This window comes from Cetorhinus maximus, chromosome 23 (genome assembly GCF_964194155.1).
Source record: "Cetorhinus maximus chromosome 23, sCetMax3.hap1.1, whole genome shotgun sequence".
Taxonomy (NCBI): domain Eukaryota; kingdom Metazoa; phylum Chordata; class Chondrichthyes; order Lamniformes; family Cetorhinidae; genus Cetorhinus; species Cetorhinus maximus.
In genome coordinates, this window is record NC_135901.1 from 61,706,436 (window position 1) to 61,778,524 (window position 72,089).

Genomic DNA, 72,089 nt, shown 5'->3' on the forward strand with positions numbered 1-72,089 from the left:
ACGATGCTTTTAAAATCCACTGGGGTTTCCAAAGTCTTATCGATTGTGCTTCTCATTATTGCTGATTTGAACCAGGTGTCCACAGAGCTCTCCGATCAATGGAAGAAAAAACATCCTAAAATTCTCTTGATTTTTGGAAGGGAATGAAGGGCTCTCGGGATCGGGTCTTGGGACTGGGGATCCGCCATGATCTTCTGGAGAGACGGAGGAGTCTTGTGGGGCCTTGTGACATGTCGCTGCTGCTTTGATTCTGTTCTATTTGAGTAGAAATACCAAACAAAGAAATGGGCAGTAGCATCCTGAGCTCGGTATCGCAGCTGAGCGGTCGTAGGTGCTGATTTAAGGTCTCACTCTTTGTTCAGGCGTGTTTTCTAACCCCAATTCTGCTGAAATTGCCCTATTGGTCGAAAAAGTGCCAGCTCACAGTTAAAGCAGGTGTATGCGGTGTTTCACTTTAACAGGAAGAACGAGGAAAGACAATAAAAATATAAATGGCTGTGGAGAAAAGGTGGGGTTTTTGAATCAGCTAAATTACTCTTCCATGAGCCAGAATTTACACAATGGGCCGAATGTCCTCCTCCTCTGCTGTAGCTGCCTTTGATTTTATACCAACGACACTAACCTGTGCATAGAGCCAGTCGTCGTGGCCGAATGGTTAAGGCAATGGAGTCAATATCCATTGGGGTTTCCCTCTTCGCATTATTCCCGGTTTTAACTTTGTGTCTAACTCAGTCGGTAGAGCGAAGGCGCGTAATGCCAGGGCCTTGGGTTCGCCCCACGGCGGGCACAGCTTCTTTCAAACAAATAATTCACTAAGCTCATCACTGCGGTTCCTGTGAAGTTTACACATGTCGGATATTCACCACTGAAAGTACTTGATGCACAAAAGTTTCTAAGCACTTTCACGTCACATCTCTTTCTGCCTCATCTCCAGCTCTCTCTGCTCTTCCAGGAGCTACTTAACCAATCTCAGTCAGTTCGTGTGAACATAAAACACAACGTGATCAGTTTACAGATAACAGGGCAAAGAGACACCAGGATTCCCCTGATTCTCCCAGGTACTGATTACAGGAATGTGCACAGTGCTAATTATCCACCGCTACACTCTCCTTCCAGTCTTGTCTGAGTTGTTAAGCTTTGAAATTGTTCATATTTTCACACTGGATTTCAATGTGAAGAAAGCAGAGCTGTGATAAGCTTATATTGTTCAGCAGATGTACTGCACGAAGGTACATAACAGGCTGATGATAAAAGTGCTCTTTGGACGCGGTGAGCTCCAGTGAAAGATTGGCACCATTAATGTGTTGTTCAATAAGTCTCGTGACAAATCTCGTGCTAGAACTGAGAAGAAAACTCGCTGAATTTGCTCCATATTTTGGTTTCAAAAGAGCCGAATGGAAGGTTAGAAAGTACATCTCGCTACAGCGGGTTATAAAATGGCAGAATGACTGTGAAAGAACCTCCCGTGCTGTTGGGAAACATAAAATTACAGAAAGTTACAGCATAGAAAGAGGCCATTCGGCCTCGATGAGCTGATGTGCTGCGTTTAACGGCCAGTTGTGATTGACCCATCAGGAGTGATATCTTTGTCAGTGCAACCAGTAGGGACCAAAATTCGTCCTTCCCCCATCCATATTTTGCCTCGCGCCACCATCTCTGTGGTCAGTGCTTTGCACCCAGCCCTTCTCTTGTCCTCCTTTCATTCATTCATTCACTCCGCCTTTATCTTTTTTCCCGACCTGTTCCAAGTGTGATATTTCCACCTCGGAGGCAAAACTTCAACTGTCACCCCAAAGATTCTGGTGGAGCTGCGAAATATTTTCAGTCAAAAAGTACTTAATACCCATTTTAACAAGATCAATAATCTGAATTCCCTGACCGGGAATCGAACCCAGGCAGTGGCGATAAGAGCGCTGAATTCTGACTGCTAGACCACCAGGGAACCGGTGAAGCTTTTATCAGTTTGGTTTATCGATGCTGCTTTTAACAATGTTTCCATTTTAAATGGACTGAATTCTTCAGTCAATGACAACAACAGTTGCTGTGAGCTGGGACATGGAATTGACAGTGAGGTGAAATAGCCCCACAAGCTGCTCATGTGTAACTGTCAATTTCCAAAACCCACCAACATCATTACTGCGGCTCCTGTGAAACTGACAAGAGAACACACGGCAGACATTCATCACTGAAAGCAACTGACACACATCAAATTCTAAACACTTTCATGTCGCATCTGTTTCTGCTTCTGTCCCTGCCTCGCCTCCAGCTCCCTCTGTCCGTCCAGCTCCCAGGTCAATTAGCTGCTTGATGCAGACACAGTCAGTTCATGAACCCAAGCTTCCCTTCGAAAGCAGGGTTAGGGAATGTGGGACGCAAGGATTTTAGAAAGAATGAGTTTGCAGATGACATAGTAAAGATAATCTGGGATCTCATCTTCCTGATTCTTCCAAATACTGAGTACAGGAATGTGCACAGTGCCGATTATCCACAGTCGCAGGCTCCTTCCATTCTTGTGCACATTGTTAACCTTTGAACCCACTCGCAAGAGGGATTATAAAATGGCAGAATGACTGTGCAAGAAGTAGCCGTGGTGTTGGGAAACATAAGATTATAGAAAGTTATAGCAAAGAAAGAGGCCATTCGGTCCTGTGTGCTGCCCAAAGAACTCTGAAGAAGAGTCAGACGCAATAGAAACCTTAATTCTGTTTCTTTCTCCAGAGATGCTGCCAGACATACTGAATTTTTCCAGCATTTTCTGCTTTTATTTCAGATTTCCTGCATCCACAGTATTTTGCTTTTATCTCTGGATTTTTAGCCCAGTGACAATGCCAATACGCCATCTCCTGAATGCTGACAAATGAACAAGAAAATACGGGTGTGTTTGGGTGGGTTTTCTCCTATTTAAATGATAAATCCTCAGGCGGCAGGATTCGAACCCATGTGTTCATCTTAAGCAACAAATGTAAATTATTGAACATTCACTCACACTTAAATGAGCAAGCTTGGATAATGCTCTTACCAGGTTTCAAACTGCAACTCCATCAGCTGTGAAGCGAATATGACCCCACTCATCACTATAATCCCTGCGCTGTAAAGATCCCAATGGAGCTGTCTGGAATGTTAAACGGTGACGTCATGCAGCAGCACTTTGGGTCTTTGTTTTGAAGAAATGGAATTCGGCTGTTCTCATTAGGAATGCTGGAGACAGACTGATCAACAATGTCATCATCAAATGTCACAGCGCAGTAAGAGGCCCGAAGATGGAAGCAAAATATTGTAGACGCTGGAAATCTGAAATAAAAACAGAAAGTGCTGGCAAAAACTCAGCAGGCCTGGCAACATCTGTGGGGAGAGAAGCTGAGTTAATGTTTCGAGTCCGTATGTCTCTTCTTCAGAGTCAAGCCGACTCGAAGCATTAACTCTGCTTCTCTCTCCACAGGTGTTGTCAAACCTGTTGAGTTTTTCCAGCATTTCCTGTTTTTACTACAACGTGAAGCCATTCACCCCATCGTATCTGTGCCAGCTATTTTTAAAGAGCTAACCAATTCGTCTCAAATTACTTCTCTCTTTCCTTAAACCTGAGTTTTCCCCCTTTCAATCATTGTCCATTTCTCGCTTGAAGAAGGAATTTCTGCAGAATCCATGCACATTTTGCCTTAGTTAACAAAGTTTCCCTGACCCAATGACATGAAGAGTTGGACTGGGATTTCTTATACAGTTTTTGATACAAACATTATTTATTTATGCAATTGATTTCATATCGAATTACAAAAGAACTTTACCCTGATCAAGCAGGTCATTATTATTTCTGAGCTGATATCTACAATCTAATTCCATTTGCTCTACAAACGGGAGAGCTGGATTCAGGTTCCAGTCTCTGGAGGAGTGGTTCCGTATCCCACCGCTCCCAAATTTTCAGTTGCTTCCCACTTTTGGGCACGTTAGGAATTCCATTTGGGTGAGCAAGAGACAAGTCCAGTTTAATACGGGGGGTGGGGGTTGGGGCGGGTTGTGGTCCTTTATTTTGACAGGGTGAACGAGGAGAGACAATGTAAATAGAAATTGGTGTGGAGGAAAGGCGTGTGAGTGGAATTGGTTTAGTTGCTCTTCCTGAGAGCCAGCACAGACACGACGGGCCGTACGACTTACTTCATAGTCATCTCTGATTTGATATGAACATGTTCTCCCTCAGGAAGTGCTGTTAGTCGCGGACGAATGTTGAGGGCGATGGTACTGACATCCATCGGGGTTTCCCCAATGTTGGTTTGCTGACTGCGGTTCTCGTTATTCCCGATTTTAACCAGGTGCCAGCAGGATTAGTTATCGGATAAATGGAATCAAACAAAAACTCCCGCGCTTTCATCTGCAAGGATTTGCAAAATCTGCATTTGGAAATGGAACAAAACTGAGCCGGTTTGGTGACATTCTTTCTTTCTGAGTGTTTGTCTCTCCTTAGCCCTCTGTCACTCTCGGTTTATATGTGTGTGTGTGTGTTCCTGTGTGTGTCAATGTGCTTCAGTTCCTCATTTTTACCGATCCACACTTTATTGACCTTAGTTTTGTGGCTTCATATTAAATTCGTAGAGAGAAAAGAAAAACAGGTTTAAAAGGTTCAGGAGGAATTTTCTTTCTGTATTTCTGAGTGGAGACTGTTCAGTTATTAAGTGTCCGTATGTTACAAAGCGGAGGGCGATTGAAATTTTCACTGAGCAACATTTAAACAGACAGACACCGAGCCCATATGGTCGAGTGGTTAAGGCAATTAACACATTGAGAGTATGATTTGTAAATACAAATACTCCAAACTGATACCCCGCGGACATTAGGAACTGTATTTCTTCTCGAAGCTGTTCCACGTGTGATATTTGCAGCTCTGATGTGAAACTTCAACTCTCGCTCCACTGATTCGGGCGGAACTATTGCGTTTTTCGGATATCAATCAATAAGTAAATCAGGCCTGTTTTAACAGTTTGTGCCAGATCAATAAACTTTCATTGCCTGTCCGAGAATCGAGTCCGGGCCATGGCGGTGAAAGGGCCGAATCCTCACCTGGACACCACGAGGAAAGCTGTCTATAACTCTTGCAACGTGCTTTATCTCCGCCCCATTTGCCCTTTTTCGGATACTTTCACCAGAGATAAGTTTCTCCGACAGAATTATATCATAAATGACATCTTCGGGCAATGACAGGCACTGTTTTTAATGGGTGAGCTGCAGTGAAGGATTCGCACCAATAAAGTGTCGTTCAACTGGTCTGGTTCCAAATCCTGTGCTGAAATTAATGAAAAATTTTGAAATTGCTCAGTGTCTTGACTTCAAAAGCGAGAATGTAAGAAAGTACATTCCCCCAAGCGTGCAATAAAATGTCGGAATGACTGGGAAATGATGCTTGGAAAAAATAACATTATAGGCAGCTCCAGCAAAGAAAGAGGCCATTCGGCCTGGCGCGCTGCTTTCAAGGAGATTGATTGGTCAGGAGTGATATTTGTGTCAGTGTAAACAGGCAGCAGTAAAATCTCTCACATAACCACGGCAGACATTCATCACTGAAAGCACATCAAATTTTGCCGTTTTCATGTCGCATCTTTTAATTATCTGTTCTCCATCTCAGACATTTCCAGGTCTATCATCTCTCATCGATGGGGAACGTTGTCCTGTTCCTCGTTCCACTAGGAGACTTACTGTGAATAAGATATGGCAAGTGGCTCCATAGCTCAGTGGTTAGAGCACTGGTCTAGTAAACCAGGGGTTGTGAGTTCAATTCTCACTGGGGCCTGCATGCGCAGTATGAAATTTGGTGGCAAGGTCACTTTTGAGGCGAGCACTGTAAAAGGATATCAGAAGGTTATGTGAGTGGCCAACAAGATGGCAGATGGAATATAATGTGGGCAGGTGTGTGAATAAGTTCCCTTGTTACTAAAAATTAGAACAGCAGAATGCTTTTGAAATTTGTAAGTGCTGATGTTCAGAGAGACTTGTGCAAGCAACGGAGAAAGTGAGCATGCAGGTACAGCAAGCAATAAGGAAGGTCGATGGCAAGGGGATTGTAATAAAGCAAGAATAAAGAAGTCTGTTTTGGTGAGACGGCATCTAGAATCCCGTGTGCTGTTTTCATCTCCACATTTATAAAAGGATATACTGGCAGTGGAGATGGTACAGAGAAGGTTCACTAAATTGGTCTCTGGGATGAAGTGGTTGTCCTATGATGAGAGGCTGAATAAATTGGGCTTCTATTCTCTGGAGTTTAGAAGAATGAAAGGCAATCTCATTGAAACCTACAAAATTCTGAGCGGGCTTGATAGGGTGAACACAGAGATTGTATCCACTGTTCAGGGAGTCTAAAACACTGGGGCACTGTCTCAGGATAAAGGGCCGATAATTTAGGGCTGAGATGAGGAGAAATTACTTCACCCCAAGGGTTGTGAATCTTTGAAGTCTCTACCCAAAGGGTTGTGGATGCTCCATCATTGAACACATTTAAGGCTGGGATGGACAGAGGTTTGCTCTCTCAGGGAATTAAGGGATATGGGGAACGGGCAGGATAATGGAGTTGAAGCCCAAGATCAGCCATGATTGAATTGAATGATGGAGTAGGTTCGATGAGCCGTGTGGTCTACTCCTGCTCCTATTTCTTGTGATCATGTGTATGATAAAGTCAGTAATTCATGTTATATTAAAAACAGAAAGTGCTGGAAGTTCTCAGGAGGTCTGACAGCAAATGTGAAGGGAGAAACAGAGTGAAGGTTTCAAGTTTAATTCGACTCTTTTCCAAACCATAAATTGGGTCCTAGTTACGACATTTTGCACAACATCGAGACAGGGAATGGAACCCAGGCGGTGAAAGCACCGAATCTGAACCACTAGGGTGTTTCTATAGCATATTCTTTGAACGAAATTAGCTTCCAACTGAAGGTTTAATGATTTAAGACAATTTAGAATCCATCTCTTCCTGCGTCTACTTATATCACTGACATAGTTCTGCTTTGTGCCCTTTGGCTACAAGGAAATCCTGCCCAAACTTTGCCACTTCTGCTGTTATTCAGTAAGTTCCCACACAAATAGATTTATGAATATTCAGTTCAAATAAAGCGAGAGAATGGAGGAAACATGTGCATAACATCCAACCTATTAGAAAGATTGGGTTCAAAGCAACGAATAGAAATTGATTCTCTGATTGCATATACTGAACTGGAACACACTATTACACCGATGGAATCCACTGTCTGTTCAAATGTTGCTCAGTGAAAATTTCAATCTTCCTCCGCTGTGTCACATATGGACTGAATCAATAAGCAGTCTCCACTTAAATAAATACAGAAAGCGTCAATCTCCTCTTGCAATTTTTAAACCTGTTGTTATTCTTTGTACCATTTACCATGATGATATATGATGCAAGTGAATAAAATTTGCAATGGTAAAAATGAGTTCACCCCCTCAGTAAACTGAACCACATTGACACACACATATGAACACACACAGACATATACACCGAGAGTGACAGCAGGCTCGGGTTTGTCCCTGAGGACTGGCAAACTCTCAGAAAGCAAGGATGCCACTAAATAGCTCAGCTTTGTTCCAATTCTGACTGCAAATTCTGTGAATGCTTATGGATGCACAGAAAAGAAGGATCACAGAAGTGAAACAGGAAAAACAGACGGGAGTGTTTGGAAGGTTCTGACTCCATTTAGCCAATAATTAATTCTGGAGGCACCAAAAGGAAGGAACACTGAGCAGTGCAATCGGCAGGATGCGAATCAGTGTGGGCAGATCCCAGTGGAGTTAGAATCCATCGGCTTAATCGCTCAGCCATGACTGGAGACCTTACACTGGTGTAAATGTTGTTCATGTAAAATCATGGAATGGTTACAGTAGAGAATGAGAGCATTCAGTCCCGCCTATTCGCAGTCACCCTGAAATTCCTACAGCCTCCCTTGTTCTTCCTACCAAGACGAACCAAGTCATATATCAAATTACCCGAGCCTATGCTAAGGAATTTGATGAAACGTCTGAAAGGACGAACCAACTGAAACTTTGGCAGTGATGAGATTCAAACACACAACTCAATTTATATTTCTCCCTTGTTGAAACTATGCTTCAGTTCTGCTGAAGGGCCATGAGGGCTCGAAACGTTGACTGATTTCTTCTCCGCCGATGCTGCCAGACTTGCTGAGTTTTTCCAGGTAATTCTGTTTTTATTTTGTTTTGGATTTCCAGCATCCGCAGTAGCTTTTAGCTTTTTGTTTTTATCAACTCAATAGAAGCTGCAGCCTAAATTGGCCACTCATACACTCTACTGCTGGCAATATGTTAGTAACCATTGCCTTGAGTGGTATTGGTGCTGAATAAGAACATAACAAGTAGCATCAGGAATAGCCCATTTTGTCGCTCGAGCCCCTCACTGTTCCAAAAACTCAGAGCCAAGGCAACACCACATCTTGAGGCCATTCAGCCCGAGTCAGAGGAACATCGGCCTTTCAGCTCTTTGATCCTGCTCCGCCATTCAATAAGATCATGGCTGATCTTGTGGTCTCAACTCCACTTCCCTGTCTGTCCGTTCCGTCCCGCGCCCCCCGCCCCCCCCATAGTCCTAGACTCGCTTGTCTATCAAAAATCTGTTTAATTCTGCCTTGAATAAATTCAATGACCCAGCCTCCAATGTTTCCTGGGTAACATTCCTCACACTAACGACCCCCTAAGAAAAGAAAAAAAACCTCTTCATCATCGTCTGAAATGGGAGACCTGTTACTCTTCTGGAAACTAACTCACCTGTTCCCATTCCCCTGCCCTTTCCCTGGACATGCTGCAGGTTTTAGTCCAGTTCCCTTTTGAAATCCACAACTGAATCTGCCTCCCCCACACGCTCTATCTAACCCAGCCACTGGCTTCATCCCTTCCCGCTCCCCGGACAGTTTCTCACCCAAATAAAGAGCCGCCGCACTACTTGGTGCAACCCCGGGATCGGGAGTTTCTTATTGAGAGTTTTGGGGCTCCACTGAGTGTTCGTGACGCCTCAACATCCACGCAGCCGCTGCCATTCCTCCCCACCACTCGGCCTCTCCATTCCACCCCAAGCACTCGGCCGCCTTTAGCCCTCCCCACTCACTTAGCCTCCCCGTTGCTCCCTTGCCACTCGGCCCCTTCATTCCTCTCCACCCACCGGCTCAATTCACTCGCATCGACATTCTGTTGCTCAGCTCAAGTTACACCCCGCAATGTGCATGCTCCTGGCAGAGTCCGGTACTGCGCCTGCGCAGGGAAATCTTGCAGTGAGGATCGGGCACATTCTACCCCGCAGCGAAGGCTGGGTAGGATCACCGCCATTGAAAGGTCACGTGGTTGAATAGAAAATTATGTTTTGTGATCCGAAGACAATGAAGCCATTGGGCCAATATGTACAATTATTTTTTTAAAATCACACGTTCACTTCAGCTGCTGAGACTCCAATGGGTTCACACGCAACCGTTGGGGTTTGTTCTGCTGTTGGTTACTCCCAGAACAGAACTGTGGTGGAGGTTTTAGGCACATTGGTTGCTGGAATAAATTAGTTAATAAGTCTGTATATTATCTCCATGGCTGCAATGGTAATCGGAGTTGGAAACTAAATTATCCATTTAAGATTTCGCTTTCTCCATGGCGGTGTTCCTACCCAGCATTCGCTGCGGTGTAGAATGTGCCCTATCTTCACCACAGAGGCTCCCGCGCAGGCGCGGTGGTGGGATGAGAAGGGAGCATGCGCAGGTCAGGTTGGCGCATGCGCAGTCTGGATGAGCAACAAATGGGATGCGGTTATCTCAGCTACACAACCGGAGAGAATTGGCCGACTGTAGGAGGAATGGAGACGGCCGAGTGGGTGGGGAAGATTCTCAAACACCCAGTGGAGTCCTTAACCCCAAAGGAAACTGCCGGTCCCGCGGTCACACCGAGCGGGGCGGCGGTTATTTATCGGGTGAGAAGCTGCCGGGTGAGCGGGGAGGGATGGAGCCGGCGGCTGTTTATCGGGTGAGCGGGGAGGGATGGAGCCGGCGGCTGGGTTAGACAGGAGGGATCACAAACACCCGGTGTAGACCCCAAACCCCTAGTAAGAAGATCCCGGGTCCGGGTTTGAACCGGCGGCAGCTGCTCAGGGTTTTCCCGCTGACAGGCCCGGGGATCAACGGCCGCCATCTTTATAAGGGTCAGTGTGCGGCGGAGCGCATGCGCGGACACAGATGGCTCAGCCCCGCCCCTCATTCACTCCGATTGGCTGGAGGACCAGCCGCTCCCGCCTGGTCCTCCAGCCCCGCCCGCTTCCTATTGGTCAGTCACAGAGAGAAACAGCAGAGAAACAAGCCCTTCGGCCCATCGTGTCTGTGCCGGCCCGCAAGCCCCCATCTATTCTAATCCCATTTTCCAGCACTTGGCCCCTAACCCTGTAAACTGTGGCGTTTCAGGTGTTCATCTAAATCTTCTTAAATGTTGTTGCCTCTACCACCCCCTCAGGCAGTGAGTTCCAGTCTCCAACCACCTCCTCCGGGTGAAAAGATTTCCTCAAATGCCCTCTAAACTTCCTGCCCCTTACCTTAAATCGATGACCCCTGGTTATTGACACCTCTGCTACGGGGAAATGCTTCTTCATTTCTACCCTATCTCTGCCCCTCACAATTTTGTAAGTAAAACAACCCTAACCTATCCAGTCTCTCTTCATTGCTGAAACTCTCCACCCCAGGCAACATCCTAGTGAATCTCCTTTGCACCTCACCAGTGCAGCCAGAGAAGCCGGAGCTGGAGCCAGAGATGCCGCCAATCACTCCCCAGTCATTCTGAGCTGGAGCAAGAGCAGTGCGGAAGCCCTAGGATGTGGGTGAGGAGGATTCAGAAACACCCGCTGGAGGCAGGAAACTCCCAATAAGAACCTGCAGCTCTGGGGCTTTTCACCACGAACAGGCCCAGTTTAATGGCCGCCATCTTGCTTCAGCAGCGAGCTTTGCGCATGCCCAGCTATCCTGGTGAAACAAGAGAGTAGGTGGGGCTTCAGGGTCCCAGTGAACAGGAGAAAAAGTGATTCATTCATTGATTTTATTCTCACTCTGGACACAGGGGTTTGAGAACTGAACTGAACCAGAGCAGATGGAAGGAGAAACTGGGAGTGGAGGAAACATATGGGGGAGATGGTATGATCGGTTTGGAATTTAGCACAGGAAATTGGAGAGTGTTTGGGCCGAGGATTAGCAGCTTTGGGAAATGAGAAAATAAAAACGAGAATTGTCTGCTCTGAACTCCTATGCTGTACTTAGTGATTACTTTTGTTAACTCTCTTTACAGATCTTAGAAGGGAAGGATTTGGAGATGCGCACTGAAACTAAGCATCTTGGTTGAGTCAATTGTTATCCAGAACCTTAATACCGTCGACCTTTGAAGGTGGAAGGGAAAATGTTCGTCTGTTTTGTCTCCAAGAAAATAATTGAAACATAAATGTGACTGGACAAGCATAGAGACACATATACAAAAGTGAGAGTGTTTCAGCACACTGACTGTGGAAGGAGCTTTAACCAGTTACACAGCCTGGACAAACATCACACCATTCACAGCAGACAGAAACTGTCAGCTGTTCTGTGTGTGGACAAAGTTGCAATTGATCGGCTCAACTGTAGGAACACAAAGACATTGGCACCATGGAAAAACCTTGGAAATGTGGGGACTGTGGTAAAGGATTCATTTATCCATCCCGGCTGGAATACCATCGACGCAGTCACACTGGGGAGAGGCCGTTCACCTGCTCCAAGTGTGGGAAGGGATTCACTCAGAAAACCTCCCTGATGTTACACCAGAGAATTCACACTGAGGAGAGGCCCTTCAGCTGCACTTACTGTGGGACGAGGTTCAGGTATTCATCCACCCTCACTACACACCAGCGAGTTCACACTGGGGAGCGACCGTTCACCTGCTCCATGTGTGGGAAGGGATTCACTCAGTCAGCCAGCCTGCTGAATCACCAGCGAATTCACACTGGGGAAAAGCCGTTCACCTGCTCTGTGTGTGGGGAGGGTTTCACTCGGTCATCCAGTCTTTGGTCACACCAGCAAATTCATACTGAGGAGAAGCCTTTCAGCTGCACCTCCTGTGGAAAGAGTTTCGGGCATTCATCCACACTTGCTGTACACCAACGTACTCACACTGGGGAGAGACCGTTCACCTGCTCTGTGTGTGGGAAGGGATTCACTCAGTCATTTGACCTGGTTAGACACCAGCGGCTTCACACTGGGGAGAGACCATTCATCTGCTCCGTTTGTGGGAAGGGATTTGCTCGATTATTCAGCCTCCAGTTACACCAGCGAATTCATACTGAGGAGAATCCATTCAAGTGCAGTAGCTGTGGAAAGAGTTTCAGACAGTCATCTGTCCTCATTGAACACCAGCGAATTCACACTGAGGAGAAGCCGTTCAGCTGCACTTCCTGTGGAAAGAGGTTTAAGCATTCTTCTGCCCTCACTGTACACCAGCGCACTCACACTGGGGAGAGGCCGTTCACCTGTTCTGTGTGTGGGAAAAAATTTGCTCAGTCATTTGATCTGGTGAGACACCAGCGAATTCACACTGGGGAGAGACCATTCACCTGCTCCGCATGTGGGAAGGGATTTGCTTGGTTATCCAGCCTTCAGTCACACCAGCGAATTCACACTGAGAAGAGCCCATTCAGCTGAAATATCTGTGGAAAGAGTTTCAGACAGTCATCTAAGCTGACTGTACACCAGCGAGTTCACATTGAGGAGAGACCATTCACCTGCTCCGTGTGTGGAAAGGGATTCACAAGGTCCTCCAACCTGCGGACTCACCAGTGAATTCGTAAATGACTGTGGAGTTGGATTCTGTGGTGACTGCTTCTGTTAATCATGTCCAGGATTGATAGTCTGACAATAATTAGGTTTGTTCCTGCTGATGTTAACAGCCGTATAACTGGCTGGAGTTTAATATTCTGTTTCTGTCACTGATTTTCTGAACTGCAGTGTATCTCTTAAAAGCACCATCTGTGATATTACCCTTAATTCAAGAACCCATGACAGGAACGCATTTATAATAAAATTATTAACTTTTACTTTATCCTAAATTTATCTTTGGCACGAACTCTACAATTCAGTGTCTGAGAGGTTCCACTGATTAACATCTCCAATTAGAAAGTGCTGATTAATCCTTGCTGACAATTCTTACTGACTTGTACATTACTCACAGTGACACCTCCGTTATGTAATTAAATTATCAAGGAAGATAAACAAAATAGTGAAGTATTTTATAGGCTCATCGATGAAAGCTTCATCAGTCAACATTGATATTGCTGAATCTTGGAAGTCGCTGAGTTCAATCATTTCTGACACAGCAGCAACAACATTTGGGAAAGGTGGAACCCACAACAAAGAATGGCTTGAGACCTACTCAGCAGAGATGAATCTGTCATTGAAGCAAAAAGCAAAGCCTACCCGATTACAACATAAACCCAACAGCTAGAGCACTGCGTAACTTGAAAGTAGCTGAGACAGTTGTGTAAAAGCCAGGGAGATACTGTGCAAATAAACACTGGATCAACCCATGTCAAGAAACCCAAACTGCCTGTGACAATGGAAATCTACGTGCTGTGTATGATGGGATCAGGAGGGCGCTTGGTCTGACCATCACCAAAGTTACCCCCTGAAATCAGCAGATGGTGAAGTTCTCATCGACAGTAGTAAACAGATGTCCCACTGGGTTGAACTGAACTGTGAGCTGTACTCCCATCAGACAGACATCTCCCAGTCTCTGTTTGACTCTCTCCTGCAGTTTCCTGTCATGGTTGAGTTGGATGAGGACCCTCATCATTTGAGCTCAAAAAGGCCATTAATTGCTTAGCAAGCAGAAAGACACCCTGCAAGGATGGAATTCCAGCTGAACTGCTCAAGCCCAGAAAGTCCCATCTACTGTCACAGCTTCATGACCTCCTCCTTCTCTGTTGGGAAGTAGGATCCTTTCCACAGGACACGTGTGTGATTGAATAATGATCACAATATACAAAAAGAAAGGTGACAGAGGAGATTACAACAACTACAGGGACATCTCACTCCTCAGCATCACAGGGACGTCCTTCACTAGGGTCAGGCTTAAAAGACTCCATCTACTTGCAGACCGAGTGTATCCAGAAGCACAGTGCGGTTTCTGTGCTGGCAGATCTACAGTGGACATGATCTTCTCCAAGCTGAGAAAAATACTAAGAGAATTGGAAAATCAAAGATTAAAATAGGATTTGCTTTATCCTTGATCTGAAAATGAAGCTACATAAAGTTGACACAAGTGTGCACATTTGAGAATGTTTCTTCAGCCCCTTTGCTAACAAGCTGAGAAGTTAACCCTTTCCACTGACAGCACAGTGACAATGTAAACAAAAGGCTTTGCTTTTTAAAGATTTGGCTTCATCCCATTTGTTATCATTCAGGACGAAGTGCCTGAGAATGGGAGATATGGGAGTGATCTACAATCTGATTGCAAGTATCTGTACTTCTGTCTCTGATCTACAAACACCACATTATGAGTATTAAATGGGACAATAAAGTTCCTCCAGTTTTCCTGAATGAGATAGAATGGTAATTAATGGAATGACGCATTTAGAATAAAAGAGAAAATCACACCACCAGTTGGGAAATGGAATAATTCACCTGGGTATAATTCAATGGTATAGTTCAATCTGATGTACATGTACATTCAAGTGAAAGTCAGGAAAGTTTTTAAGATGAGACCAGTAAACAGAGATTTCTCTTGGTGATGTTTGTGTCCTTGCCTCTGTATTTAACAGAAACTGAATTCGACAGTTTGGCCACTATCCAAGGCATCAGAACCAGGCAGGGTTAGATCAGCAAAGATCTTCAGACAGACGCCCCATTGATATTTTGATAAGATCACTTGAAAGGCCAAGGGCGACTTGCATAGGTTGGCACATGTAGCATGGTATTGGGATACTGGTGTGAGTGTGCAGATGTGATATGTCACATGTGGTGTAATTAACATGTGGAAATGCATGGTGACCCTGCACTGAAGAACAGGTCCCAGACATGCTCAACTACTTGACAACAGAACAACATGAAGTGATTATTGTGGAAAATTGAAGGAGACATTTTAAATCATCAAGACATTAACATATATTCCATAGTGAAACTAACTATAAAACAATCAGCATTGAATTAAACACACTCGTATCTATCAGAGAGATTAAAGTTAAAGTGAAGAGGGAAATTGAATCTGGATTTAGAAAATATCCAAAAGGTGGATGCAGGTGAACAGAGAGCTGGAGAATCTTTAAAAACCGTGCATGAACTTTTGTTGAACCAGATGTATTTACAACATTCCAAAAATGTCGAATTGAGAGAGATGATCAGCAGGTGGGGAGGATGAATCTCAGTCGATAGTTATCACATTTTAGTCGAAAAGTTTTGACATTTATTCTTGGTGGCAGCTCAAGGGTTTGTGTTGCTGATTCTGATCATTCTAGTAGCTTTAGTATGTTATCTACGGTTTGTCATCAAGAAATTAGGAAAACAAGCTCGGAGCTTAGAAATAGTGAGGCTAGTCAGAAATCAGTTGTGAGAAGTCAATAAGGATTTTCCCTTTTCATGGTGGGGAGATCTGTAAGAAATCATTGTCTAATAACCTTATAAAACCTTCAGAAATGCATTGAATATTATAGGAATAGGTCTCTATCTTTTGTTTAGGAAGAATGAGGGGAGATGGGAGAGAAACTGGAGAAAGATGTGGTTTCAGGGCTCAGACAAGAGGAAACTTTAGAGACAGTTTGTCCCGGTGGGATAGTGGAAGGGAGGGAAGCAGCAGAGGCAGATGATCGGATTGTCCCAATCTTAGTGACAAAGAAGCTCCATGAACTCCTCACACTTGTTGTTGGAGGTGACGATGGAGGAGACGGGGAGAGGGAGAGCCCTTCAAAAGGAACTAACTTGTGTTAGAAATCTTAAAAAGACTTGACACACGGTGAGTTGAACACAAAGCTGATTTATTTGACTTTTATCCAGAATATCAACCCCTATAACTGGGCTGTAGTTTATTAACATCAGCAGAAACAGCCCCAAATGAACATGGTGAGTCCTGGATGGAATTTCACAACAACATCCAATCACTGTAGTTACTTGTGAACCCGTTGGTGTCTCAGCAGGTGGTATGACTGAGTGAATCCCTTCCCACACTTGGAGCAGGTGAACGGTTTCTCCCCAGTGTGAACTCGCTGGTGTGTCAGCAGATGGGATGACTGAGTGAATTCCTTCCCACATTCTGAGCAGGTGAATGGCCTCTCCCCAGTGTGACTGCACTGGTGTTCAGTGAGGTGAGATGACCACCTGAACCCAGTCTCGCACTGAGAGCACCTGAACGGTCTCTCGTCAGTGTGAAGACGTTGATGGGACAGCAGATTCCCAGAACTTATGTAGCACTTCCCACAGTCTGGACATTTAAAAGGTCTCTCCTCAGTGTGAACTTGCTGGTGTGTCAGCAGGTTGGATGAATCCGTAAATCCCTTCCCACACTCAGAGCAGGTGAAAGGTCTCTCCCCAGTGTGAACTCGCTTGTGAGTCAACAGGTGGGACAACCGAGTGAATCCCTTCCAACACTCGGAGCAGGCGAACGGCCTCTCTCTAGTGTGACTGCGCCGATGTATTTCCAGCAGGGAAGGGTAATTAAATCCCTTCCCACAGTCTCCACATTTCCACGGTTTCTCCCCGTTGTGACTGCGTTTATGTTTTGACAGGTCAGATGATCGGCTGAAGCCTTGTCCACACACAGAGCACGTGTACGGTTTCTCCCCACTGTGAACGGTGCTTTTTCCCTCCATGTTTAAAATCCAATGATATTCAGGTTACGATAAATTGGGCGACTCCATCAAATTCTGAAGTGATGTTTGGTTTCAGTTTCCTGATGATAAATCCTCCCCTTCTGTGAAATTGATTTAAAACAGAAAAAAGGGAGTGAGAGAGAACCCACAAAAACACAAAGGCAGGTTGTGAAACTGAGCTGAATGAATCTGGGAATTTGTGAGGCCGGCACTAGGAAAAAGTGACCATGAAAACTGCTGGATTGTCATAAAAACCCAACTGGTTCACTAATGTCCTTCAGGGAAGGGAACCTGCCACCCAGTCTGGGCCTACACAAGACTCTGGCCTACAAGGGTGGAGAGAGGTGAGAGAGGCAGGGGGTGAAGGTATATCTACAACACAACAAGAATTTGACAAAATTTCCAGAAACCTCAACCTCCACCCCCCGGAAGGACCAGGGTAGATGTATGTGAACACCATCACCTCCAAGTTCCCCTGCAAGTCACACACCATCCTGACTTGTCTGTCATCCAGTATTTGATGAGCAGAAAGTTCCTCCATTTAATTACTGGGAAGACTGAAGCCATTGTCTTCAGTCCTAGCTAAAAAATCCACTCCCTAGACACTGACTCCATCCCTCTCCCTGACTGACTGAGACTGAACCAGACTGTTGATAGGAATAGGAGTAGGCCATTCAGCCCGTCAAAACTGCTCCACCGTTCAATCCGATCAATGTCTTTTTCCCCACACTATCCCCATATCCCTTTATGTAATTGCTAATTCCTTTGTTCCCTCTAGACTCAACTCCTGGCTGGCCTCCCACATTCAGCACCCCTGTAATCCAGAACTCTGCTTACTCGCACCAAGTCTTGTTCACCCATCACCCCTGTACTCACTGACTTACAAAGGCTCTGGGTTAAGGAGAACTTCAATTTTAAATTTCTCATCCTTAGTTTAAATTCGTGCAAGGTCTTTCCTTCCCTACCTCTGTAATCTCCTCCAGCCTCACAACCCTCCAAGGTATCTACACTTCTCTAATTCCGACCTCATCAGCATTCCTGATTTTAACTGCTCCACCTTTGGTGTCTCCCCCTTCAGCTGCCACGGCCACAGGCTCTGGAATTTCCCCCGTAAACCTCTCTTTCCTCCTTTAAGATACTCCTTAAAATCTACCTCTTTTAGTAAACCTTTTTTCATCTGCCCTGATATCTCTTCATGTGGCTTGGTGTCAAATGTTGCTTTCTATCACTCCTGTGAAACACCTTGGAGGGTTCTGTCACACAATAGAATTAATTAATTAACGTTTCAGGGTGGACAGTATGTGATAGTCAATATGAGCTCAGAGTGGGAGAAATTGACGATAGCACAGGAAAAACAATTCCTGACTATGAAAGATACTGTGGGAAGATAAAGCTGGGAAGCCAGCAGCACTTGTTCAGTGGGTGGGCAGCAGTGGAAACCTCATTTAGACAGAGTTGGCAGAAGTTACAGTAGAGTACGAAACGTAGTTAAAACACACCCAGTATGAGAGGCAGGGGAGTTTAGACAATGGCAGAGAGGTGGTCAGGAAGGGCAGAGGTAAAACAGGGCAATAGGTGGACATGGATTCAGATCCACAGTGGAGGAGTGACACCAGCCATTGAACTCTCACAGATAACATAGCACAGCATTAAAGGTCTCAATTGTAGATGAATACTCAAAAATATTAACCTCTGAAACTATTTCACTTGTTCCAACTTTAAACTCCCCTGTTGCAGCCTGCAGCTGGAAAGATATCAGAAACACTGAAGTCAAAGAAAAATCTCCCAGTTGAGGAAATACCCAGGGAGCGGGGTGATGTCACCGTGTAATTGTCGATGTGCGATGATGTCACAGACACAAACACAGAACATCTGGGTCTGTGCAAACCAGTGATCAACACACTTCATGAAGGATGGGAGGGTCCTTGAGAGGCTGCAGAGCAGATTTGCCAGAATGGTTCGAGGGATGAGGGATTTTAATTATAAGGTTAGGTTTGAGAAACTGGGGTTTTCCTCTTTGGTGTGAAGGAGATTGAGGGGAGATTTGATAGAGTTGTACAAGATTATGAAAGGTATGGGTAGTGTAGTTAAATGAAAGCTTTTCCCATTAGCTGATTATGAAAGGATTAAGGGACAGAGATTTAAGATTTTAGGCAAGATCCACAAGGGGGATGTGAGGGAGAGATTTTTTACCCGGTGACTGGCAGTGACCTGGAACTCAATGCTTACATTCAAAGGCTGATGATATTCAGGTCCTGATGAATCAAGTGACTTTCAGATTTTGATGTGATGTTTGGTTTGAGTTTCTCGTCTCCACTCTTCTAACATCCTGTAAATAGAGTTCACAAGATCCATCACTGTCAGTCCAGGACAGAAATTCTGAAAGGCCAAACGTTTCTCTTGGTTTGAGTTTGTTATGTGTAAAACCTCCCCTTCTCCCCTGTAAAAGGAATTTCCAAAATCCATCCCTGTCAGTCCAGGATAGAAATGCACAATATTCTCTCCTCCTGCAACCTGGGCCAGGATGACCGCGCATGCGCCCCGCTGCACATTGCCCCCTATAAAAATGGCGGCCGTTACCCCGGGCCTGGCGAAGGGAGAATTCCAGAATTTTTCGGCCCGTTCTCTGCAAACACAAGACCGGTACCTTGTTATTTGGGGTCTGCGGTCTGCATTGTGTCTTTATGAAGCCTCCCTGCCCACTCCGCTGGCTCCATTCCTCCTCACACACCCACTAACTCTGTTAGTTTGCTCCACTCGACATTCACCCGCTCTGAGCAGTTTCACTCACAGACCAGCACTGCGCATGCTCGTGAAACAGACGTATTGCGCATGCTCTAAACACACACACACACACACACACACACACGCAGGGTAATACGCATGTGCAGGGAGCTGCTGTAATGAGGATAGGGCACATTCTGCCCCGCCGTGAATGCTGGGAGACTACCCCGCCATTCAAAGGTGATAATATGCAACTGAAACATATGTCCTGTAATCAGAATACGATGCCAAGGGGGCAAGATATAAAATTCTTGAATTAATCGATGCAGTGACCAAATTGGTCTGGTCTCCACCATAATTCTCTCCTGGACATAATGAACAGCCGAACAAAGCCCTACATCTAGACCTGAACTCACTGGAGTCTCAGCAGTTGGGGTGAGCTGGTGCCTTTTTTTCGCTGCCAAACATGGAACATTAAATGCCTCTTGCCAGTAGCAATGCCCTGACTGTGGATCAAACTCTTTGAACTTTTCAAGTTGGAGTATGAGCACGTGGGCAAATTGAATAAAGCCCTTTGTACTCATGAAGTATCTGAATGGCCTCGCACCAGTGAGACTGTGTTGCTGTGTTGGTAAAAGAGATGATGAGTGAATCCCTTTCCATTTCCAGCTGGTGAATGGTCTGTTTACAGTTTGAATTCAGCTCAGACATAGATCTCGAAATCTGCTGGTAATGGGTTCGTCCATAACAACAAGGAGCAGGAGTGGGCCATTCGGCCCCTCAAGCCTGCTGTGCCATTCAATAAGATCATGGCTGATCTGAAAGTAACCCGAAATCTATATCGTGCCTGCCCCCAATAATGTATCACCCCTTTGCTTACCAAGAATATATCCACCTCTGTTTTAAAAATATTCAAAGACTTTGCTTCCACAATCTTTTCAGGAAGGGAGTTCCAAAGACTCACGGCCCTCTGAGAGAGAAAAAACTTTGCTTCAGCTCCGGTTTAAATGGGTGAACCCTTATTTTTAAACAGCAATCCCTAGTTCTAGATTCTCCCACAAGAGGCAACATCCTCTCCACATTAACCCTGTCAAGTCCCCTCAGGATCTTATATGTTTCACTAAGGAGTTAATATACTGCAGGTGCTGGCTATCTCAAATAAAAACAGAAAATATTGGAATTCTCAGCAAATCTGTTAGCGTCTGTGGAGAGAGAAACATACTTTTCATTTCAGGTCTGTAACCTTTCATCAGAACTGCACTGCATCCGAACGGTTAATTTTGCCTCTCAATCCAAAGATGCTGCAAGGATTAGTCAGGGAACTCAAGAAGATAAAGAAAATCCCTTTGAGGAATGGAATCCGAGGAAAATGAAGGGTGAAATGCCCGACTGACCAGAGACAGTCAAGGCATCTTTCCCTTCTTTAAGACGTTGGAACATTGATGTTATCAGTGAAATTAACTGATCTGAGACATTGAAAGGATTCTCGTTACTGCACATCAGGAATTCAAACCTAATATCGGCTTCAGGACAATCAGAATATTTGGTAAAAGACAATACATGGGAAGGCTTTAAGGAAGACGGCATTGGTTGTAGGAGAGCTGGTTCCCGATGACATGGATGTGTCAGCAGTGGGTGGGATCAGACTGTTTCCATGTATCCACAATGAGTGCCCACCCTTTATTTTGAAAGAATAAAACTGATAGAGAGTGATATTCATCTGGGTAGCGGCAACCTGAAGATTTGACTCACCTTCACCCTGGTTGGGATACCATGTAGTCTGACCTTTTATAAGTCTCTGTGGCGCAATTGGTCAGCGTGTTTGCCTGTTTATCGAAAGGTTAGAGGTGAAGTTGTTACTGTTTTCCCTCCATCAGTATTCATTGTCACACAGTTCCGCATTGTCACCGGGTACTTGGGCTGCAACAGTTCCCGCATTGTCACCGGGTACTTGCTCTGACCAAATGGTCTGTTTAGGTTGAACACAAGTGACTTCTTAACCAATAAGAAGAACCATTGCTGTTAGCTGGAACATGAAATCGATACTTTCCCCGTTTAAGATAGTTCTTAAAGCTTCCACCTTTGACAGAGCTTTTAGTCCGGATATGTGGCTCGGGGTCACACTTTATTATATAATGATCTCGAGGAACGCCTTGTGATGTTTCATTACGTTAAACGTGCTTTATAAATATAAGTTGTTGTTGTAAGACACACATAGAAAGGGCCAATCTCCTCTTTTATCTTTTACGCTGCTGCTTCTCTCTGCAACTTTTTAACATGAAGTTGCACAACTAATGTAAATAAAATTTGTGATTTTAAAAACGCTTTCACCCCTCAGGGAACTGAACATATTGACAATCCCAGAGGAACACGCACAGATATATACACCAAGCATGACAGAGGCCTAAGGGGAGACAGGGGCGAATAAAGCATGGATTTCACTAACTTGACTCAATTTTTGATCGATTTCCAAAAGCAAATTTCCTGAATGGAAATCAGAAAATACTTGTGTATTTGGATGGGTTTTCTTCTTTTGAAATGATAATTAATTCGGTTACAATCACAAAAGGCAAAAATCCTAGTCAGCAGGATATTTATATTTACAACAAAGGTTGTAAATCTCAAAATGAGCACCATGGGATTTGTGTTGCACAGTGACTCGCTTTCCTGTTTCCAAGATAAATACTTATCCTGTACGACATTCCATTCCCAGATCTAAATTATTTTAAACCAATTAAACTATCTGATTGCACTTCCACTCACACTTAAATAAACACGCTTGGATAATGCTCTTGCCAGGTTTCAAACTGCTGCACTATCACATGTGAAGCGAATATGACCCCACTCGCCTCTATAAACCCTGCGCTGTAAAGATCCCAATGGAGCTGTCTGGAATGTTAAACGGTGACGTCATGCAGCAGCACTTTGGGTCTTTGTTTTGAAGAAATGGAATTCGGCTGTTCTCATTAGGAATGCTGGAGACAGACTGATCAACAATGTCATCATCAAATGGCACAGCACAGTATCATCAAATAGCACAACGCACATCCACCAACATCCACGCATCGTGTCTGTGTCCCTTGTGTACAAAGAGCTTTCTAATTAATCTCAATTTCCTTCTCTTTCTTCTTAACCCTGTTTCTTTTTTCGCTTTGAAGCTATTGTCCAATTCCCATTTGGAAACTCAGAGTTGAGAAAACCAACATTGAAAGCTTCAGCTGGTTCCTCACCTGAGCAAATACGTCAGGATTGGTTTCCGTGCACTGACGTTTGCAGTGCTTTATTTTGGTCGGAAGAACAAGGCAGTATAATTTTCAGGGTGATCTGGAATCAATCGGGCCGAATGTCCTCTTCCTCTGCTGTAGCCATCCCAAGATTTTATATGAACAGCATTAATACTCTTTGAAGGCTCATTGCTGTGGCCGAGTGGTTAAGGTTGGATTCGAAACCCATTGGGAATCTTCCCAAATAGGTTTGAATCCTGCCGACTGTGCTGCTCCCTTTACTTCCCTTTCGGTGCCTCCAGAATAAATTATTGATGAAACGAAGTCAAAAACCTTCCAAACTCTCCCATGTGTTTTTCCTGTCTGACTTCCATGTTCCTTCATTCCCGTACATCTGCTAGCATTCACCAAATCTCCAAATGAGCACCATTGGATTTGTATTGCACAGTGACTCGCTTTCCTGTTTCCAAGATAAATGCTTATCCTGTAAAACATTCCATTCCCAGATCTAAATTATTTTAAACCAATTAAACTATCTGTTTAAGCATGTGATCGAACCGGACCTTTGGATATCTGTAACAATCATTTATCCCTGTTCTATGAAGAGGGACAATCTGTAACAATTATTTAACCCTGAGCTCTGATAAAGAGTCATACGGACTCGAAACGTTAACTGTGTTCCTCTCCGCAGACACTGCTAGACCTGCTGAGTTTTTCCAGGTATGTTTGTTTTTATCCCTGTTCTGTAACAGACTCGGTTGGCAGGTTAAAGAGGAAACGTATTGAGAATGTCGATACAAACTCAGAAAGAATAAGGACATGCTGAATCAGAATAAACGTCTTTTATAAATTCAATATGAAATCAATTGTGTAAATAAGTAATAATTATAACAAAACCAGTATCAGGAACCTAAGTCCAGCTCATTATGTCATGGGGTCAGATAAATTATTTTAATTAAGGCAAACTGTACATGGATTCTGCAGAAACTGCTTCTTTGAAAGTGAATTGGACAACTACCTGAAGTGGATAAACATCATGTTTATGAAAAGAGAGAAGTAAATTGAGACTAATTGGTTCCTCTTCACAACAGAAGCTGGCACAGGTCGGTTTAGTGGTAAGGATTCAGTGCTCTTACCGTCGCGCCCCCGGGTTTGGATAGATATGATGGGATGATCGAATGATTTTCCAACATGTTGTGCCATTTGATGCTGACATTGTTGATCAGTCTGTCCCCAGCATTCCTAATGAGAACAGCCGAATTCCATTTCTTCAAAACAAAGACCCAAAGTGCTACTGCAGGACTGCATTGTAATCAGGGGTAATGGGTACTGTCTCCTGCTGTGTTTCTGTGGTGTAGTGGTTATCACATTCGCCTTGCACAATAATAGGTGCCCTGGTTGGAATCCGGGGCAGAAACATTATCAAGTAGTTGAATTGTTCCTGTTTACTGTGGAACATTAACTGAACGCAGTATCCTACAACCACGTTATGTTCTCTTTTCATCATTTCACAGAATAAACACTCAGCAAAGCAAACGTACTTTTAAACTGGCAGCAGGTGAGTGTGGGCCCGGATATTGCTGCTTTTCCCTGTCTCTCACTGGAGAGCTGAGGAAGCGAGAATAATTAATGGGTTTATTTGAATCCAATAACTTGATAGATTTGGAATATACAATGGTACATGGTTGATCATTTGTTAAATTATATTTGAAATTGATCCTCAGAAAACAATCATTACTGTTGGAAATCATTGGGTTACAGGAGAGGTTGCAATTTATTTTCTTTCTTTTGTCGCTTAAGGACCCAATGTCACCCTGAACTGTGTGACAATGAATGTTGTTTGTGTTTTACATAAACGTGTCATTTTGTGGGAGAAACGTGCCTCTGGTGAAAGAGGCCTGAAATGAAAATAGAAGATACAGGCATCAGGCCAGGTTGTAACACTTTTGAGTATCTTGCCTGGTGGTCTAGTGGTCAGGATTTGGCACTTTCACCACTGCGGCCTGGGTTCAATTCCCATACAGGGAAAGGTGATTTACTGCCCTCGTGAAAATTGCTAAAATTTAGCTGATTAAAACCTCAAAACGCATAAAAGCTCTGCCAGAATCAGTGGAGTATTGCATCGGTGCCAGAAATGTCATCCGTGCAACAGGTCAAAACCAAATACAGAGGTGAATATATGGAATGAGGGAAGGGTTGTGATAGGTTGCATAGCACCAACTGTCGGGATGATGGTGCAAGGAAAAATATAGAGGTAATAGGGGAGCTTTTACTGTTTACACTGGCACAAATATCTCCCAGATCTGGTTCCAACTCTCGTGTTAAAGGAGAAGAAAACTTCTCACTGAATCTTCCACTTTTTAAATGCATCTCCTTCCAAACATTGCAAACTCCTCCTGCATCTTCCATCCTGATATTTTTCTTTGTTTTTTATATTTTGAGATGAAACTGCACAACTAATGTGAATAAAGGATGTGATGGGAAAAATGTGTTCAACCCCTCGGGGAACTGAACCACATTGACATAGACAGAGCAACGCACACAGACATATACACTGAGAGTGACAGAGGGCAAAGGAGAGACAAACACCCCGAAAACAAGGATGTCACCAACTCGGCCAATTATTGTTCAATTTCAGGTTGCAAATTTAGTGAATGTTTGCAAACGAACAGAAATAAGAAACGCTTAAATGATTGGATGGTTTTTTAATTTCATTTAACTGACAATTAATTCCGAAGGCAGTTTGCTAAAGTTAGGGATTGCTGATGATGCTTTCATTAGTCTCTGTGGCACAATTGGTCAGCACGTTCGGCTGTTAACCAAAAGGGGGACATTCATTGTGGACACATGGAAACAGTCTGATCCTACCCACTGCAGACACATTCATGTCACCAGGAACCTGCCCGCCTACACCCAGTGCCATCTCCCTTCGAGTGCTTCGGTGTCTTGTCTGTTATAAAGTATTCTGATTGTCCCGAAGCCGATATTAGGTTTGAATTCCTGATGTGCAGTAACAAGAATCCTTTCAATGTCTCAGATCACTTAATTTCACTGATAACATTAGAGTTAATGTTCCAGCATCTTAAAGAAGGGGAAGGTGCCTTGACTGTCTCTGTTCAGTTGGACAGTCCACCCTTCATTCTCCTCGGATTCGGTTCCTCAAAAGGGACTTCCTTTTTCTTCTTGAGCTCCCTGACCACATCTGGCAGCATCTTTTCATTGAGAGCCATAATTAACAGTTCAGTTGCAGCGCAGTTCCGATGAAATGTTGCAGACCTGAAATAAAAACGATGTTTCTCTCTCCACAGATGCTATCAGATCTGCTGAGAATTCCAGCATTTTCTGTTTCATTTCATATAGCCGGCCACTGCAATATTTTGATTTTCTTTAAATGATTTGTGTTAAGAATGTGGAATCCATGACCAGTAGACTCCGAGATCCATGTCTGAGCTGAAACTATATAGGTAAACTCACAACGTTAACATATTGTTCACCAGCTGGAAATGGAAAGGGATTGACCCTATCAACTCATTGACTGACACGGCAACACAGTCTCAGCGGTGAGAGACTACTCAGATACTTCATGCATGTGAAAGGATTTATTCAGTTAACACTCCAGCTTTAAAAGTTCAAAGGATTTGATCCACAATGGAAGCATTGCTACTGGCAAGACACGGTTTCAATATTCCATGTATATTGAAGAAATATCATCAGTTCACCCCATCTGCTGAGAGTTTAGTGTGTCCAGATCTAAATGTAAGAGTTTGTTCTACTGTTACTAGTTACATCCAGGAGAGAATTGTTGTGGATGTCAGTGCAATTTGGTCGCTGCATCAGTTCACTCAACAATTTTATATGTTGGCCCTATGGCCCCATCGTATTCTGATCAGAGGATATACATTTTGATTCTATATTTCGACGTTTAATGGCGGAACGGTCACCCAGCATTCGCTGCGGCTCAGAATGTGCCCTAACCTCACGAGAGAAGCTCGCTGCGCATGCGCTCATTGACTAGACTTTGAAGCATGCGCATTGCTCTCTGTTTCACGAGCATGCGCAGTACTGGTCTGTGACTGAAGCTGCTCAGAGCGGTTGAGAGAATGTCGAGTGGAGCAAACTAACAGAATTAGTGGGTGTGTGAGGAGGAATGGAGCCAGCGGAGTGGGCAGGGAGGCTTCATAAAGACGCAGTGCAGACCGTATACCCCAAATAACAAGGTACCGGTCTTGTGTTTGCAGAGAACGGGCCGAAAAATCTGGATTTCTCCCTTCGCCAGGCCCGGGGTAACGGCCGCCATCTTTATAGGGGGCAATGTGCAGCATGGCGCATGCGCGGTCATCCTGGTCCAGGTAGCAGGAGGAGAGTATGTTGTGAATTTCTATCCTGGACTGAGGGATGGATTTTGGAAACTCCTTTTACAGGGGGTTAGAAGGGGAGGATTTACACACAGCAAACTCAGACCAAGAGAAATGTTTCTCTTCTCAATTTCTACCCTAGACTGACAGAAATAGATTTTGAGTACTCCATTTATAGGATGCTAGAAGATGAGATATTGCAGATGGGAAATCCAAACCAAACATCACCTCAAAGTCTGATATAATCACTCGATTCATTAGGACCTGGATATTATCGGCCTCTGAGTATAAGCAATAAGTTCTAGGTCATTAGCACTCACTGTGTAAAATTTCTACCTCATATCTCTCCGGTAGATCTTGCCCAAAATCTTTAAACTGTGTCCCTGTACCCTTTTACGATTAGTTTATGGAAACTGCCTTTAACTGGCTCACATAAACCTCAGGACCCTCACATCCTTCATAATGTGTGGTGATCACTGGTTTGCACAGACCCAGATGTTCCGTGTTTGTGTCAGTGACATCATCACACATCGACAATTACACTGTGACATCATCACACATCGACAATTACATGGTGACATCATCCCGCTCCCCGGTATTTCCTCAACTGGAAGATTTTTCTCTGACTCCAGTACTTATGATACCTTTCCAGCTGCAGGCTGCAGCAGGAGAGTTTAAATTTAAAACGGTGAAATTGTTTCAGAGTATTTATACCATAAAATACCATTCATCTACAATTTTGAGTTTTAGTTCTATGCTCTGTTTCTGTGAGAGGTTCCATTGCTCTGGGGCTGGTGTGAGTCCTTTTCTGTGCGTCTGAACCCATGTCCATCCATTCCTCTCTTTCACCTCTGCCCTCCCTGATCACCGCTTTACCATTGTCTAACTTCCTCTGTCTCTAATACTGCGTGTAGTTTAGCTCTGTTTAGGATTTTACTGTTACTCCTGCCGACTGTCTCAATAAGGTGTCCACTGCTGTCCATCCCAGACCATGTGCTGCTGGCTTCCCAGCTTTATCTTCCCACAGTATCTTTCATAGTCAGGAATTGTTTTTCCTGTGCTATAGTCCATTTCTCTTCCACTTCTGAGCTTATATTGCCCATCGGATTTTGCACCATCTTTATTCCCCGTAATTCATTCTGCACATCCTGAAACATTAACTCTTCATTTCACTCTCCACGGATACTGCCTGACTTGCTAAGTTTTTCCAATAGCGCTAGCGAAAGTGAACTGGCAAATTAGGTAAGGGGATGGGCCAATGGAGATGCAGTGGCAGACATTTGAGGGGATATTTCAGAATACACAGAATAAATAGATACATTCAAACCAGAGAGAAAAATTTCAAGGGGACGACCCTCACGTGTAGTTAACTCAGAAAGTTAAAGATAATATCAAACTTAAAGGAAAATCATATAATTGCGCAAAGATGGATGGCAGGTCAGAAGATTGGTGAGAATATTTTAAAACTGCAAAGGATGATGAAGGGATTAATAACGATGGAAAAATTAGAGTATGAGTGAAAGCCAGCTAGAAAGATAAAGGCCGTTAGTAAGATAAGAAAAGAAGTTCTATAGACATTGAAAAATGAAAAGAGTTATGAAAGTGAACATTGGTCCCACAGAATGTGAGTCTGCAAATTAATAATGGAAAATAAGGAGCTGGCAGATGAATTAAACAGGTATTTACATCGGTCTTCAGAAAATAGGATCAAAGTAACATCCCAAAAAATAGCTGTAAATCAGGACCTGGAAGGAAGGGAGGAACTCAAGAAAATTACAATCACCAGTGAAGTAGTACAGAGCAAATTGTTGAAGCTGTGAGCTGACAAGTCCCCAGTTCCTGATGGACTTCATCCTAGGGTCTTAAAAGAAGTGGCTAGTGACATAGTTGATGCATTTGTTTTAATTTATTAAAATTCCCTAGACTCAGGGAGGGTTCATTAGATTGGAAATTAGCAAATGCAACTCCTTTATTCAAAAAGGGAGGGAGACAGAAGGCAGGAAATTCCAGGCCAGTTAGCTTAATGTCTGTTGTAGGCAAAATGTTAGAAGCTATTATTAAAGACATTGTGGCAGAGCATGAAGAAAAATTAAAGGTAATCAGGCAGAGTCAATATGGTTTTGTGTAAGGGAAATCATGTTTAACCAATTTATTGGAGTGCTTTGAAGGAGTCACATGTGCTGTGGATAAAGGGGAATCACTGGATGTGCTGCACTTAGATTTCCAGAAGGCATTGGATAAGGTTCCACATAAAAGGTTCTTGTGGAAAATAAAAGCTCATGGTGTAGGGGATAACATATTGGCATGGGTAGAAGATTGGCTCACTAACAGGAAACAGAGTTGGCATAAATGGGTGTTTTTCTGGTTGGTGGGATGTAACGAATGGTGTGCCACTGGGATCAGTGCTGGAGCCTCAACTTTTTACAGTTTATATAAATGACTTGGATGAAGGGACCAAGGGTATGGTGGCTAAATTTGCTGATGACACAAAGATAGGTAGGAAAGTAAGTTGTGAAGAGGACATAAGGAGGCTACAAAGGGTCATAGATAGGTTAAGTGAGTGGCAAAGATCCGGCAAATGGAGTATAATGTGGACAAAAGTGAAATTGTTCATCTTGGCAGGAAGAATAAAAAAAAAAAATCTAAATGGTGAGAGATTGCAGAGCTCTGAGATTCAGGGGGATCTGGGTGTCCTAGTGCATGAATCACAAAAGGTTAGTATGCAGGTACAACGGGTAATTAGGAAAGCTAATAGAATGTTAACATATATTGTGAGGGGATTTCAGAACAAAAGTAGGGAGGTTATGCTTCAGTTGTACAGGGCACAGGTGAGATCACATCTGGAGAACTGTGTACAGTACTGGTCTCCTTATTTCAGGAAACATGTAAATGTGTTAGATGCAGCTTAGAAAAAGGTTACTAGACTAATACCAGGAATGGGCAGATTGTGTTATGTGGAAAGATTGGACAGGTTAGGCTTGTATTACTGGAGTTTAGAAGGGAAAGATATGACTTGAATCAAACCTTTAAGATCCTGAGGGATTTTGACAGGGTCGTTGTGGCGAGGAACTTTCCTCTTGTGGGAGAATTCAGAACGAGGGGTCACTGTTTAAAAATAAGGGGGCGCCGATTTAAGACAGAGATGAGGGGAATGTTTTTCTCTCAGAGGGTAGTGAATCTTTGGAATTCTCTTCCTCAAAAGGCAGATGAGCTGAGATGAGGGCTGAGTCGGTGATGTTACTAGTGAAAATAGATGGCCTTGGTGAAGATGTGGATTTTTGTTTGGAAGCTCATCTTGGGGTGAAATATTTCACCATGGTTGTGAACAGTCTGGTTCAGTCTCAGACAGTTGTCAGGGAGAGGGATGGAGTCGGTGTCAAGGGAGTGGAGTTTGTCGCGGGGACTGAAGAAAATGACTTTGGTTTTCCCAATTTTTAAATGGAGGAAATTTCTGCTCATCCAGTACTGGATGTCAGACAAGTCAGGACGGTGTGTGACTTGGAGGGGAACTTGGAAGTGATGGTGTTCACATACACCTGCTACCCTTGCTCTTCTCGTTGGAAGAGTTCGATGGTTTGGGAGATTCTATCAAAGTTCTGGTCAAGTTGCAGTGATACAAAATCTTGCTTATCACCTGCATCTCCCATCTCTCTCTCTCTGCTCCAATAGAGGCCAGAGTTTGTATAGATCCAGACAGCATGACAGGTTCCCTTCCCTGAAGGACATTAGTGAACCAGTTGGGTTTTTATGACAATCCAGCAGTTTTCGTGGTCACTTTTTCCTCGTGCCGGCCCCACAAATTCCCAGATTCATTCCGCTCAATTTCACAACCTGCCTTTGTGTTTCTGTGGGTTCTCTCTCACTCCCTTTTTTCTGTTTTAAATCAGTTTCACAGGGTATCAGAAGGAGAGAACTTGTGGTTGGGAAACTGAAACCAAACATCACATCAGGATCTGACGGAGTCGAGTCGCCCAATTTATCGTAACCTGAACATTATCGGATTTTGAACATGGAAGGAAAAAGCATCGTTCACAGTGGGGAGAAACTGTACACATGTCCTGTGTGTGGACGAGGCTTCAGCCGATTATTTGACCTGTCGGAACATAAATGCAGTCACAAAGCAGAGAAGATGTGGGGATTGTGGGAAGGGATTTAATTACCCAGTTCAACTGGAAACTCATCGGCGCATTCACACTGGCGAGAGACCGTTCACCTGCTCCGAGTGTGGGGAGGGATTCACTCAGTCACCCAACCTGCAGAGACACCAGCGAGTTCACACAGGGGAGAGACCTTTCAAATGTCTGGACTGTGGGAAGGGCTTTAAAAGTTCTGGGGAACTGATGTCCCATCAACGTGTTCACACTGATGAGAGACCGTTCAGGTGCTCTCAGTGTGGGACTGGGTTTATATGGTCATCTCAACTCACTGAACACCAGCGAATTCACGCTGGGGAGAGGCTGTTCACCTGCTTTGAATGTGGGAAGGGATTTAATCGGTCATCGAACCTGCAGACACACCAGGGAGTTCACACTGGGGAGAAACCATTCACTTGCTCTGAGTGTGGGAAAAGTTTCAGTCAGTTATCCCACGTGATAACACACCAGCGAGTTCACAAGTAACTACAGTGATGGGATTTTGCTGTTCATCACATCCAGAACTGAACCATATTCATTGGGGTTTGTTTTTGCTGATGTTAATGAACTCCAGCCCAGTTATAGGTTTTAATATTCTGGATAAAATTCAAATCAATCCACTTGGTGTTTTACAGTGTGATGAATCTTTTCAATATCTCTGACACAAGTTAGTTCCTTTCAAAGTGCTCTCCCTCTCACCTCCATCCTCACCTCCAATAATAAGTATGAGGAACCCATGGAGCTTCTATGTCACTAAGATTGAGACAATTCGATCAGCTGCCTCTGCTGCTTCCCTCCCTTCCACTAGCTCACTGGGACAAACTGTCTCTAAAGCTTTCCTTTGTCTGAGCCCTGAACCCACATATTTATCTAGTTTCTCTCCCATTTCCCCTCAGTTCTCATCTTGTCCTTCAGACCCACCTCCTGCTCCATCAAGCCTATTCCCACTGAACTCTTGATCACCCAAACTCTCCCTCATTTCTTTCTCTGTCTGTCTGCAGTCTTTGACACCATTGACCAAATCTTCCTCCTCCAATGCCTGTCCACTGGTGTCCAGCTGGGTGGGACTGCACCCTCTTGATTCCTTTCTTATCAATCTCATTGTAGCCAGAGAATCACCTGCAGTAACTGTGGCTATTTGAGTTACAATTTCACAGATTGACTCACTCAGTAAGTGATCAGATCTCACTGAACTTAGATATAAAAATGATCCATTATCAGTCTCACAGTGACGGTATCTTACAGACCAAGTCTTTCTTAAGATCAATGGAGAAGAGTGAAAACATTCTCGTCCACAACCCAAGCACATAGTGAGAAAAAATATCTGAAAATTCCCTTTAAAATGAAAGGTACAGCAGAACGACACTGCACTGCTCTGTTACAGACTTATTGAAACAGATTCATTGTCACCTCCTCCCTTCCCACATTCGAGGGCATTTTCCACACACTTTCCAGATGACACAGTCATTTACTTGTACTTCTTGCTATTCAGTATTGTGTTTTCACTGCTCACAATGTGATCTCCTCTACGCTGAGGAGACTAATTCCCGATTGGGTGACTGTTTTGCGGAACATCACCATTCAATCTGCAACTGTGATCCTGAGCTTCTGCTCATTTACTGTTTTAATTCTAGGAATCACTTTTGGTCTGAACTCTCTGTCCTCAGCCTCCTGCACTGTTCCAATGAAGCTCAGTGGAAGCTCGGGAAACAGCAGCTCATCTTTTATTTGACACTTCACAACCTCCTAGACTCAAGCTTCATTTCAACAATTTCAGATCATTGCCACCACTCCCATTTTTTTCAGACAGTCGGTTCTGCTGTTGCCATTTATCCCTCCTCTGGACCTGTCTTTTGTTTCTCCTCTTGTCCCATTAGTTTATTTACTTGTCTCATTATCACCCAATGTTGTATCATCATCCCCTTTGTCATTTAATCACTCCAGCCTTCCATCCCATCACAAGACCGTTTGTCCTTTCCTCGTCTCTTTTCCCTGACTCTGTACTTGTTTGTAAACTATTACATCTCCAAATTCTTCCATTTTCTATAAAAAGCCAGCGACCTGAAACATTCACTCTGTTTCCCTCTCCAGAGAAGCTGTTGACCTGCTGAATGTTTCCAACATTTTCTGTTTTGAGCTCGGATTTCCAGCATCTGCAGTATCTTATTTCAGGGTCACAGTGGATCAGTTTTCTCTGACTTATCGTTCCCTGTTTAAAGGTGAAGAAGGGGATTTTAAAGAATGAGACAATAACTGTCCCCCTGTTCGACATGAAACTAAACTCACTGTTAATTCCTCCTCAGTAACAATTGTAAACACAAAGCTTCCAGCCGGGATTGAACCGGGGACTTTCTCATGTAAAGTAAAGGTGATAATCAGTGCACTAGGGAAATGAGTGTGAATCCCCCCCGGACAGAGGGGAACTGACCATCCATCTCTAGCTCTAATTCCCAAACAGAAAATGCTGCCAAGAATCAGCAAGTCAGGCTGAGTCTGTGGCCGCGCTCACCATCTGAAACCGTCACAATGCCCGGCTGATTGACGGCAGCTCCGGACCAATAGGAAGAGGGGGCGGGACTAGGGGACCGAGCGGGAGTGGCTGGTCCTCCGACCAATCGGAGTGAATGAGGGGCGGGGCCGGGCTGGGAGTGAAGCATGCGCAGTGTGTGTAATGGCGATGAAGGGAAGCTTCTTTCTTAGTTTCGCAATCGGTGAGTGGATGAAATGGTGGGGAGAAGGGAGCGATGGATCAGGCCGGTGGGCGGGTTGGCTTCGTAAACATGTTGTGTAAACGGCAAACACAGAGAAAGAACTTATGGTAAACTTTGGACCGTCCCCTTCGTTTACGCCGAGGTTTCTCCCACTTTCAGGCCCAGGGTTAACGGCCGCCATCTTTATTGGGGGCAACGCCCGGCGGGGCGCATGCGCGGCGGCCATCTTTATTGGGGTCAACTTTTTGGAATCTTAATTGACAGAATAAGAACAACTTGTCCATCAAACTGCTTCATGCTTTGAGTTACAATGTCTTATTAATGAGGTGGAACAACGGTATCTGTCCAAGTCAGTGACAATAATTCGTATTTATACTGGGACTTTAACATAATAAAACTTCACAAGGCATTTCACAGAAATGTTACAAAGTAACATTTGATATTGAGCCACATAAGGAGATATTGGGGCAAGTGACCAAAAGCTTGGTCAAAGAGGTCGGTTTTAAGGAATGATTTGTAGGGGAGAAAGAGAGGTGGAGAAGTCCAAGGACAAAAATCCAGAACTTGTGGCCTTGGCAAATGAAAGCACAGTCACCAATGGTGAAGTGATTAAAATCAGGAATGCTCAAGAGGCTGGAATTAGATGAGTTTAGAGATCTCGGAGGGGTGTGTGGCTGGAGGAGATTACAGACATAGGGATGATCACAACCATGGAGGAAAACAAGGATGAGAAATATAAAATTTAGTTGCTTCCTAACGAGGAACCTTTCTGGGTCACTGAGCACAGGGGAGCTGGGTGAACAAGACTTGGTGCGAGTAAGCACACGGGCAGCAGAGTTTTGAATGACCTCAAAATTACAGGGAGGTTGAATGTGGGAGGCCGGCCGGGAGTGCGTTAGGATAATTAAGTCTAGAGGTAACAAAGGAATGGATGAGAGTTTCAGCAGCAGATGAGCTGAGACTGGGGTGGAGTCGGGCGATGTTACTGAGGTGGAAATAGGCGGTCTTGGTGATGATGTGGATATGTGGTTGGAAGCTCATCTTGGGGTGAAATATTTCACCATGATTGTGAACAGCCTGATTCAGTCTCAGACAGTTATCAGGGAGAGGGATGGAGTCGGTGTCTGGGGAGTGGAGTTTGTAGTGGCGACTGAAGACAACGGCTTCAATCTTCCCATTATTTAAAGGAGTAATTTTCTGCTCATCCAGTACTGGATGTCAGACAAGTCAGGACGGTGTGTGACTTGGAGGGGAACTTGGAGGTGATGATGTTCACATACACCTGCTACCCTGGTCCTTCTAGGGGGTGGAGGTTGAAGGTTTGGGAGATTCTGTCAGGGTTCTCCTGCATCTCTCACTTCCCTCTCGCTCTTTCTCCCTCCTCTCCTGGAAGCCCGAATCTTGTGTAGGCCCAGACCGGGTGGCAGGTACCTTCCCTGAAGGACATTAGTGAACCAGTTGGGTTTTTATGACAATCCAGCAGTTTTCATGGTCACTTTTTCCTCGTGCCGGCCCCACAAATTCCCAGATTCATTCTGCTCAATTTCACAACCTGTCTTCGTGTTTTTGTGGGTTCTCTCTCACTCCCTTTTTTCTGTTTTAAATCAATTTCACAGGGTGTTAGAAGGGGATGATTTGCAGTCAGGAAACTGAAACCAAACATCACATCAGGATCTGACGGAGTCGCCCAATTTATCACAACCTGAATATCATCGGATTTTGAACATGGAAAGAAGTTGTACTGTTCACAGTGGGGGGGAAATGATACACGTGTCCTGTGTGTGGATGTGGCTTCAGCCGATCATCTGATCTGTCAAAACATAAATATGATCACAACGGAGACAAAGCATAGAAATGTGAGACTGTGGGAAGGGATTCAGATCCCCCTCTGAGCTGGAAACCCATCGGCGCTGACAGACTGGGGAGAGACCGTTTCCCTGCTTCACCTGTGGGAAGGGATTCACTTAGTTATCCCACCTGCTGAGGCACTAGTGAGTTCACACTGGAGAGAGACCTTTTACATGCCCAGACTGTGAGAAGTGCAATAAAAGTTTTGGAGATCTGATGTCCCACCAACATATTCACACCGATGAGAGACCGTTCAGGTGCTCTCACTGTGGGACTGGGTTCAGGCAATCATCTGACCTCATTGTACACCAGCGAGTTCACACTGGGGAGAGGCCGTTCACCTGCTCCCAGTGTGGAAAGACATTCACTCAGTCATCCACCCTGATGCGACACCAGCGACTTCACACCGGAGAGAGGCCATTTACCTGCTCTGAGTGTGGGAAGGGATTCACTCAATCTTCCAACCTGATGAGGCATCATCGAGTTCACACTGGGGAGAAGCCATTCACCTGCTCCGAGTGTGGGAAGGGATTCACTCAGTTGTCCGAGTTGCTGTCACATCAGCGAGTTCACACTGGGAAGAGACCTTTTAAATGTCAAGACTGTGGGAAGTGCTACAAAAGTACTGGAGAGCTGTTGTCCCATCAACGTGTTCACACTGACGAGAGACCGTTCAGGTGCTCTCACTGCGGGACTGGATTCAGGCGATCATCTCAACTCATTCTACACCAGCGAATTCACACTGGGGAGAGGCCGTTCACCTGCTCCGAGTGTGGGAAGGGATTCACCCAGTCATCTCACCTGCTGATACACCAGCGAGTTCACACTGATGAGAGACCTTTTAAATGCCCAGACTGTGGGAAGTGCTATAAACATTCTGGTGAACTGATGTCCCATCAACATGTTCACAATGATGAGAGACATTTTAAATGCCCAGACTGTGGGAAGTGTTTTAAAAGTTCCAAGAACCTGATGTCCCATCAACGTGTTCACACTGACGACCGACCATTCAGGTGCTCTCACTGTGGGACTGGGTTCAAGACATCATCTCAACTCACTGTACACCAGCGAATTCACACTGGGGAGAGGCCGTTCACCTGCTCTGAGTGTGGGAAAGGATTCACTCAGTTATCCAACCTGCTGAGACACCAGCGAGTTCACACAGGGGAGAGGCCATTCACCTGCTCCCAGTGTGGGAAGGGATTCACTCGGTCATCAAACCTGCTGAGACACCAGCGAGTTCACAAGTAACTGCAGTGAATGGATTTTGCTGTTAATCACATCCAAAACTGAATCATATTCATTGGAGTCTGTTTCTGCTGAAGTTAATAAGCTCCACTCACATATAGGGGTTAATATTCTGGCTAAAAATCAAATAAATCAGCTTTTTGTTGAATGCTCACTGTTATTATCTCTCACACAAGTTAGCTTCTTTTAAAGTGCTCTCCCTCTCCCCTGTCTCCACCATCCTCACCACCAGCAACAAGTGTGAGGAGCTCATGGAGCTTCTTTGTCACTAAGATTGACACAATCTGATCAGCTGCCTCTGCTGCTTCCCTCCCTTCCACTAGCCCACCAGGACAAACTGTATTTAAAGTCCCCCCTTGTCTGAGCCCTGAACCCACATCTTTCTTTAGTTTCCCCACCCCCATTTCCCCTCATGCCACCTTAGTGCTCATCTTGTCCATGAGACCCACCTCCTGCTCCATTGACCCTATTCCCACTAAACTGCTGATCACCCAACTACCCCATGTTCAATCAGATTGTTAATGGTTCTTTCTCTCCAGGTACTGTCCCTCTCTCCTTCAAATCTGCCATCATCACCCCCTCCTCAAAAAACAAACCTTTCACCCCACCGTCCTTACTGCCTCATCTCCAACCTCCCTCTCCTCTCCACACTGTTCGAACCTGCTGTCATCTCCCAAACACTGGGATTCTCAGTGTGAACAGGGTGGGATGTGTTTGGAGACAGGATGTCCCAGTTCTCCACCCTGGGATTCTCAGTGTGAACAGGGTGGGATGTGTTTGGAGACAGGATGTCCCAGTTCTCCACCCTGGGATTCTCAGTGTGAACAGGGTGGGATGTGTTTGGAGACAGGATGCCCCAGTTTTCTACCTTTAAAGGGACAGGGAGAGGACCAGCTGGGCTGAATGATGCTGCTTTATGACATCTCTGCAGTGCCTAGTAACCATTCTCCCTGAGCCCTGCTCATTATGGGCTGGCTTTAGCTCAGTGCTGTTACAGGGAGGGAAACAGGAGGAGGATTCAAGCTGTGTGGAGCTCAGGATTAATGGGGAGAGATACAGGGTCAATTTCTACCTTACTGAGTGAGAAATGTCATTGTCCCGGATACTCCCTGTCCCTCGGTATCTGTATCCGGGGGACAGGCTGATGGGTTTACTCTGTACCTAATCCGTGCTGTATTTGATTGGAGAGTGTTTGAGTCTGACAGTAGTTGTTGACCTCAATGATGATGAGATAAAACCATCAGTTTCCCCCTGGACACAGATCCTGAAGGACAAGGAGTGTCTGGAATATTTTGGATTATGTCCTTGATCCAGTTTTGAACTCCTTTCTCACATCTTCTCTCATCTTGCTTAGTTCTAATGAAAAGACCCCCAGTTTCTCCAGTCTCTCCACCTGGGAAAGAGAAATTGTAATTAAGTTAGAAACTCAAACAGGATCTTCACAGCAGACAGGTCACCATGAGAAAACATTTCATTCCACAGTCAGTTGTTATCATCTGGAATACACTGTCTGAAAGTTTGGTGGGAGCGGGTTCAACAGTATCTTTCAAAATGGAATTGGAGAAATGCTTGAAGGAAAACATTGACAGGGCCATGGGGAAACAGTAGGGGAGTGACTATTCAGATCGCTCTTCCAAAGAGCTGTCAAAGGCTCAATGGGCCGAATGGATCCCTTTTTAGCTGGAGGCTCTCATCCGTGGTGTCATCTGTGAATCTCCCCTGCACCCTCTCCATGGCCCTGACATCATTCCTGTTATAAGATGCCCAGGATTTGACTCAATATTCTAAATGCAGCTTAACCAATGATTTACAAGTTAATTTCATAAGGAAAAGTGGAGTAACAGGTTCAAACAGCATTTTAAACTTGCCCTTCAAACTTAAAGATCCGTGTATCTGAACCCCTTGTAACATGGCTAAAATACTTTGAGGTAAATTCTCTGATATAATGTGTGTTATGGGATAGAGAAGTTTAGTCTGAATTAGAAACTCAAATAGGCTGTTCAATGCAGACAGGTCACCACGGCAATACTGATAAGACATTCCATTGCACAGAATCAGCTCTTTGGAAACTCGAATCAGATCAGGGAAAAGTTCAGAGTTTGCCTGTTATTAACCACAATATAAACTGAAACCAGAGTGAGGAACAGAATAGATCAGATTATAATGTGTGATGTTTATGCCTATAATTGTGTAACTATCATAAATAACAGAATTAACAATGGGCAAGGGAGTTTAGAGAGAATGAGAAAATTCCTGAAGAAAAGTAACTGCTGGGAACCAGGGAATGTCTCCTTTTAAATCACAGGTTAGAGAAATTCCAGCTGTCTTTTCCTCACTTCCTGTCAAAACCCAGCAGAGAATCCAAAGAAGATTCAGGGGCCAGAGCTGCATCACCACAGGTTATAAAAGTGAGGGGACACTGATGTAAGGGGGCAGTCTGGACTGGAGGCACCGGAGATCAAGCTCAGAGTGCCCGAGGTTCCATCCAGCGGGCTGACCTCGTGTAAGTGACTGTGGACACATGGGACATGCATATTTACTCTGATTGATGGATCAATATAATATACGGTAGAGGACAGACAATCTGCTCAGCTTGTGTTTCTTAAAAAGGTACTAAAATTATTGACACTGGACTCTCAAATCTACTGATTTACCCATCTCTTTACTGTTCTGGCCCTCTACTCCCTTTAAACTGTTCCCATTCACAAAACATCAAGGGGAATTTTTGACTGATTATGGAGCGCCTGTAAATGGAGAAGAAATTGGAACCAGTCAGAGAACATCTATAAATGGAGGAGAAATTGTGACGTTTGAAGGAGAGTCTGTTAATGAACAGCAATGTGACTTGTCAGTGAGGGACTTGTAAATGAACAGCAATGTGAATTGTCAAGGAGGGTTTGGAACTCAACAGCAATGTGACTTGTCAGGGTGGGTCTGTAAATGAACAGCAACATGACTTGTCAGGGTGGGTCTGTTAATGAACAACAACGTGATTTGTCAGGGTGGGTCTGTAAATGAACAACAATGCGACTTGTCAGGGAGAGTCTGTAACTGAGCAGCTCATGCGACTTGTCAGGGAGAGTCTGTAACAGAACAGCAATGTGACTTGTCAGTGAAGGTCTGTAAATGAACAGAAATGTGAATGAGCAAGAAATGGTGTGGTCAAAGTGTGTCTGTACAGGAAGTAGAAATGGTCAGAGAGAGCCCTTGGTTAGTTATGGGAGATTTTGGAGTTGGATGGCATAGAGGGAGGAACATAGTGATAGGCTAAAGGGATAGATGGATCGAGAGAGAGAATAAAAGAGAGAGAGACCAAAAACTAATTGAAGAGGAGAAAATGAGTCAGATTCCATGTGGCAGATAAACAGAATTTTTTTTAAGTATATACTGCTTTGACAGTAAGTGGTCTTAGAAAAGAAAAAAGCAGCCGATGTCTGATCAGGAAGGAGGAAGCTGGTTGAGGGGCTGCAGTTAGTTTAACACAATCTCAGTAAATGGAGTGATACACAGACCAGCCTCCCATGCGGGTGAGCGGCAGCAGCAAGAACCACATGAAAACAGGAGATTGTGGAAGGTCCAGCAGTGTCAGGATCCGAGAATACAGGACCGACAGAGGTTATTCAGCCTATCAAGTCTGTACCAGCTCAAAGACCAACCCAGTTCATCCCACTCCCCCTCTTTCCCCGTACCCCCCAGTTGTTAACCCTAACAATGGCCTAAAAGGTTGACTCTTTCTCCACAGATGTTGCCTGAGCAGCTGAGTATTTCAAACATTTTCTGTTAGATTCTTGGGAAATAAGTTTGTTGAAGAAACAACCCCAACCACCTGCCCTCACGCATCAAATCTAAAATTAGTAAGCAAACACCGACCCCCCCAACTAATATAAAAGGAGTTTTGTTTTAGAAACAAATATTTCTGTACAGGCTTTTCATTCTTGGTGTATGGGCATTGGTAGCAAGTCTATTAATTATATTGCGCATCACCAGTTAGTCTTTGTGCAGGAAATGATGCGCCACCTTCTCCTTGACCCACTGTCTAGTGAAGGTGCTCCCACAAGGTCATGACGTAAAATCCTGAGATCCACCATTTTCACTTAGCGATAAAGGAGCAGTGAGAATATGCACAAGACAAGGTGTGTGACTGAGATGGAAAGATGGGGATAAGGGTGTTCCCCAGCATCTGCTACCTTTCTCCTTCTATGTGGCGTAAACCTTAGGGTTTGGAGGTTCCATAAAAATTCCGGTTGTGTTGCTGATGTCTCAAATCCTTCGTCTTCACCTTGTCCCGTCTCCCTCTCTCTCTCTCCTCAGGTATGGACACAGACCAGGTGGCAGGAACCACTCCCATGCACTTTCTGGCTGTATCAATTGAAATAATAATAACATATGGTTGGCGCCAATCATAATCGGAGCTCGGAATATGATTTTGTATTTAACAACGTCACGGTTTAATGGCGCTGCAGTTACCCAGCAGTCACAGAGAGGCAGAATATGCTCTATCTTCACTGCGGGAGATAATCGCGCAGGCGTATTTCCAGTCTTATGGGCGGAGCATGCGCATTGTCAGGTTGTGGCTGGAGCATGCGCAGTTGCGGTGCTGGAAGGAGAGTGGCGGTCGGGTCGGATCAGGGAGGAGAGCAGAAGAAGAGTGCAGCAAGCGGACAGGTGAAGGCGAATGGAACCGGCGAGCGGGTGGGACGCCTTCAGAAATATACACTGCAGGCCGCAAACCGTGAATAGGAAGCTTCCGACCCCGTGTTTGCTCCGTTTTGGCGACGGAGGCGTTTGAAACGATATCAGATCCGATTGATGGCCTCCATCTTTTTGGGACATGCGCGGACGCCATCTTTATAGGGCAATGGGCAGCAGTGCGCATGCGCGGCCGCCATCTTTTTAGGGGGCAATGGGCAGCAGCTGTGACAAAAAAAGAGTTAGGAATTGTCAGCAATCCGGAATTCGAGAAAGTGAAGATATCTGGGGGAGGAACTGTGAGACTGGAGGAGATTACAAAGGAATGGATGAGAGTTTCAGCAGCAGATGAGCTGAGACTGGGCTGGAGTCGGGCGATGTTACTGAGGTGGAAATAGGCGGTCTTGGTGATGATGTGGATATGTGGTTGGAAGCTCATCTTAGGGTGAAATATTTCACCATGGTTGTGAACAGTCTGGTTCAGTCTCAGACAGTTGTCAGGGAGAGGGATGGAGTCGGTGGATAGGGAGTGGAGTTTGTAGCGGGGACTGAGGACAATGGCTTAAGTCTTCCCAATATTTAAAAGGCGGAAATTTCTGTTCATCCAGTACTGGATGTCAGACAAGTCAGGACAGTGTGTAACTTGGAGGTGACGGTGTTCACATACACCTGCTACCCTAGATCTTCTAGCGTGTGGAGGTTGAGGGTTCGGAAGATTCTGTCCAAGTTCTGGTTGAGTTCTAGAAATATAAAATCCCCCTGCTTTACCAGGTGCCTCTACCACCTCTCTCATTCTTGCTCTCTTCCCCTCCTCCCAGAAGGTCCAGAGTCTTGTGTACACCCAGACCGGGGTGTCAGGTTCCCTTCCCTGAAGGACATTTTTGAACCAGTTGCGTTTTTATGACAATCCAGCAGTTTTCATGGTCACTTTTTCCTAGTGCCGGCCCCACAAATTACCAGATTCATTCAGCACAATTTCACAACCTGCCTTGGTGTTTTTGTGGGTTCTCTCTCTCTCTCCCTTTTTTCTGTTTTAAATCAATTCCACAGGGTATTAGAAGAGGAGGATTTGCAGTTGGGAAACTGAAACCAAACATCACATCAGGTTCTGACAGTGCAGCCCAATTTATCGTAACCTCAATATCATCAGATTTTGAACATGGAAGGAAAAAGCACTGTTCACAGTGGGGAGAAATGGTACACGTGTTCTGTGTGTGGACGAGGCTTCAGCTGATCATCTGGCCTGTCAAAACATATCTGCAGTTACAGCCGAGAGAAACTATCGAAATGTGGGGATTGTGGCAAGGGATTCAATTACCCGTTTGAGCTGGAAGCAGATTGACGCACTTACACTGGGGAGAGGCCATTCATTTACTCTCAGTGTGGGAAGAAACTCAGTCTCTCATCCAATCTGCTGAAGCATCAGCGAGTTCACAGGGCAGAGAGAACGTTTAGTTGTCCAAACTACAGGAAGTGCTATAAGTTCCAAAGACCTGAAGTCCCAACAATGAGTTCACATTAACAAGAGATATTTTAAATGCCCAGACTGCAGGAAGTGCTTTAAAAGTTCTGGGGAGCTGATGTCCCATCAATGTGTTCACACTGACGTGAGACCTTTCAGGTGATCTCACTGTGGAACCTGTCAATGAAACCAACTCAATAAAGACCAATGTGCTCACACTGGAGTGCACCTGCTCCAAGTGTGGGAAGGGATTCACTCAGTCATCTGACTTGCTGAGACACCAGCGAGTTCATACTGGGGAGAGACCATTCACCTGTTCCAAGTGTGGGAAGGGATTCACTCAGTCATCTACTTTTATATTCCATTCCCTTGCAATAAAACAACACCATTTGACTTCCTAATCACTTGCTGTACCTGAATACTAACATTTCCTGATTCATGTACCAGGACACCCAGATCCCTCTGTATCTAAGAGTTCTGCAATCTCTCTCCATTTATATAATATGCTGTTTTTCTATGCTTCCTACCAAAGTGGACAAGTTCACATTTCCCCACATTATACTCCATCTGCCAAATTTTTGCCTACTCACTTAACCTGTCTATATCCCCCCTGCAGGCTCCTTAGGTCCTCTTCACAACTCACTTTCCTGCCAATCTTTGTGTCATCAGCAAATTTAGCAACCATACATTCAGTCCCTTCATCCAAGCCATTGATATAGATTGTAAATAGTTGAGGCCCCTGTGGAACTCCACTCGTCACCTCTTGCCAGCCTGAAAAAAACCCAGTTTCCCTCTTCTGCTTCCTGTTAGCTAACTAATCTTCTATCCATGTGCATGTGTTACCCCTTCTCAACTCGGGACCAAATTAATAGTCATGTGAGCAAATGTGGGCTAATTCAGGAACACCAGCATGGAATTGTTAAGGGAAAATTGTGTTTAATAAACTTGCTTAAGGTATTTGGAGAGGTAACAGAGTGGGTGATGAGGATGCTGCTGTTAATGTGGTGTACATGGACTTCCGAATGGAATTAGAGAATGTGCCGCACAACAGACGTGAGCAGAGTTAGCTCATGGAATAAAAGGGACAGCAGCAACATGGATACAAAATTGGCTGGGTATAGGAAACAGCGAGTCATGGTTAATGGATTTCTTCAGACTGGAATAAGGTTTATAATGGAGTTCCCCAGGAGTCACTGTGAGGACTCCTGCTCTCCTGAACATATATAAATGACACAGACCTTGGTGTTCAGGCTCAATTTTCAAATTTGTGGACAGAGTCTTGAGTGGGAACAGAGTGAATAGCGGCTTCCCTTCCCTGAAGGACATTAGTGAACCAGTTGTGTTTTTATGACAATCCAGCAGTTTTCATGGTCACTTTTTCCTCGTACCGGCTCCACAAATTCCCAGATTCATTCAGCTCAATTTCACAACCTGCCTTTGTGTTTTTGTGGGTTCTCTCTCACTCTCGTTTTAAATCAATTTCAGAGGCGAATAGAAGGGGAGGATTTGCAGTCGGGAAACTGAAACCAAACATCACATCAGGATCGGACGAAGTCGCCCAATTTATCATAACCTGAATATGATCGAATTTTGAACATGGAAGGAAAAAGCACCGTTCACAGTGGGGAGAAACCGTACACGTGTTCTGTGTGTGGACGAGGCTTCAGCCGATCATTCGCTCTGTCAAAACACAAGCGCAGTCACACTGGGGAGAAACCGTGGAAATGTGGGGACTGTGGGAAGCGATTCACGTGTCCATCTGAGCTGGAAATTCATCGGCGCAGTCACACTGGGGAAAGGCCGTTCACCTGCTCTGAGTGTGGCAAAGGATTCGCTCAGTCATCCCACCTGCTCAAACACCAGCTAAGTCACACAGACGAGAGACCTTTTAAATGTGCAGACTGCGTAAAGTGCTTTAAAAGTTCCGGAGAACTGATATCCCATCAACGTGTTCACACTGACGAGAGACCATTCAGGTGCTCTCACTGCGGGACTGGGTTCAGGCGATCATCTGACCTCACTAAACATCAGCGCAGTCACACTGGGGAGAGACCTTTCACCTGCTCCGAGTGTGGGAAGGGATTCACTCAGTCATCTAGCCTTCTGACACACCAGCGAGTTCACACAGGAAAGAGATCTTTCAAATGCCCAGACTGTGGGAAGTGCTGTAAAAGTTCCAGGAACCTAATTACACATCAACATGTTCACACTGATGAGAGACCGTTCAGGTGCTCTCAGTGTGGGGCTGGGTTCAGGCGATCATCTGAACTCACTGTACACCAGCGAGTTCACACTGGGGAGAGGCCGTTCACCTGCTCTGATTGTGGGAAAGGATTCACTCAGTCATCCAACCTACACAGACATCAGCGAGTTCACAGGTCACTACAGTGATGGGATTTTGCTGTCAGTCACATCGAAGACTGAACCATGTCCATTGGGGTATGTTTCTGCTGAAGTTGGTAAGCTCCAGGACAGATATAGTGGTTCATATTTTGGATAGAAGTAAAATAAATCAGCTTTGTGTTAAATACAGTGTGTTGAATCTTTTTACTATTTCTAACGCAAGTTAGTTCCTTTTGAAGGGCTCTCATTCTTCCCTGTCTCCTCTATCCTCACCTCCAACAACAAGTGTGAGGAACTCATGGAGCTTCTTTGTCACTGAGATTGAGACAATCTGATCAGCTGCCTCTGCTGCTTCCCTCCCTTCCTCTAGCCCACCGGGACAAACTGCCTCTAAAGATCCCCCTTGTCTGAGCCCTGAACCCAGATCTTTCTTTAGTTTCTCTCCCATTCTTATGCCCTCCCAGTGCTCATCTTGTCCATGAGACCCACCTCCTGCTCCATTGACCCTATTCCCACTAAATTGCTGATCACCCAACTTCCCCATGTTCACTGATATTGTTCACAGTTCTCTCTCTTCACGTAGTGTTGATCTATCCTTCAACTCTGCCATCATCACCCCCGTCTCAAAAATCAAACCCTTGACCACATCATCCTTGCAAACTATTGCCCAATCTCCAACCTCCCTCTCCTCTCCAAATTCCTTGAACATGTTGTCACCTCCCAAATCTGTGCCAGCTTTCCCAGAACTCCCTGTCTGAATCCCTCCAATCAGGTTTCTGCCCTGCCACTGGACTGAAACAGCTCTGATCAAAGCTACCAACTACATCCTATGTGACTGTGACAACGGTAAACTATCCCTTCTCAACCTGTCTGCAGCCTTTGACAAGCTTGACCACACCATTCTGCTCCAACACCTCTCCACTGTCGTCCAGCTGGATGGGGCTGCTCTCTCCTGGTTCCATTCTTCTCTATCTAATCATAGCCAGAGAATCACTTGGAATGTCTTCCCTTCCCACTCCCACAGTTACCACTGGTGTCCCCAAAGGATCCAGCCTTGGCCTCTTATTTCTCATCAACATTCTCCCCACAGCAACATCATCTGAAAACACAGTGTCATTTATCACATGTACACTGATAGTGCCCAGCTCTACCTCACCACCTCTCTCCACTTCTCCACTTTTGTTAAATTATCAGACTGTTTGTCTGATATCCAGTGGTGGATGTGCAGAAATTTCTTCCAATTCAATATTGGCAAGACTGAAGACATTATTTTCATTCCCGAACTACCAACTCCATTCCTTTCTCCAAAGCCAACGGATCTAATCTCAACAGTCCTGCCACATCCAGTCATGAATAGTGGTGGACAATTAAGCAACTAATTGGATGATGAGGCTCCCCAACTATCCCCATCCTCGATGATGGAGGAGCCCAGCACAAGAGGGCAAAATATAAGGCTGAACCATTTGCAACAACCTTCAGCCAGAAGTGCTGAGCGGACGATCCATCTCGGCCTCCTCCGGAGGTCCCCAGCATCACAGATGCCAGTCTTCAGCCAATTCGATTCACTCCACGTGATACCAAGAAACGGCTGAAGGCGCTGGACACTGCAAAGTCAATGGGCCCTGACAATATTCCAGCAATAGTACTGAAGACTTGTGCTCCAGAACTGGCCGCACCCCTAGCCAAGCTGTTCCAGTACAGCTACAACACTGGCATCTACCCAGCTATGTGGAAAATTGCCCAGGTATGTCCTCTACACAAAAAGCAGGACAAATCCAACCCGGCCAATTACTGCCCCATCAGTCTGCTCTCGATCATCAGTAAAGTGATGGAAGGGGTCATCAACAGTGTTATCAAGCAGCACTTGCTTACTGCTCACTGACGCCCAGTTTGGTTTCTGCTGGGGCCACTCAGCTCCTGACCTCATTACAGCCTTGGTTCAAACATGGACAAAAGAGCTGAACTCCAGAGATGAGGTGTGAGTGGCTGCCTTTGATATCAAGGCAGTCTTTGACCGAGTGTGGCATCAAGGAGCCCTAGCAAAACTAGATTCAATGGGAGTCAGGGGGAAACTCTCCACTGGTTGGAGTCATACCTAGCACAAAGGAAGATGTTGTAGTTGTTGGAGGTCAGTCATCTCAGCTCCAGGACATCCAGCTGCAGGAGTTTCTCAGGGTAGTGTCCTTGGACCAACCATCTTCAGCAGTTTCATCAATGACCTTCCTTCCAACATAAGATTAGAAGTGGGGATGTTTGCTGATGATTGCACAATGTTCAGCACCATTCGCGATTCCTCAGATACTGAAGCAGTCCATGTCCAATATCCAGGCTTGGGCTGACAAGTGGCAAGTAATATCCACACCACACAAGCGCCAGGCAATTACCATCTCCCAACAAGAGATAATCCAACCATCGCCCCTTGACAATCAATGGCATTACCATCACTGAATCCCCCACTATTAATATCCTCGGGGGTTCTATTGACCAGAAACTGAACTGGACTAGCCATAAAAATACTGTGGCTACAAGAGCAGGTCAGAGGCTAGGAATCCTGCGACGAGTAAATCACCTCCTGACTCCCCAAAGCCTGTCCACCATCTACAAGCCACAAGTCAGGAGTGTGATGGAATACTCCCCACTTGCCTGGATGAGTGCAGCTCCAACAACTCTCAAGAAGCTTGACACCATCTAGGACAAACCAGCTTGCTTGATTGGCACCCCGTCCACAAACATTCACTCGCTCCACCAATGATGCATAGTAGCCGCAGTGCATACCATCTACAAGATGCACTGCAGGAACTCACCAAGCCCCCTTAGACGGTATCTTCCAAACCCATGACCACTACCATCTAGAAGGACAAGGGCAATAGACACATGTGAACATCACCACCTGGAAGTTCCCCTCCAAGCCGCCCACCATTCTGACTTGGAAATTCCTTCACTGTTGTTGGGTCAAAATCCTGAAACTCCCTCCCTAACAGCACTGTGGGTGTACCTAAACCACATGGACTGCAGCGGTTCAAGAAGGCAGCTCATCACCACATTCTCAAAGGCAATTAGGATGGGCAATAAACGCTGGCCCAGCTGGCAACGCCTACATCCCAAGAATGAATTAATATGAAAAAAAGATTGATGGTCTGATGGCTATTTGTGGAATCTTACTGTGCACAAACAGGTAAACAGTAACAATTTGTATTTATATAACACGTTTAATGTAATAAAACATCCCAAGGTGCTTCAGAGAAGCATCCTGAAGAGAAATTTAACATCAAGTCACATAGCATATTAGAGTAAATGGACTAAACCTTCACTGGAGAGGCAGATTTTAACAAGGACCTTGAATCAGGAGAGAGAGCTGGAGAAGTTCAGGGAGGGAATTTCAGAACTTCATGCCAGGCATGGCCAACAGTGGTGGAGTAATTAAAAGCAGGGATGTTCAAGAGGCCAGAATGAGAAGGGCACATATATCCCTGAGGGTTGAGTGATGGAGTTTGCAGGGGTAGGGAGAGACGAGGTGACAGAGGGATTTGAAAACGAGGATGTGAGTTCTAAAATTGAGGCATTGCTTGACTAGGAGTCAATGTATGTCAGCGAGGCAAGGGGTGATGGGTGAACAGGACATGGTGTGAAAAAGCACACGGGCAGCAGAGTTTTTGATGATTCATGTTTCCGCCTGGGGGTGGGGTGAATGTGAGAAGCTGGTCAGGAATGTATTGGAATCAACAAGTCTAATGGTAACAAGGGCAGGGATGAGGGTTTGAGCAGCAGATGAGCTGGGGACATGTGATGTCATGGAGATTGAAGTCCCTGGGGGACACTGAGTCGCAGGACTGTGCAGAGGAAAGTGAGTTTGGAGATGGGGTGGAATTTTAGGGTGCTGGGGTCAAGTGTTTTTTCAGGTGATAACAGTGGATTTAATGGTGAGAGGGACAGTAGCAGAAGAAAGAGATAGAGCCATCTCTCTCAATATCAGCTGAGATAGGGAAGCTGGGTGATTAGTAGTTTAATGAGAATGGGGTCAATACAGCAGAAGACAAGATGAGCACTGACAGGACATGAGGGGAGAGAAACTGGGGAAAAATGTGAGTTCAGGGCTCTGACAAGGGGAACTTTAAAGACAGTTTGTCCCGGTGCACTAGTGAAAGGGAGGGAAGCAGCAAAGGCAGCTGATCGGATTGTCTCAATCTTAGTGACAAAGAAGCTCCATGAGCTCCTCACACTTGTTGTTGGAGGTGAGGATGGAGGAGACAGGGGAGAGAGAGAGCCCTTCAAAAGGAACTGACTTGTGTTAAAAATATTAAAAATGTTGAACATATTGTGTGTTTAATACAAAGCTGATTTATTTAACTTCATCCAGAATATTTAGCACCTCAAACATGGTTGGAGCTTTTCAACATCAGCAAAAACCGACTCCGATGAAATTTGTTCAGTCCTGGATGTGATCAACAACATAATCCAATCACTGTAGTTACTTGTGAATTTGCTGGTGTGTTAGCAGGTGGGATGACTGAGTGAATCCCTTTCTACACTCAGAGCAGGAGAACAGCCTTTCCCCAGTGTGAATGCGCTGGTGTACTGTGAGGCGAGATGAGTGCCTGAATCCGGTCCCACAGTGAGAGCACCTGAACAGTCTCTCATCGGTGTGAACACGTTGATGGCACAACAGTTCCCCAGAACTTTTAAAGCACTTCCCGCAGTCCGAACATTTAAAATGCCTCTCATCAGTTTTGAATCGCTGGTGTGTCAGCAGGTTGGATAATTGAGTGAATCCCTTTCCACACTCGGAGCAGGTGAACGGTCTGTCCCCAGTGTGAAATCGCTGATGAGTTTCGAGCTGAGATGGGGAATTTAATCTCTTCCCACAGTCCTCACATTTCCACAGTTTCTCCTCAGTGTAAACACTGCTTTTTCCTTCTATTATTGAGCTTGATGGATCGAGTGACTGTCAGATCCTGACGTGATGTTTGGTTTCAGTATTCCGACCTCAAATCCTCCTCTTCTAATAACCTGTGAAATTGATTTAAAACAGAAAAAAGGGAGTGAGAGAGAACCCACAAAAACACAAAGGCAGGTTGTGAAATTGAGCTGAATGAATCTGGGAATTTGTGGGGCTGGCACGAGGAAAAAGTGACCATGAAAACTGCTGGATTGTCATAAAAACCCAACTGGTTCACTAATGTCCATCAGCAGAGGGAACCTGCCACCCGGTCTGGGCCTACACAAGACTCTGGCCTCTGTGGGAGGAGCGCGAGTGTGAGAGGAAGGGCAAGAGAGAAGCGAAGGAGAGAGAATATCTTGACATATACAAATAGAACAGAAATACATCAGGTTCTTGCAAACCATCAACCTCCACTACCTAGAAGGACCAGGGTAGCAGGTGTGAGTGAACACCATCACCTCAAAGTTCTCATCAAAGTTACACACCGTCCAATACTGGGTGAGCAGAAATTTCCTTCATTTAAATATTGGGAAGACTGAAGCCATTGTCTTCAGTCCCTGCTACAAACTCCACTCCCCAGACACCGACTCCATCCCTCTCCCTGTAACTATTCTCACATCCTCTGAGATTTGTAGATATATTTTATTTCTCTACTTTCTCTCATTGTCTATCTTTTGTCATTATAACTTCACTCATTCATCACTTCCTGTTTCCCCCTCAATTTTACATGTCATTCATTTGCTTTCTTTCTGTATTCTCTCTCTCTCTCTCTCAGAATCTGTGGCTTTGAGAGTCCAGTGTCAGCAACTTCAATACCTCATTAAGAAACATAAGCTGAGCAGATTCTCTGTTCTCTACTGTATCGTATATTGATCCATAAATCAGAATAAACATGCAAGTCCCATGTGTCCACAGTCACTTACACGAGGTCAGCCCACTGGATGGAACCTCGGGCACCCTGAGCTTGATCTCCGGTGTCTCCAGTCCTGGCTGCCCCCTTCCATCAGTATCTCCTCACTTTTATACCCTGTAGTGATCCAGCTCTGGCCCTTGGCTCTTTGTCTTCTCTGCTGGGTTTTGGCAGGAAGTGAGGATAAGACAGCTGCAATTTCTCTAATCTGTGATTTACAAGGACACATTCCCTGGTTCCCAGCAGTTACTTTTCTTCAGGAATGTTCTCATTCTCCCTAAACTCCCCTGCCCACTGTTAATTCTGTTATTTCTGATAGTTTCACAATTATAGGTATAAACATCACACATTATAATCTCATCTATTCCATTCCTCTCTGGTTTCAGTTTATATTGTGGTTAATGACAGACAAACTGTCCTTTTCCCTGATCTGATTCGAGTTTCCAATGAGCTGATTCTGTGCAATGGAATGTCTTATCAGTGTTGCCATGGTGACCTGTCTGCAGTGAAGAGCCTGTTTGAGTTTCTAAACTAAACTTCTCTATCCCATAATACACATTATATCAGACATTTTACCTCAATGTCTTTTAGCCATGTTACAAGGGGTTCAGATACATAAATCTTTAAATGTGAAGGACAAGTTTGAAATGCTGTTTGAACCTGTTACTCCACTTTTCTTTATAAAATTAATTTGTAAATCATTGGTTCGGCTGCATTTAGAATATTGAGTCTAATTCTGGGCATCTTAAAACAGGAATGATGTCAGGGCCATGGAGAGGGTGCAGGGGAGATTCACAGAGGTGATACCATGGATGAGGGGCGACAGCAAAAAAGGAGGCCACTCGGCCCATCGTGCCTTTGCCAGCTCTTTGGAGGTGCTACCTGAATAGTCCTCTCCCCTGCTGTTTCCCATGGCCCGGTCAATGTTTTCCTTCAAGCATTTCTCCAATTCCCTTTTGAAAATTACTGTTGAACCTGCTCCCACCAAACTTTCAGACAGTGTATTCCAGATGATAACAACTGACTGTGGAATGATATATTTTCTAATGGTGACCTTTCTGCAGTGAAACTCCTGTTTGTGTTTCGAACTTAATTCCAACTTCTCTTTCCCATGAGGAGAGACTGGAGAAACTGGGGGTCTTTTCATTCGAACAAAGCAGGATGAGAGGAGATGTGAGCAAGGAGTTCAAAACTGGGTCAAGTACATGGTACAAAATATTCCAGACACTCCTTGTCCTTCAGGATCGGTGTCCAGGGGAGAAGTTGATGGGTTTATCTCATCATCGTTGAGGTGAACGGCTTCTGTCAGAATCAAACACTCTCCAGTCAAATACAGCACGGATTAGATACAGAGTAAACCCATCAGCCTGTCCCCCGGATACAGATACTGAGGGACAGGGAGTGTCTGGGACAATGACATTTCTCATTCAGTCAGGTAGAAATTGATCCAGTATCTCGCCCCATTAATCCTGAGCTCCACACGGCTCGAATCCTCCTCCTGTTTCCCTCCCTGTAACAGCACTGAGCTAAAGCCAGCCCATAATGAGCAGGGCTCAGGGAGAATGGTTACTAGGCACTGCAGTGATGTCATAAAGCAGCATCATTCAGCCCAGCTGGTCCTCTCTCTGTCCCTTTAAAGGTGGAAAACTGGGACATCCTGTCTCCAAACACATCCCACCCTGTTCACACTGAGAATCCCAGGGTGGAGAACTGGGACATCCTGTCTCCAAACACATCCCACCCTGTTCACACTGAGAATCCCAGGGTGGAGAACTGGGACATCCTGTCTCCAAACACATCCCACCCTGTTCACACTGAGAATCCCAGGGTGGAGAACTGGGACATCCTGTCTCCAAACACATCCCACCCTGTTCACACTGAGAGTCCCAGTATTTGGGAGGGGACAGCATGTTGAAACAGTGTGGAGAGGAGAGGGAGGTTGGAGGTGGGACAGTAATTTGCAAGGACCGTGGGGGTGAAAGGTTTGTTTTTTGGTGGTGGGGGGTGATAATCACAGATTTGAAGGAGAGAGGAACAGTACCTGAGAGAAAGAACTGTTTAAAATCTCAGTGAACATGGGGTAGTTGGGTGATCAGCAGTTTAGTGGGAATAGGGTTGATGAAGCAGGAGGTGGGTCTCATGGACAAGGTGAGCACTGAGAGGGCATGAGGGGAGATGGGAGAGAAACTGGAGAAAGATGTGGGTTCAGGGCTCAGACAAGGGGAGGCTTTAGAGACAGTTTGTCCTGGTGGGCTAGTGGAAGGGAGGGAAGCAGCAGAGGCAGCTGATCGGATTGTCTCAATCTTAGTGACAAAGAAGCTCCATGAGCTCCTCACACTTGTTGTTGGAGGTGAGGATGGAGGAGACAGGGGAGAGGGGGAGCCCTTCAAAAGGAACTAACTTGTATTAGAGATATTAGAAAGACTCAAGAAAGTGTGCATTCAACACAAAGCTGATTGATTTGATTTTTAGCCAGGTGATTAAGGCTTATAACCGAGTTGGGGTTTACTAACATCAGCAGAAACAAACCTGTCTGAACACAGTTCAGTCCTGGATGTGATGAACAGCAAAATCCAATCACTGTCGTTACTCATGAACTTGCTGGTGTGTCAGCAGGGTGGAGGAATCGGTGAATCTCATCCCACACTGAGGGCAGGTGAACGGCCTCTCCCCAGTGTGAGTGCGCTGGTGTGCAGTGAGTTGAGATGACACCTGAACCCAGTCCCACACTGAGAGCAGCTGAATGGCCTCTCGTCAGTGTGAACACGCTGATGGGACATCAGATCCCAGCAGATTTTACAGCACTTCCCACAGTCTGGGCATTTAAAAGGTCTCTCCCCAGTGTGAACTCGCTGGTGTTTCAGGAGTTTGGATGACTGAGTGAATCCCTTCCCACACTTGGAGCAGGTGAACGGTCTCTCCCCAGTGTGACTGCGCCGATGAGTTTCCAGCTCAGATGGGGTTCTGAATCCCTTCCCACAATCCCCACATTTCCACGGACTCTCCCCGTGACTGTGCTTGTGTCTCGACAGGCCAGATGATCGGCTGAAGCCTCGTCCACACAAACACGTGTACCGTTTCTCCCCACTGTGAACGGTGCTTTTTCCTTCCATGTTCAAAATCCGATGATATTCAGGCTACGATAAATTGGGCGACTGTGTCAGTTCCTGATGTGATGTTTGGTTTCAGTTGCCCGACTGCAAATCCTCTCTTTCTAACACCCTGTGAAATTGATTTAAAACAGAAAAAGGGAGTGAGAGAGAACCCACAAAAACACAAAGGCAGGTTGTGAAATTGAGCTGAATGAATCTGGGAATTTGTGGGGCCGGCACGAGGAAAAAGTGACCATGAAAACTGTGGGATTGTCGTAAAAACCCAACTGGTTCACTAATGTCCTTCAGGGAAGGGAACCTGCCACCCGGTCTGGGCTACATAAGACTCTGGCCTCTATAAGAACTAAAGAAATAAGAACAAGAGAAGACCTAACACCCCATCGAGCCTGCTCCACCATTCAATACGATCATGGCTGATCTTGGGCTTCAACTCCACTTTCCCACCCACTCCCCATATCCCTCAACTCCCTGAGAGACCAAAAATCTCTCCATCTCAGCCAGAAATATATTCAATGATGGAGCATGAACAACTCGCTGGGCTAGAGAATTCTATGTGACAGAGAGAGAGAGAGAAAAAGAGAGAAGGGAGTGGGAGAGGCAGATGGAGGAGGTTAGTGAACAAAGCACAGGATGTCAGTAAACAGAATTCAAGCACATGGGATTGGGGTAATATACTGCTATAGATTGAGAATTGGTGAACAGACAGGAAACAGAGAGTAGGAATAAACAGGTCATTCTCAGGATGACAGGCTGTTACTTGTGGGGTATCCCAAGGATCAGTGCTTGGCCCACAACCATTCACAAACTAGAGAAATGATTTGAAGGCACCCATTTAAGAAGCACCTAAATTTTCACGTTCTCATCCTTGTTTTCCCCCACAGTTGTGATCATTCCTATCTCTGTAACCTCCTCCAGCCTCACAACCCCCCGAGATATCCACGCTCCTCGAATTCCGAATTTCTGAGGATTCCTGATTTTAATCACTCTATCCCTGATTGCCATTCTGTCATATTCCAAGGCCCAAGCCCTGGAATTCCCTCCCTAAACCTCTCCGCCTCTCTACTTCATTTTCATCCTTTAAGATGCTCCTTCAAACCGACCTCTCTGACCAAATTATTGGCCACCTGCCCGAACATCTCCTCATGTGGCTCAGGGTCAAACCTTGTTTTGCAACATCTCCGTGAAATATCGCAGAAAACTGTATAGCATTAAATGTGCGATATAAACACAAATTGTTGTTGTTGATTTGGAACATATATCACTGTTCCTTCATCATCACTGGGTGAATAACCTGTAACTCATTACCTAACAGCATCGTGGGAGCACCTTCACCACACGGACTGCAGCGGTTCAAGAAGGTCAAACATCATCTTCCCCACAGGCAACTGGGGATTGGCAAGATATTGTAGCATCTGTGGAGAGAGAAACAAAGTTAATGTTTCAGGGTGTGCAGAATGAATTACAGGGAATAAACATGCTGCAGAATTTGATGGTTAACTTAAGCTCAGAAGTGGAAGAGAAATGGACCATAGCACAGAAAAGACAATTCCTGACTATGAAAGATACTGTGGGAAGATAAAGCTGGTAAGACAGCAGCACGTGGTCGGGGGATGGACAGCGGAGGAAACCTCATTGAGACACAGTTGGTAGAAGTAGCAGTAAAACCCTAAACAGAGCTAAAATACACCCAGTATTAGGGATAGAGGGAGTTAGACAATGGCAGAGAGGTGATCAGAGAGAACAGAGGTGAAACAGAGCAATGGATGGACATGGGTTCTGATCCACAGTAAAGGAGTCACACCACTCCAGAGCCATGGAACCCCTCACAGATACAGAGCGGAGAACTAAAACCTAAACTAAAAGTTGTAGCTGAATGGTGAAAAATACTCACCTCTTAAACAATTTCAGTTTTCAATTTTAAAATCTCCTGCTAGAGCCTGCAGCTGGAAAGACATCAGAAGCACTGGAATCAGAGAAAAATCTCCCAGTTGAGGAAATACCCAGGGAGCGGGGTGATGTCACCGTGTAATTGTCGATTTGTGATGATGTCACACACATGGACACAGAACATCACAGAACATGTGTGATCACCACACATTATGAAGGATGGAAGGGTCCTGAGGTTTATATGAGGTAGATAAAGAAAAACTATTTTCGTTAACTGATCGTAAAAGGGTTACGGGAGACAGTTTAAAGATTTTGTGAAGATCTACAAGGGGGATATGAGGAAAAAAGTTCACACAGTGAGCGATGACCTGGAAGTCAATGCTTATACTCAGAGACCGATAATATCCAGGTCCGGATGAATGAAGTGATTCTTGCAGACTCTGATGTGATGATTGATTTGAATTTCCAATCTGCAAAACCTCATCTTCTGGTATCCTGTAAATGGAATTTAAAAAATCCATCACTGTCAGTGCAGGATAGAAATTGAGAAGAGACAAACGTTTCTCTTGGTTTGAGTTTGCTGTGTATAAATCCTCCCCTTCTAACCCCCTGTAAAAGGAGTTTCCAAAATCCATCCCTGTCAGTTCAGGATAGAATTTCACAACATTCTTTCCTCCTGCTACCTGGACCAGGATGACCGCGCATGCGCCCTGCTGCACATTGCCCCCTATAAAGATGGCGGCCGTTACCCCGGGCCTGGCGAAGGGAGAAATCCAGACTTTTTCGGCCCGTTCTCTGCAAACACAAGACTGGTACCTTGTTATTTGGGGTCTGCGGCCTGCACTGTGTCTTTATGAAGCCTCCCTGCCCACTCCGCTTGCTCCATTCCTCCTCACACACTCACTAACTCTGTTAGTTTGCTCCACTCGACATTCTCTCACACGCTCCGGGCAGCTTTAGTCACTGACCAGCACTGCGCATGCTCATGAAAGAGACAGCAATACACATGCTCCAAGCACACATCGCAATGCGCACGTGCGGAGTTGCTGCTGTAATGAGGATAGGGCACATTCTGTCCCGCAGCGAATGCTGGGTGTCTGCTCCTCCATTGAACCGTAAAATTGTAAAATCGAAACCCAAGTTCAGTCATCAGAATATGATGGGTGTCATAGGGGCCAGGATATAAAATTGTCGAATCAATTGATACAGCAATTAAAATGCTCTGTATCCGCCATAATTCTCTCCTGGATGTAATGAACAGCAGAACAAACCCCTGTACTTAGATCTGAACTCAATGGAGTCTCAGCAGATGGGGTATTTTTCACCATACATGGAACATTTAAACCGTGTCTTGCCAGTAGGAATGCTGTGACTGTGGATTAAATCCTTTGAATTTTAAAGTTGGTGTGTTTACTGCTTTGCAAACTAAATAAATTCCTTTGCACACATAAAGTATCTGGATGGTCTCACACTGGCGCGACTGTGTTGCTGTGTCAGTACTGGGGCAATAGAGTTCCATTTTCAGCTTGTGCACACGAGTTTACTTACACATTTTCAGCTGAAAATTGGGTCTCAAACTCTTCTCGTCATGGGTTCCACATTCTTTGCACTAATTAGTTAATGAAAATCAAAATGCTGCAGATGTTGGTTTTCTGAAATGAAAGAAACCAGAAAATTCTGGAATTCTAAGCAGATCTGATAGCATCTGTGGCGAGAAAAACATATATTTTTTTTCAAGTCTGTAACCTTTCAACACAACTGCACTACATCTGTGCACAAATCTGGCAGAACAGGAATGAAAACCAATAACAGGCAAGGCACCAAAAAACTCGAAGGGAGACCCAGCTGTATGACATGGATGTGTCTGCAGTGGGTGGGATCAGACTGTTTCCATGTTTCAACAATCAATGTCTCACCTGTTCTTTGAGAAGAGTGAAACTGATAGAGAACAATTGTCATTTCAGTGTTGGCAATTTGAAGCTTTAACTCGCTGCCTCAGTTTAAGATATCTTGCAGGTTTTGCTTGTGTGAGTCTCTGTTGTATGATTGGTAGGCATTTGGTAGGAAACCGGAAGGTTAGCAGTTTAAGACCATCAGGAACGAAGTCTTTGATGTTTTCTCCCCATCATCATTCATTCCCACACAGTTCTGGGGTGACAATGGGCACTTTAGCTGCAGGTAAATGTTCGCCAAACGTTGCCAACTCAACTTTTATGCAATGGATTCCCAAACTGACATGTTTTATCATGAATATTCAATTCGAATATAATGAGAAAACATTTAGACCTACCATGTACCTACGTCATTTGCAATCTATGAAGTTAATAGATTCAAACAAACCCATCAATAATTCTCTTCCTCAGCTCCACAGTGAGGGAAACAGGGAAAAGCAGAAAAGCAGCAATATTCCGGCCCTGCACTTTCCAATCGCCCGCTGCCAGCAGAAAGCAACGACTGCAGCTTCAATCAGCGGGTTACTGCCCATTACTGGGACACAAGATACTCCAACCAGGGCCAAACCTCCCAATATACCGAGCACAGGCTCAGGAAAACACAGGTAGATTATATCCCGATCACTAAGCCTCCGAGCAGCATTTACAGAATACCCAAGTGAGTGAGCCACAAATAAAAGTCAGACCAACTTTCTAAATATTTTCATTGTAAAATTCCTTCTTTTTACTGAAAAGCTGACTGTTGTGAATCTGAGAATGAGCACCATAGGATTAGTGTTACCGAGTGACTTGTTTTCCATTGTTTATCCAACAGGTTTGCAATTCAATTTGTGTTGGATACTGAAGCGAATCTGATTTCAAAATGAGGTCACAAAGCAGCTAAATATTAAATCCAGGAACAGATCCTGAGGAAAATGGATCACAGTGTTTGGAAGGAGATGCAGCTGAGAAGCGAAAACTGTGAATAATGTTATTGATGATAGAGTGGAAAGCAGTGGGCCCTTGGTCAGTTTCATGGCCGAGTGGTTAAATGAATGGTTTCATAATCAGTTGGGGTTTCCCCAGGGAGAGTCAAATCTTACCGACTGTGGTTCTCATTATTGCTGATTTCAACCAGGTGTCTACAGATCTATCGGGTCAATGGGAGGAAAAGCATTCTAAAATCCACTTTTGCTCTGAAGCCATACGGACTCGAATCGTTAACTCAGTTTCTTTCTCCACAGGAGCTGCGAGACCAGCTGAGTTTTTCCAGAATTTTCTGTGTTTATGTCATATTTTCAGCATCCACAGCATTTTATTTTTATCCAAAAATTCTCGTGGTTTTTAGGCTCGAAGGGAATGAAGGGCCATCGGAATTGGGTGGCAAATTGCTGTTGGGACTGGAGATCCGCCATAATCTTATAAAGTGACCGAGGAGGCTTGTGGGGCCTTATGACGTATTGTTGCTGCTTTGCTTCTGTTCTATTTCAGTATCAATACCAGCCAAGGCGATGGGGAGTAACAGCCTGAGCTTGATAGTGTGGCCGAGCAGTCTAAGGTGCTAGATTGTACTTCTACTTTCTGTAGAGGGATCGGTTTGAAGCTTACATTGGCCAAAATTGCACTTTCAGAACTCCCATTAATCGAAGAAGTGCCAGCCTAAAGTTGAAGCAGGCGTGTGCAGTGTTTCACTTAAACAGGAAGAGCGAGGAGAGACAATACAAGAATAAATTGCTGTGGAGAAAAGGCGGGTTGTCAAAGTCGCTGAATTCCTCTTCCATCGGCCACCAGAGGCCGCATGTCCTCCTCCTCTGCTTTCCCCATCTATGCTTGTATACCATAAGGCCAGTCGTCATCGCCGAGTGGTTAAAGCCATTGAGTCCAAATACATTGCTCTTTCTCGTTTTTTACTATGCCTGGTTTTAACTGTGTCTACAGAGTTAATTATCGGTTAAATTGAATAAAATCCATCCAAACACTCGGGAGTTTTCCTATTTCTGTTCATTCACGAAACTTGCAGTTGGAACTGGCAAAAAAATGTTATTGTCATGCTTGCTGTCTGGGTGTTTGTCTCTCCTTAGAAACAATCCCTTGCCCTCTGCCACACTCGGTGTATATGTCTGTTTGTGTTCCTCCGTGTGTGTCAATGTGCTTCAGTTCCCGAGGGGGTGAGCCCATTTTTACCAGCATAAACCTTATTCACAATAGTTGTGCAGCTTCATCATAAAATGTTACAGGGAAAAATATCAGGATGAAAGATGTAAGAGGAATTTGCAATGTTTGGAAGGAGGTGCAGCTAAGAAGTGGAAGATGTGAACGATGTTATTGATGATTGAGAGGAATGCATTGCAACCTAGGGGCTTTTGCTGGTCGATCACCTTCTACACTTTGAAATTCAGAACAAGCTGAAGCTCCAGGTGGAAAGCAACAGTTGTTTACATGTATGTTGGCATATGGAGCTTTTTCTTCCGCATACCCGGCTAGCTCAGTTGGTAGAGCATGAGACTCTTAATCTCAGGGTTGTGGGTTCGAGCCCCACCTTGGGCGCTGTGGCATTTTTTAAAATCTTGCTGCTTTTAAGGGAAAACACCAACCGAATCTCTGCGGCAGCTGTGAAACTTACAAGGCAGACATTAACCACTAAAAGCAACCGATGCATATAAAATTCAAAGCAATTTCATGTTGTATCTCTTTCTGCTTCTGTCCCTGCCTCTCGTCCAGCTCCCTCTGTCCTTTCAGCTCCCGGGTCAATTAGCTGCTTGATGCAGAGACAGTCAGTACATGGGAATGTAAGACACAATAAGATAGGTTTGCAGACCATAGAGTAAAAAGACATCAGGATCTCATCTTCTCCTAGATGCTGATTACAGGAATGTGCACAGTGCCCATTACCGACAGTCACACTCTCCTTCCAGTCTTGTGTAGGTTGTTCAGCTTTCAAATTGTTCATATTTTCACACTGCGTTTCAATGTGAAGAAAGCAGAGCTGTGATAAGCCTATATTGATCAGCAGATGTCCTGCAAGAAGGTACATACAGGATGATGGTAACAGTGCTCTTTGGACGCGGTGAGCTCCAGTGAAGGATTGGCACCATTAATGTGTCGCTCAATTAGTCTTGTGACAAATCTCGTGCTGGAAGTGACAAGGAAACTCATTGAATTTGCTCCGTGTTTTGGTTTCAAAAGAGCCGAATACAAGGTAAGATATTACATCTCGCTGGTCTGGACTATAAAATGGCAGAATTATTGTGAAAGCAGCCGTGGTGTTGGAAAACATAAAATTATACAAAGTTACAACATAGAAGGAGGTCTTTAGGCCCTGTGTACTGCTTTTAAAAAGCAGTTCTGATTGTTTGATCGATCAGGAGTAATATTTGTGCCAGCGCAAACAGGAGGCAGCAAAGTATATCCTTCTCCAACCCATATTTTTCCTCGCACCAACATCACTATGTAAACTGCTCTGCAACCAGCCCTTCTCTGGTCTTTCTTTCATTTCTTCACTCCACGTCTGTGTTTGTTCTCGTACTGTTCCCAATGTGACATTTTGAGCTCTGAGGCAAAAATTCAACTCCCCCTCCACTGACTCTGGTGCAGCTGTTAAATGTTTTCAATCAATAAGTTCGCAACACTCGTTTTTAAACATTTCACAAGATCAATAAATTTTCATTCCTTGACCGAGAACTCAACCCCACCTGAGGCGCTAAAAGCACCGAATCGTAACCACTGGACCACCAGAAAAGCTGTCAAGTTTTCTTCCGGAGTGGCTTATCTACGCTGCTTTTACCATTTAAAAAAATACTTCAGACCTCCTTTACCACAAAACTGCATATTTAGACTTAACACAAACCAATTCTTCAGCCAACAAGAACATTTGCTGTGAGCTGGAACATGACATCGACAATGAGGTGAAATAGTCCGACAAGCTGCTCATGTTCAACTTACAACTTCTAAAGCCCTCCAGCCTAACCACTGTGGGCCCAATGAAAGCTGTAAATCCGAGTCACGGGACACCAGAGGAACTACCAATAAGGCTTGAAATTTGGATTATGGAGCTACTTTTGACATTTTTTTTTCATTTTAGATCTCTTTCACCAGAGACAACTTTCTCCTGCCAAATGATCTGTTTGGGTTGAACACAAGTGACTTCTTCACCAATGAGAAGAACCATTGCTGTTAGCTGGAACATGAAATCGATACTTTCCCCCTTCAAGACAGTTCTTAAAGCCTCCCCCTTTGACCGAGCTTTTAGTCACCTGACTGAATATGTGACTCGGTGTCACACTTTGTTCTATAATGATCCTGGGGAACGCTTTGTGACGTTTCATTAGGTTAAAGATGCTTTTTAAGTTGTTGTTGTAGTCCATACATAGAAAGAGACAAACTCCTCTTGCATCTTTCATCCTGATATTTTTCTCTGTAACATTTTAATATGAAGTTGCACAACTAAAGTGAATAAAGTTTGTGATGGTTAAAAATGTGTTCACCCCCTCGGGGAACTGAACCACATCGACACACACAGAGGAACACACACAAACATATACACCGAGAGTGACAGAGGCCTGAGGAGAAACAAACACCCAGAAAACAAGGATGTCACCAACAGGTCTAATTATTGTTCCATTTCAGACAGAGATTATGGTGAATGCTTGCAGATGAACGGAAATGAAGAAACGAGGAAGGGAAGCAGGAGAACCACCCGAGAGTGGTTGGAAGGTTTTTATTCCATTTCCCCAATAATTAATTTTAATCTGGAGGCACCTAAAGGAAGGAGCAGCGAGGTCGGCAGGATTCAAGCCTTCATGGGGAGAGCGCAATGGATTTTAAATCCATTGTCTTCACCACTCAGCCATGATTACAGACCTTATATCGATTTTAACCTTTTTCATATAAAATCATAGACAGGTTTAACAGAGAGAGAGGACATTCGGCCCCACACATTCCCAGTCACCCTGCAATTCCTACTATCTCTCCTGGTTCATCCTGCCAGGAGGGACATCTTAATACGGCAACAACCACAAGCCCGGGCTCAGGTGAAGTGACTGAAAGAACAAAACAGCTGAAACGTTGATGGCTTGAGGATTCGAACCCATGAAAACAACGAAACCCAAGCCAATCTCGTTAAAACGTGGAACCACGCTGCCACCATCAACAGTAGACCAACCATTGCCTTGGGTGGTGTCGGCTCTGAATTAGAACATAACAAATAGGAGCAGAAATAGACCATTTTTCCCCTCAAGCACCTCATAGTGTCAGAGAATCAGAGCCAAGGCTACACCACAGATAGAGGCCATTCGGCCCGACTCATAGGAACAAAGGACTCAGGGACAGGAGTTGGCCATTCAGTCCTTTCAGCCTGCTTCACCATCCAATAAGATCATGGCTGATCAGGCTGTGGTCTCAACTCCTCTTTGCTGTCTGTCCCCACCTCACCCCCATAACTCTTGACCCACTTGTGTATCAAAAATCTGTCTAATTCTGCCTTGAATAAATTCAATGACCCTGCCTCTACTGCTTTCTGGGGAAAATAATTCCACAGACTAACGACCTCTGAGAGAATAAGAAAATCTGCTCATCTCCGTCTGAAAAGGGAGGCCTCTTACTCTTCTGGAAACTAACTCACCTGGTCCCACTCCCCCACCTTTTCCCCGGAGATCTGCATTTTCTGTACAATTCTCTGTTGAAATCCGCGATTGAATCTGCCTCCCTCACACTCTCAGGTGGTGCAATCCAGATCCTAACCACTCCCTGTGAAACAGAGAAACTCCTTTAGAATTATTGGTTTTGGGACAAGCGGAATACTTGGTAACAGACAAGGCACCAAAAGGCTCGAAGGGAGACGGCACCAGTTGTAGGGGATCTGGTTCCCAGTGACATGGATGTGTCTGCAGTGGGTGGGATCAGACTGTTTCCATGTATCCACAATGAATGTCTCACCCTTTATTTGGGAAGAGTAAAACTGAGAGGATAATTATCATTCGGGTAGCGGCAATCTGAAGCTTTCACTCGCTGAGCCATTGCTTTAGGATATCCTACAGCGTGCAGGCATTTTCCTTAAGTCTCTGTGGCGCAATTGGTCAGCCTGTTCGGCTGTGAGCTAAAAGGTTGGTGGTTCGAAACCACCCAGAGGCTAAGTTATAGCCATTTTCCCCCCCATCATTACTCATTAATTCTCTGGCTTGTTCTGGGACCCTGAAACCACAAGAAAACCCCCCCACGTTGAAAACTCACCTGTCGCCCACTGAGCTCCCACACGAAGCTTTGTTTATGGATATTCATTTCGGATATAACAAAGAATATGGACGATCATGAACCCCCATCTAAATCAATACAGATCAACGAGGCTATTGGATTGAAACAAGCCCATCAATTAATCGCTCTTTCTCAGCTCCACGGTGAGTGAGACAGGAAAAGGTAACAATATTCCAGCCCCGCACTCTCCAATCACCCACTGCCAGCGGAAACATCTTCTTATTTTGCTGAATGTTATCTTCAGAAATGGTGAAGAGCGAATCTAATGTGGCTGCAAGATCCAGCATTCAGTTCATATTCAACAACAAACAGGAATGGGAGCGATGCAACTTTTCCACACAGTTGGGTGATAATGTTTCCCCGAGCATCGAATGGAATAACTTACACATGCGAAATGAGCAGGGTAACTACAACGCTACAGGAACATTTTCCTGCCTGAATCCCAATGGAGCTGTCTGGAATGTTAAAAGGTGACGTCATGCTGCAGTACTTTGGGTCTTTGTTTTGAAGAAATGGAATTCGGCTGTTCTCATTAGGAATGCTGGAGACAGACTGATCAACAATGTCATCGTCAAGTGGCACAGCGCAGTAAGAGGTCCTTCCACCCATTATATTTATATCAGTTTTTTTTTACAAAGATCTTGCCAATTAGTCCCAATTTCCTTCTCTCTTTCCATTTATCAGAATTTTCTCCCTTTCAACCATTGCCAAATTCCTTTTCAAAGAAGTAGTTTCTGTAGAATCCATGAAGTTTGCCTTAATGAACATTTCCTTTACACAATGAAATTAAGAGTTGGAGTAGGGTTCTTTCTGCAGTTTTCGATATTAACATAAGTTATTTATGCAAATCATTTCATGGTGAACTTACAAAAGGTGTTTATTCTGATCAGACATGTCCTCAGTATTTTCTCAGTCATGATGACCATGAAACTATCACTGATATTGCCATATAAACCCATGTGATTCACCAGTCCTTTAGGGAATTCAATCGGTCGTCCTTACCTGGTCTGACTTGCATGTGACACCAGACCCACAGTGATGTGGTTGATTCTCAACTAACCTTTGAAATGGTTTAACAAGTTACACAGCTCAAGGGGATTTGGGGATGTGCAAAAATGCTGGCCAACGATGCTCATGAAAGAATTAAGAACCATGATGAAGTGCGATACAAAGTAATTTTGGACCATCTCTCCCAATGTCTCGTGTTCAATCACAGTATCAATTGCGTCTGTCTTTACGATGAAGCTAGTCTTTGGATCACACTGGTAGTCATCTTTCAGTCAGTAAGTAACTGTGAATTTGTATTTGTAAACTCATTAATTTCTGTTGTTGATGAAAGGAACTGCTAGTTTTTTGTGCCTAGTCAGTTTCACCCTTCCTCGTTTTGAGAATGCTTTTTACAGCTTTGCGAAGGGCAAATTTACTGTAGCAGCGAGATACTATATTCAGTTAATATTCAACAACAAATGTGAATTATGGAACTTTCTCTCACACTTGAATGTGTAAATTTCAATAATGTTTCTACCCATTTCCAGACAGGGGACCTTTGCATGTATGTGATAACCAATTGGTAACTACAGAAACAATGGGCAGAACCACAGGGACCGACTTAAAATATCAAACTGTGCAGCCTTACTGCACTTCCAAACCCTGTTTTATGGAAGTACAATTCGGCTGAAAAACATAGCCATGCGGCAGAGAAATTGATCTGACATTGGAATCATAAAATGACAGAGCACATCAGCAGGTCATTCAACACTTCACACATGCACAAACTATCTTACTGTAATTCGTCTCATTTTTTGTCTCTTTCTCATTACCGTGCCTTTTGGAGAAAATCATTCAAAGCCTGGTGAAGTGCCAATGTCACATGGCTGTGAGATAATGTATTCGGCTATTGCTTAGCAAGAAACAGGAATTGTACAACTTCTCACAATTAGATGATTCAGTTTTCAAAATATTTTTGCCAGCTTTCGAACCGGTGACCTTGCGCATCTGAAGTGAATGTGATAAACACTACTTGTTTATTTGTTAACTTATGGTATGTTGACATCGCTACACTACAGAAACAATGTGCAAGAAAAAGCCAAAGGGACTTGTATAGAATTTCAAACTGTGTAGACCCACTGCGCTGCAAGATCCTGTTTACCGGAATAGAACTGGGGTGTGACACTTTGGAAAGCTGCAGAGAAATTAATCTAATTGTAAACTGACACAGCTCATTAGGTGGGCATTCGACCCATCGGGTGTGCGCTTTCTTCAAAGAGCTATCAACTTAGTTCCAATATCATTCTCTTCCTTCATAACCCTGCAGTTTTTTTTCCCATTTCAAATAATCGCCCAATTCCCTTATGAAAACTCTGAGTTAAGAAAAACAATATTGGAAGAGGTGCAGGAGCTTCTGCAGTGTCCACGCTCAGTGTGTGAACATTAACAAAGTTACCCTGACCCAATGGCATGGAGAGTTGAACTGGGGATTCACATGTTGTCTTCGAAATAAAGAGGAATATTTATTTAAGCAATTGATTTCCTATTGAATATTTGAAAGAAGTTTATTCTGACCAAACATCTCCTCATTTTTCTCAGTCGATTTATACAATCGATTCCTCTTGCTGTACAAGCTGTTACAGACGCTGTTATAGAAAAGAGGGAAAGGTTTGCTACAGCTAAACAAAGGCCTGGTTAGATCACACCTGGAGGACTGTGTGTAGTTCTGGGAACCGCACCTTATAAAGGATCAATATTGGTCTTGGAAACAGGGCAGTGCTGATCCAGCAGAATGTCAGTTCTGGAATGTAAGTGGACATTCTCCCACCCGCAAATTGAGGTCATCCAAAACTGCTGCCTGTGTCTTCACTCACAGGAAGTCCCATTCTCCTATCACCCTCTACCCGCTGACTTACATTAGCTCCCGTTCAAAGAATGTATCTACTTCAAAATTTCTTAACCTTGTTTTCAAATCCCTCCTTGTTCTCGCCTCTCCCAATCTCTGTGATGTCCTCTAACCCCACAAGTCTCTGAGATATCTGTGTTCCTCTAATTCTGGCCTCTTGTACATTCCCAAACAGAATAGCTCCACCATTGGTGACCGTGGTTTCAGTTACCGAGGCCCCAATCTCTGGAATTCCCTCCCTAAACCACTCCGCCACGATCTCACTTTCCTCCTTTAAGACTCTTCTTAAAACCTACCTCTCCGACCAAGCTTTTGGTCACGTGGCCTAACATCTCCTTATGTGTGTCAGTGTCAGACTCTGTTATATAATGATCCTGTGAACTATCTTTGGCGGTTGAATTACGTTAAAGGCGCTATCTAAATATAAGCTGTTGTTGCAATGGGGCACACAGAGAAGGAGACAGACTCTTTTTGTACTTTTCACCCTGATAATTTTTGATCTGAAGATGCACAACTAACGTGAATAAAGTTTGTTCTGTTAAAAATGTGTCCTTTCCTTTGGGGAACTGAACCACATTGACAATCACACAGACGAACGGAAAGAAGAAACTATGGGAATGGTTTTGATTCCGTTTATAGAACAAAGAACAAAGAAAAGTACAGCACAGGAACAGGCCCTTCGGCCCTCCAAGCCTGCGCCGATCATATGGCCCGTCAACTAAAATATTTTGCACTTCCGGGGTCCGTATCCCTCTATTCCCATCCTATTCAACTATTTGTCAAGCTGCCTCTTGAACACCACTATCGTACCTGCTTCTACCACCTCCTCTGGCAGCAAATTCCAGACACTCACTACCCTCTGCGTAAAAAACTTACCCCGCACATCTCCTCTAAAGTTTTCTCCTCTCACCTTTAATCTATGTACCCCTAGTAATTGACTCTTCCACCCTGGGAAAAAGCTTCTGACTATCTACTCTGTCCATGCCACTCATAATTTTGTAAACTTCTATCAAGTCGCCCCTCAATCTCCGTCGCTCTAGTGAGAACAATCCGAGTTTCTCCAACCTCTCCTCATAACTAATAACCTCCAGACCAGGCAGCATCCTGGTAAACCTCCTCTGCACCCTCCCCAACGCCTCCATATCCTTCTGGTAATGTGGCGACCAGAATTGCATGCAATATTCCAAGTGTGGCCTAATCAAGGTTCTATACAGCTGCAGCATGACTTCCCAGCTTTTATACTCAATACCCCTGCCATTGAAGGCAAGCATGCCATATGCCTTCCTGACTACCTTATCCACCTGCGTTGCCACTTTCAGTGACCTGTGGACCTGTACACCCAGATCCCTCTGCCAGTCGATGCACTTAAGGGTTCTGCCATTTACTGTATAATTCCTGTCTGTATTAGACCTTCAAAAATGCATTACCTCGCATTTGTCCGGATTAAAATCCATCTGCCATTTCTCCGCCCAAGTCTCCAAACGATTTATATCCCGTTCTATCCATTGACAATCCTCTTCACTATCTGCAGCTCCTCCAACCTTAGTGTCGTCTGCAAACTGACTAATTAGCCCAGTTACATTTTCCTCCAAATCATTTATGTATACCACAAACAGCAAAGGTCCCAGCACTGATCCCTGCGGAACTCCACTAGTCACAGCTCTCCACTCAGAAAAGCACCCTTCCACTGCTATCCTTTGTCTTCTATGACCAAGCCAATTCTGTATCCATCTTGCCAGCTCACCTCTGATCCCGTGTGACTTTACCTTCTGTACCAGTCTGCCATGAGGGACCTTGTCAAAGGCCTTACTGAAAACCATGTATATAACATCCACTGTCCTTCCATCGTCGATCATCTTTGTCACTTCCTCGAAAAACTCGATCAAGTTAGTGAGACACGACTTCCCCTTGACAAAACCATGCTGCCCCTCATTTCCCTACCACTGACATAAGGCTCACCGGCCTGTAATTTCCTGGATTATCCCTGCTACCCTTCTTAAACAGTGGAACAACATTGGCCATTCTCCAGTCCTCTGGGACCTCATCTGTAGCCAGTGAGGATACAAAGATTTCTGTCAAGGCCCCAGCAATCTCCTCCCTTGCCTCCCTCAGTACTCTGGGGTAGATCCCATCTGGCCCTGGAGACTTATCCGCCTTAATATTCTTCAAGTCGCCTAACACCTCCTCTCTGTTGATCTCAACATGTTCCAGGCTATCTACACACTCTTCCCTAGACAAATCGACCGCTAAGTCCTTCTCTTTGGTGAATACTGATGAGAAGTATACATTTAGTATCTCTCCCATTTCTTCTGGCTCCACACACAAATTCCTACCTCTATCCCTGAGTGGGCCTACCTTTTCCCTGTCTACCCTCTTGCTATTTACATATGTATAAAAGGCCTTGGGATTTTCCTTAATCCTTGTTGCCAGTGACTTTTCATGACCCCTTTTAGCCATCCTGACTCCTTGCTTAAGTTTCTTCCTACTTGCTTTGTATTCTCCACGGGCTTCTTCTGTCCCCAGCCTTCTAGCCCTTACAAATGCTTCCATTTTCTTTTTGACTAATCTAATAATTAACTCCATAGGCACCTTATCAAAATCAGGAATAATGAGAACTGGAGCTGGTAGGATTTGGAAGTCTGTGAGGAGACCCCACAGGATTCCAACCCGATCCCCTTATCCACTCCACCGTGAACACAGGACCTGCACTGACGTCACTGATGTTTGTATAAAATCAGAAGCGGCTACATCAGACGGTCATTCAGCATGTCGTTCACAAGCCGAATCTCTGGAAGAGGAACTCAACTACTATAATTCCACACCCTACCTTTTCCGCACAGCAACTCATATTTGTATTGTCTTTCCTCTTTCTTCTTGACAAAATGCAGCACAGGACGCTCAATTTTCGGTGGTGTGTGTTTGTCCAAATGGGGCTGCTAAATGTTTGGCAGCGGTGGGATTCGAACCCACGCCTCCGTAGAGACTGGAGCCTAAATCCAGCGCCTTAGACCGCTCGGCCACGCTACCACATCGGTGCAAATTATTAATCATCTCCTTCATTAGCATTGCCACTGAAATAGAACAAAAGCAATGAAGTAGGAATTGACCATTCGGAATCGGGATCCAGCTCCGTCAGTTAATCAGATCATCCTGCACTTTGTAACAAATAGAAATCATCTCCACTCAAAAACACAGTGAGCCGCAGTGAAGGGTTGGCACCATTTAAACTGTCATTCAACTGGTCTGGTTCCGAATCTCCTGCTAGAAATGGCAAGAAAAACTCTCACTGAATTCATTCCGGGTCTTGACTTCAGAAGGACAGGACACAAGGTAACAAAGTACATTTCGGTAAATTGGGTTATAATATGGCAGAATCACCTGGAAAGAGCATCCGTGGTATTGGGAAACATAAAATTATAGAAAGTTACGGCAAGTAAGAGGCCATTCGGCCTGGCGTGCTGCTGTCAAAGAGCAGTTGTGATTGGTTGATCAGGAGTGGTCAATTACGCTTCCATTTCCAATTGCGAATTTAGGGAATGTTTGCAGATGAACGGGAATAAGAAACACGGGGGTATTTGGACGGTTGTTATTCCAATTAACCGACAAGTAATTCTACAGACCGTCAGTTAAAATCACTTGGCCACAACTATTTAGTGAAATCGAACTGTTGTTTGTATAAAATAATAGAATGGATACAGGGAGTAACAGAGAAAAAGGATTTTCAGTCCCTGCTATTAACCCAACTTCGACTGCCCCTCCCCATCCTCCCAACCAAAATGCAACACTGCACAGATCTGCCGGCCGCACGGAGCATTTTTAGGAGGTGTCTCAAAAGAAAACCACCGGAAAGTTTAATAACCGCGGGAGTGGAGCCCAAATCACAGGAACCTTGACCAGCAGCTCAGTGTACTCGGCCACTCAACCACAGTCAGAGCAGAAACAACCATTACGTTGGCCGGCATTGGCACTGAATGAGAATATATAATCATCCTCCGTTTTGTCACGTCCGGGCATTTAGTAGCTGAACAGCCTGCACTCAAAAAGAAACAGAAATAAATGTCCTCTTGCATCATTTAAAACAGCGCTTTTGTTTTCTCTGGACCATCTTAATATGAAGCCGCAGGAATAAGGTGAATAATGTTTGGATGGTAAAAATGAGGAACTGAACCACACACAGAGAAACACACACAGACAAAGACACCGAGAGTGACAGAGGGCAAGCGGTTGTTTCTAAGAAGAGACAAAACACCCAGAAAGCAAGCCTGACACCAACCTGGCTCCGTTTCTGTTCCATTTCCGAATGCAAGATTCGTGAATGTTTTCAGGAGTGAACGGAAATAGGATAACTCCCGAGTTTCTGGATGGACTTGATTCAATGTAACCAATAATTAACTCTGTAGAAACAGAGTTTAAGCAGGAATAATGAAAAGCGGAAAAACCCAATGGGTTTGGACTCCATCGCCTTACCCACTCGGCTGTGGCGAACGGCCCTATGCACAAGTTAATATGGTCGGTATAAAATTATAGATGATTACAGCAGAGAAGTACATTCAGCCCATCATGTCCATGCCATCTCTCTGAAGAGCCATTTAACTA

The 72,089-nt window shown here is 44.7% G+C and overlaps 2 protein-coding genes, 1 long non-coding RNA gene and 3 other non-coding genes across 7 annotated transcripts; 5 read left to right on the forward strand and 1 right to left on the reverse strand.

The window, feature by feature from the left end:
- Positions 1 to 5,703: 5,703 nt before the first annotated feature.
- trnat-agu (transfer RNA threonine (anticodon AGU)) lies at positions 5,704 to 5,776 on the forward strand. Its single transcript has one exon. It is a non-coding gene; the product is annotated as a tRNA-Thr (tRNA).
- Positions 5,777 to 11,393: 5,617 nt separating this feature from the next.
- On the forward strand, positions 11,394 to 14,604 carry LOC144698324 (uncharacterized). Of its 2 annotated transcripts, XM_078570280.1 has the most exons (2): positions 11,394 to 12,340; positions 12,425 to 14,604. In XM_078570280.1, the coding sequence occupies exons 1-2, from the start codon at positions 11,652 to 11,654 to the stop codon at positions 12,678 to 12,680; spliced, it is 945 nt and encodes a 314-aa protein (XP_078426406.1). In that variant the 5' UTR covers positions 11,394 to 11,651; the 3' UTR covers positions 12,681 to 14,604. The 2 variants fall into 2 exon arrangements, with proteins under 2 accessions (XP_078426406.1, XP_078426405.1); XM_078570279.1 differs by having other exon boundaries at positions 11,394 to 14,604.
- Positions 14,605 to 26,843: 12,239 nt separating this feature from the next.
- Positions 26,844 to 31,889, forward strand: LOC144698347 (uncharacterized). Its single transcript, XR_013580502.1, has 2 exons — positions 26,844 to 26,999; positions 31,025 to 31,889. It is a non-coding gene; the product is annotated as an uncharacterized LOC144698347 (long non-coding RNA).
- Positions 31,890 to 33,940: 2,051 nt separating this feature from the next.
- LOC144698322 (uncharacterized) lies at positions 33,941 to 37,225 on the forward strand. The gene is made up of 2 exons (XM_078570277.1): positions 33,941 to 33,981; positions 35,598 to 37,225. The coding sequence occupies exon 2, from the start codon at positions 36,046 to 36,048 to the stop codon at positions 37,078 to 37,080; it is 1,035 nt and encodes a 344-aa protein (XP_078426403.1). The 5' UTR covers positions 33,941 to 33,981; positions 35,598 to 36,045; the 3' UTR covers positions 37,081 to 37,225.
- A 23,600-nt stretch (positions 37,226 to 60,825) lies between these two features.
- trnak-cuu (transfer RNA lysine (anticodon CUU)) lies at positions 60,826 to 60,898 on the forward strand. The gene has a single exon. It is a non-coding gene; the product is annotated as a tRNA-Lys (tRNA).
- A 9,540-nt stretch (positions 60,899 to 70,438) lies between these two features.
- On the reverse strand, positions 70,439 to 70,520 carry trnal-uag (transfer RNA leucine (anticodon UAG)). Its single transcript has one exon. It is a non-coding gene; the product is annotated as a tRNA-Leu (tRNA).
- Positions 70,521 to 72,089: the final 1,569 nt, after the last annotated feature.

Bases quoted from the DNA above. Each gene is read 5' to 3' on its own strand.
- LOC144698324 (XM_078570279.1), top strand. From the start codon at position 11,652: ATGGAAAAACCTTGGAAATGTGGGGACTGTGGTAAAGGATTCATTTAT.
- LOC144698322 (XM_078570277.1), top strand. From the start codon at position 36,046: ATGTCCCACCAACATATTCACACCGATGAGAGACCGTTCAGGTGCTCT.